Source organism: Macrobrachium rosenbergii, chromosome 24 (assembly GCF_040412425.1).
Source record: "Macrobrachium rosenbergii isolate ZJJX-2024 chromosome 24, ASM4041242v1, whole genome shotgun sequence".
NCBI lineage: Eukaryota > Metazoa > Arthropoda > Malacostraca > Decapoda > Palaemonidae > Macrobrachium > Macrobrachium rosenbergii.
The window spans coordinates 38,218,928-38,286,301 of record NC_089764.1 but is presented as its reverse complement, the minus strand read 5'-3'; the positions used below and the strand labels follow the sequence as shown (position 1 = coordinate 38,286,301).

The window sequence follows — 67,374 nt, the reverse complement described above, 5'->3', positions numbered from 1 at the left end:
TAATGTTATTTATGTAAATACACTCCTGCAAGTTAGCCCACGTGTTTACGTAATATTTTCCTCAGTAGTAAGAGCCTTACGCTCATATGAAATCCCCCCTTTTTCCTCTTGTTTTATGTTTCCCTGGCCCCCCCGAAGTCAGAACCACAAGGCTAAATCATCTGAAATTGTTGCTACCTGTCTCACAGAGAATATTTCAAACTAAATTGCCAGGAAAACAAATATATATATATATAATATATATATATATATATATACACCCTTATTCGTTACCCATTCTTCCGCTTTTTATTCTTTATGTTCTTTCTACGACCTTGTTTTCAGTATAGAATGAGAGAGAGAGAGAGAGAGAGAGAGAGAGAGAGAGAGAGAGAGAGAGAGAGAGAGAGAGAGAGAGAGAGAGAGAGAGAGAGAGAGAGAGAGAGTAATTCTGATGATGCTAGTGGTGATAATAAGGCTTTCTGAACAATACATCTATATATCTACTGTATATCTATATATATCTGTCTATATATATATTATGTTATATGTATACATATATCTCTATCTATATATATATATATATAATTTATATATATCTATACATATATATCTATATAAATATTATATATATATATATATATATATATATATATATATATATATATATATATATATATATATATTATATGAAGTATTAAATACTGAGTTTTACTTTCAGTAGAATTAGGAATCGACCAGAATCAGGACCCTTGGAAGTGGCGGGTGTGGCAGGCGGTGTGCTGCAACCAGCGGGTGTCGTCAGCTCCTACAAAAACTCCTAGGTAAATGTTCTACGCGCACGAGTACCATTCCTTCAGCTCATTAGGCAAGCAGACACCGAGCAAGCAACATTAAAATTCAACTCTCTCTCTTTCTTCAAAAGGGAGAAGTTATCAACCTAATACATCTGTGTGTTGGTCACTTTGGTGGGAATCGACCAGCTGTATCTGTGGTGACTTTGTGAAAGTTTTCACAAGTTTGTGCAAGGTAAAGTGTTAGGTTCTTTTTGAATGATTTCTTATTTCTGGGTGATATTTTAGCGATGGCCGAGCACACAGCTGACAAGGAATACCTTTCATAGTTTTCTGAATTCAGATTTATCAACGCTGTGTGAGACTTTCATAATAACAGGCTGGATTAGTACATTCACACACACACAGACACATAGAAAACTCTCTGGGTTTACCCGAAAGATTTACTCTTCATTAAATGATTTCTAACGATTTATTATATAATAATATCATCTTGTAAATTCGTGTAATTAACCAAATTTTAATTGTTCAAGTATTTTTTTTTTTTTTAGCTTTTCATAGGAATTCATATCTACGTTATATTTTCATAACACTGATATACTCAGCCAATGAAAGAATGCCATGTTATTTGCAATGGATGTTTGTGTGTGAGAGAGAGAGAGAGAGAGAGAGAGAGAGAGAGAGAGAGAGAGAGAGAGAGAGAGAGAGAGAGAGAGAGAGAGAAATATTACGACCTTTGTATGCTGTATAAAATAAAGTGCATATTTGAAACAGGTTTAGGTTGCAAAGATAAAGGAAAACATACAATTTTCTCTCTTGAGCTTCTGTACAATGAAGAATACTCTTCATTGTAAACATTGTAGTGACAGTGTACAAAAATAAGTGTACAAAAATACAATTGGTTTGATACAAAACATAGGAGCATGATAGCTTATCACATGCTGTGAGGTAATTCAAGTAGTATTTGATACTACACAAGAAAAACATAAGCAATAGAGGCAGTCCCTGAGTTATGACAGTGATCCTTTCCTGAGGCAGCAACTCAAGTCGAATCTGCCTTAAGTCTTATCTTAATAATAATAATAATAATAATAATAATAATAATAATAATAATAATAATAATAATAATAATAATAATAATAATACTGTATTCTTTATTTCAACTCACACAATCTAGATGCATGAGATAAAATGATAAAAATAACAACACACATAATCTAGATACAAAAGAGAAAATGATAAAAATGATAATTGGCAATAAATACAGTACTTATGATAAAAAAAAATTATACAAATAAAAAAGTGAAGAATTCTTAGTGTCGTAAGATCGGATCAACGAATGTCGAGACCGTCATAACCTGGGGACTCCCTGTACTGTAGATGGTAACACTGAAAACTGATCAAGTTGACAATACAAGACTTCCCATGCTGAGGAGTTACATAAGGTCTCTAGTGCTTCCATACCAGACACACACGCTCACTTTCTGCACTGATCAGCTACATAAGATACATACCATCACTAGGGCTTACATACAAGACATGCACAACAGTCACTGGTTTCTTTAGTTAATGGACTGAGTGAGGACTTATGAAATAAATGTCCAAGAAAGGACCTTATGTTGTAATGGTGTATAGTCATTTTGATGGCAGTTGATAATTTACCTGTATTTAGTGAGGGCTGGCATTCAATCTTTTTTTTTTTTTTGGGGGCTAAGAGAGACTTCCTACTATGTTGAACTATCCTGCAAGACTCATATTGCTTCTGGAAGTCATATAGATTTTTAATTACTGTATATTTCATTGTTTGGCATTTACCAGATTCATTCTTTACTTGGAGTTGTTAACTTGTTTTCAACCAGTTTGTGATATGTATTAGATAAGTTGTAGTGTGGATGTGCCCTAAGATTTATTTTATAGGTACCAAATGCTTTCTCACAATCCAGGGGTGTAGGTAACCCCTTGTTAATCCATATTTGCAAGGAATGGAGCACTCCAATATATATGTAATGGGGAAGGCATGCACTTCTTAGAGCTGTCTGTTATATTATTTGCTTGCACTTCCGTAGGAACAAGTTGCTCGATGTTTAACTATGCTGGAACTTCACTTATCGTGCTCAGATGTCGGCTATCTTTCAATATTTCATAAGTTCTTCTTTTGTTAATGTTGGTTAAATGAAATTTGTTTCCCCTTAATTACATTTATTTAGTCTTTAAACTGTATAACTTTTCCACCTTTCAATGGGTAGCAATGACCGAGTCTTTATCTTAAAAGGCACATCGTAAAATTCGTGGACTTAGAATTTCACTTGTACTATGGACATTCAGAAATTTTATAAGTTCGCTAGTCTGTCTGAGTTGTCACAGTCACCTCTCCACACATCTCGCACACTCCCTGCCCTGATGCCCTTAACTAACTGACTCTGCTTCCAGAGCCTTCGTATATATGGGTATGGGTTCGATGCCTAAATCTGGTATAATTTTCCATAGTTTCATCCAGATGGGCTTCCCTTTTCCATTAATGTTTCATGTTTAATTGTCTATGCAATTCGTTCAATGGTTGTTATCGAGTTAACATTATGGCGTGCGAGAGGTCACTGGGCGAGGTCAAGATCTAAATTAGTTCATCTTTTGCCCAGCGCAGTGCGGGTAAACACTTTTAGTCACTGGCGACGAACGGTTAAACTCGGCATCTGTTATGACTTAGTTTTTGTTAACGACTTTTCTGTTTTTGCTGTCTCTGTCTTTATCAGTGATTTTCTGTATGCCCTTGTGCGTATATCAAAGTATTTAGTTTATTCAATTATTGGCTCGTTTCTATTATAATCTCGGCCAGCTACCCAGCTGACTCCGGCAGCTCCAGCTAAACTAAGGCAAAATTAATACATCTACGAGGACTCTTAATACATGCTTCTTAGGAAAATCACACAACTTATAAATAACTTTAAAGCACTAAATTGAATACAAAACAATAATTTCTTCAATCAAATTGAATGAGACATTCGAATGTACTAGCAAAACAAAATATAATTTGCTATCCAAGTTACATAGTTATTACTCAGTCCTCAGTCCTATGCTATTTAGGTGGATATTGTCCTATTAATTATGAAATTGAAGAATAAATATTTTTTCCTTCTTCACTTCTGATGACGACGAAAGTCATAGTGTTTCTTGGTTGACTATGCGAAGGGGGATGTAGTCTTGACGGTTACCTTCTTGATCTCGTACTTCTTGAAACGTCCTGGAGGAATATCCTTGTGTAATTGTATGAGTCTATAAGTGTGTTAAGTGTTTATGCAAACTCAACTTGACTTCTTTGATGTGACTATTAGTAATTTTCTCGTATGATAAATTTTGTATGTTCACTACTCAACACGAAAGTTATGATTGGCAACTCTATTAAAGGAAGTGGTAAGAGATTAGTACTCGTAAGTTTTTTTTCTCTACATTTACTGTAACAACAGTTAGTAAGTTTTCATTAATTAAAATCTTTTAAACAAGTGGATAAGGTAAGTGTGTTAGTTATTGCAACAAAATCTGAATTAATGGTAAAAAGAATTTTCTTTACTGAAATTATTTATTATCTAGGAAATTCCTTCTTAAGGATAATAGTCATTCTTGATTAGAAAACTAAGATATTGTTAAATTCCTTGAAATGATTACATTTTAAAATTTACGTACAATCCCTCGTTTCCTAAATACTCCCCTTTATAGTTAAAGAAAAAGTAAATTTGAAGTTAGAGCTCTTAACACCAAATTTTGCTACAAAACCAACTAATCAAAGTAAGAATTGCAACAATATAAAAAAAAAAAGGTTTATTCCTAAGTCAACCGACGAAGGTAAACTTAGCAATAAAGAAATCAAATACAGGGAATAACAGGATGATTGATGGGTTTGTTCTTATTATAATTACTGAAATGTGACTCTTCTATTTCTTAGGTTATACCTAGTTTTTCCTTCTGAAATTCTTTCTTTTGGTTCTTCAGTCATTTCTGGTTCTTTGACTTCTTTAGTTCTCTTGACTTTGTCTTTATTTATCCAAAATCCCTCATCTTCCTAATGATTCGGCATATGTGGAAGGTATTTGGTTGTTTATTCTTGTCATTTTCACTTTTGTCTCTTGTATATCTATGACTCTGTACGGACCTATGAATTTAGTGGCTAACTTATAATTAATTCCACTTCTTACTTCCTTCTTGATGTAAACTTCATCCCCTATCTTGTAATCTACTGGCTTTAACCCTTCTTGATGTTTGTCAATCATGATCTTCTGGGTTTCTTCTAGATTCTTGTGTAACTGTATATGAATTACCTTGAATTCTTATCTTCATGATATCTTCAGAATAATTTGGCTGTATTGGCTGATTCAGCCATGCATATGGTAATCTTGGTTCATATCCCATCAAAGCTTTTATGGGCGTTGCTTGAGTACTGGAATGATTTCTAGCATTTAATGACAATTGGACTAAAGGTAAATTGATATCCCATTCAGGATCCTGTCCTACTGTATGCCTTAATGCATCTAGAACCTTTCTGTTATTTCTTTCTACTAAACCATTGCTAGCTGGATGACATAGTTGTATTGTTACTTTCTCTACTTTGAATGCATCACAAATTTCTTGTACTAGTGAATTATTGAATTAGGTGCCATTGTCAGATATTATAAGCTGTGGGGCAGAATATCTACAAAAGATTTTGTCAAAGAGAGCGACTGCACATTCTTTAGCTCCCTTTCCTGTTATTGGTATTAGCTCTGTGTATCTGGTAAGTGCATCTATACACACTAGTATATTCTTATTCCCTTTACTCATGGTATGCAAGTTAGTTATGAGATCTATTGCTACTCTTTCAAATGGAGTTTGTGGAATGGGATACTTCCCTAGAGGTACTTCTTTATCTGTTCTTCCTTTATAACTGTTACAAGTATTGCAGCTTTTCACATAGTTGCTAACATCTTTGTAAATTCCCTTCCAATGGAAAGATCCTTTAATTAATCTAACTGTTTCATCTCTTCCTGGGTGTGCTCTTATGTCATCATCATGCATTAATTCAATAACTTTACTTCTTAGGCTCTTAGGTACTATTCTTTTGTGAGTTACACCTTGAAAGGACTTAAATGGGTCATATTCTTCACACATCCAGACTAATACGTTGTCTATGATATTCACTGCATCTATGGGACATCCAATTTTCTTACTCAATTCTACTTGCTCTTGCTGATCAAATTCTTTCTTATTTTCTACAAATCTGAAAACTTCTTTCAAATCTTCATCCTCTCTTTGTTTCCTTATGAAGTTTTTCCTGGAGAGTTCTTCTGTGTAATGCATGGTAAATACATTGCATATGGGTTCACTTGTTTTTGTTTCTAGGCTAATCATATTTACACTATCTCCTTGTGGGATGTTTCTTGATAATGCGTCTGCTACTTTATTTGTTTTTCCTGGCACATATTTCATTTCTATGTCATAATCTTGGGCTGTCATAAACCATCGAGCTCTTCGTCCAGAAAAATTCGGATTTTTGAGCATTTCTACTGCAGCTGAATGATCGGTGAATACAGTTATTTTGTAGCCAAACATTATCTGAAGTGCTTTAAAGCGTCTATTATGGCTAAAGACTCTAGGTCTGTTACTGAGTAGTTTACTTCTGTTGGTTTTAGTTTTCTACTGCTATAGCATGATATTTGTTATCATTAAGCTGCTCCTATACCAGTATGGCTTGCGTCTATCACTGTCAAAAATTGCCATTTATTCCCCTTGAATAAAATTTCCTAGTTTTCTTGAATACTTATTTTTGATGTATTTCCCAGTTTCTATGAAAAATACGTTGATGTGATTACAATGAGTTTTGTTAAATTTACATTAATATTAGCCAAATATTAGTGTTGTCAAACTTCTGGAGAATGTGTTATTTTCTTGTTTAAGTAGCGCTTGCCTTCTGGACGAAACCTTTTTTTTTTTTATGGTTAAAGACTTAGGTCTGTAGTTTTGTTCCACTGGAACATGAAGCTAGTGCCTGTTACTTCAGCATACTCCAGAAAGGCAAGTTGGTTTTATTCTGTTTTCTACTGTAATCAAGCTATGTTAAGCTTAATGTAACTTGATATTTGTTATCATGTTAAACATTTGTGCAAAAAGAATGGTGCTGTTTCTCAACTGCACTTTGTTGGAAAGAATACCATGTTTCTTGACTTCATGGTACATTTAAGTAAGTTAGCTCAGCACTGTAACTTGGTCTCATGCTAGGGCAGGAGGGCTTAAGAAGAATTCTTTATTAAAATCTAAGAAGGAAAACTAAGTACTGGTGGGTGTGTCAATCTTTCCTTCAGTTCATCAAATGCCTTCTGTTGTTTGGTTGACCACCAGAACTGTATGTGTTCTTTTAACAACTCAAGTCAGTGGAGCTGCTATGGTGGCAAAATCTTTTATAAACTTTCGGTAAAAACCTGCCAAACCTAAGAATGATTTTACGTCTTTCTTACCTTTAGGTGTAGGATACTCCTTGATTGACTTAATCTTCAAGTCATTTACTTCAACACCCTTTTCACTTAAAGCATGTCCCAGGTATTCTATTTTCCTTCTAACGAAATTGCACTTTTTAACTTTAGTTTTAGATTTGCTCTCCCCAATCTTTTCAGGACTTCTCTCACTAGTCTTATGTGTTCTTCAATTGTATCTGTTGCTGTTACCAAATCATCTATATAGCAATGTACATCCTTGCCTAATAAATCACCTAAAATCTTATCCATTAATCTCACAAATGTTACTGGGCTTGACTTTAGACCAAAGGGCATTCTTACATACTGATATCTGCCATTACTAGTGGAAAAAGCTGTCAAAGGGTTACTTTCTTCGTCTAAAGGAATTTGTAAAAATCCTTGGAACAAGTCTATTGTGGTGAAATATTTCGTGGCTCCAATAGTTGTGATAAGATCTCTCATGGATGGCATTGGATATGGATCATTCTCAGTTATCTTATTTAATCTTCTAAAATCTCTACTACTACTCAGTATGTTTTATCTTTCTTTGGAACTAGCAAAAGTGGAAAAAAGACCACGGAGATTTTGATGGTTCTATTATCCCTTGCTTCTTCATTTGTTGCACTTCTTTTTCAATAATCTCTTTCTGGGAATGTGCTACTCTATAAGCAGGTATGTAGATTGGCTTAGTATTCTGTGGAATATCTATTCTACGTGTTATCTCTCCTGTATTGCCAAGGGTGTCTTCCTCTATGGCGACTATATCACTATATTCACTCAGTAAATTAGTGAGTTTCTCTCTAGCAGAACCTTCTTCGATATCTTTCAAGTGAGTCCATATCTTTGCTTTTCTCAATTCTGTTTCATGAGTTGAAATTTTGTTCTCTTTGTTAATTGCTGCTACTGTTTCCTTTTCTACTACTTGAATAGGGAAATTATATACTTCTGCTAAACCTATCTCTGTACCTTGTGATAACCTAACTTTTCCTCCTCTGTTATTTATAACTTGTAAAGCTATTTTACCTTGTCTGACTTCATGTAGGCTGGAAGAATAGTGTATTCCATTTACTTGTGCTCCTTCTGTAAGGGTTAGAACTTCTTTTCCTTCATATAATGGATTTATTGTGCATTCTATCCAGGTGCTTTCTCCTGGCTTAAGTCTTAATTCTCTGTTTAATTTCAGGTAAGTTTCCTGGTTAGAATCTAGGTTACTGCTGATTAGTTGTGCATTCGTTCGTGTTACATACTTGATATGCCTCGTCAGTGTTATCCTTTTTTAAGAACCTTTCAGTAAGGATGTTTTCTGAGCTTGATTTCTTCTAATCATTTTACACAGTGGTATTCTACAATTCCTATGCTTCCTTCTAATCACTAATTGTTCTCTAGGTGCATCAATTGTGATTCCTTGTCTAACCATAGTTGGGTAACCAATCAATAGGTGTGCAAATGCAAAATGAATTCCTCTTGCTACTAGAACCTTTTCCTTAAGTGGGATTCTTCCTAATTTAAAAGGTAAATTAACTTGTCCTACTAGTTCTATTCTGTTTCCTTGAACATCTGTGATTTTACAGTCTTCTACTGGGTTTAAGCTTAAATGAGAAAAATATGCCTCATACACCTTTTCAGACATTATATTCTTGGGACTTCCTGTGTCAAAGAATACGGCTATAGGCTTTTCTAAACCAACGTGGGCGGGAAATACAGGTCTATAGCTATATTCATTTCTTACATTAACTTTGCTAATACACTTAGTTTGGCTTAAGGGTGATGCTCTCGTCTTTTCTTTTAAGTAGGAATGTCCATGATACCAGTGATACAAAAATTTACTGTCGAGTCGTCTGATAACTCTTGGTCTGGTTGGTATACTAGGCTTGCAGCTTGGTCGTTGTTCTGGTCTCTATTATAATTCTGATCTCTGTTCCTTCTTATCTGTGGAGACTGACTACGATTTCTACCTCTACCTTGTGACTGTGATCTATGTCTAGGTCTACTCTTACAATTTCTGGCGTTATGTCCTGTTTTCTTGTGGTAAGGACAATAAGCTGTTCCATAACATTCACTTGCGTAATGCCCTCTCTTTTGGCAGTTGTAGCATGTAACTGTGGAAGGTCTTCCTTGATGTGTTTTACCTGGATCCCTATTCTGATTTCTAGCTGGTGTCCTAGATCTATTCTGATGACTAGGATCCCCTCTCTCTTGTCCTACAGTAACTAAAGGTCTGTATAGATCATTCCCTTCAGGATTCCTACCTAAAATTTTCCTCACTTCACTTTCAATTTCAATGACATCGTCTTCTAAACCCCAAGTACGATTCATCTTTTCAATAGCCTTTGAGGGTAGGCTTCCCAACAGTAAAGCTAACCTAAACATATTATGGCAGTTTTCAATTGTTATTACCTTTTGACCTGCTAAAGTCGTTGACCATGGAGTGTCTGCAACCAAATGGCTCCATTCCTTGAAATGGCTATATAACTGAGGATTCATTCTGAGGTAGTTTCTTTTGTCTACTCTCCATCCTTGAACTAACTTTGTGAGACTGATAACAGGATCTGTTTCGCCTACTGTGGAATATATTCTCCTCAGGTATTGCTTTAGTTCTTCCCAGTTCTTAACTCTTTTATAGGCACTAGCGTGTATGTAACATCCTATATCTCCTCATGACAAATCTAGATAGGATTTGGCTTCATTTAATTTGTCTGTGTCAGTTCCAGTTATGTTATTCAAATGGGTTTCTACTTGCTCAATCCATGTTTCTAGATTACAAGCATCATTTTCTCCTTTTCTTCCCCAAAACTTAATAATATGGTCACTCGCATGTAATTTATGAGTAACCGTGGAGGTTGTGTTTGGTGGAGGTGAAGGAGTAGGAGTAGTCATTGTCAATTGTTTTGTTTGGCTTCTCGTATGAACAAGAGTTTTTACTTTCTTATTACGTGCAGATCTCTTTCTGTGCATTTACTCATTAATGGCAAGTAAATTCTTAAACATCAAACACAACTGAACTGAGATTAAGTTATGGCAGTAATATCTAAAAAAAAAAATTAAAGACCAACAGGTCTAAAAAAAATCATAAAAAAAATCATAAATACTTCGCTTGAATTAAAACAAACTAAAAAAATCACTTAAAATATAAAAAAAAATCTAAACATATCCCTTAATTAAAATAAAATAAAACACAATACAGGTTAGTAAATAAAAATATTGGAAAAGTCTTAGTAATTGATGAGTACTGACTAGTAAAAAGAAAATTTGTTGCCAAAGAAATTAAGTATTCTAATGATTCTCAAAGTACAAGTCTTTTGTGTTTTGAAAATGTCAAACAGTAGTGTTCACATCATGTTGACTTTTAGTAAAATGAATGAAATCTTATGTTTGTGTAATTATGTGAGGATATCCAAGGACTTATCTTTGCCGTCTTCGAATCTGGGTGTCGTTCTTGGCTGCCTTACTGTGATGGAGACGTCAGGATAACTTGTAACTTCTTGCGTTGGTGTTGCTGGAGTCTCTCTTCTTTCCTCTCTCTCGCGAATTGCAAAGGGAATGAGCGCGTTTTCTTCTACGTCGGCTGCTGCGTGAAATTCTCTCTCTCTCTCACTGAGTGAAACTGCGTATCTTCTTGATTTCGGTCGTAAAATTCGTCTTCTGCTTCTATGTTGGATGCACTAATGTTCTTTCTTCTTCCCGAAATCGATGATCGTGGAGCTTTTCGTTGGGTTAAATTGTCTTTTAAATTTTAAACTGTCTTAATTTTCGGAGTGGAGATTCGCGTGTGGAGTGACTGAATCTTCGGTGGAAACACTTATTGGTTACACTTTGTAACTGTCTTTATATGGGAAACAACTTTCACTTAATTTGATATGTTCGATCTTGTCTTGTTACAAACTTCGCCAGACCATCTTCAAGTTATTTACCAGAAAAGATCAACCTCTGCTGGTCACCAAAAAATTCTGTAGATTTTAAAGATAGCACGCACTAATTGTTTCTTCTTGTTATCGGTTGTGGAATTCGGAAAATCCCCTAAGCTGACACCAAAAATTCTGTAATGGAGAAGGCATGCACTTCTTAGAGCTGTCTGTTATATTGTTTGCTTGCACTTCCGTAGGAACAAGTTGCTCGATGTTTAACTATGCTGGAACTTCACTTATCGTGCTCAGATGTCGGCTATCTTTCAATATTTCATAAGTTCTTCTTTTGTTAATGTTAGTTAAATGAAATTTATGTTTCCCCTTAATTACATTTATTTAGTCTTTAAACTGTATAACTTTTCCACCTTTCAATGGGTAGCAATGACTGAGTCTTTATCTTAAAAGGCACATCGTAAAATTCGTGGACTTAGAATTTCACTTGTACTATGGGCATTCAGAAATTTTATAAGTTCACAAGTCTGTTCGAGTTGTCACAGTCACCTCTCCACACATCTCGCACACTCCCTGCCCTGATGCCCTTTTCTAACTGACTCTGCTTCCAGAGCCTTCGTATATATGGGTATGGGTTCGATGCCTAAATCTGGTATAATTTTCCCTAGTTTCGTCCAGATGGGCTTCCCTTTTCCATTAATGTTTCACGTTTAATTGTCTATGCAATTCGTTCAACGGTTGTTATCGAGTTAACGTTATGGTGTGCGAGAGGTCACCGGGCGAGGTCAAGATCTAAATTAGTTCATCTTTTTGCCCAGCGCAGTACGGGTAAACACTTTTAGTCACTGGCGACGAACGGTTAAACTCGGCATCTGTTATGACTTAGTTTTCGTTAACGACTTTTCTGTTTTTGCTGTCTCTGTCTTTATCAGTGATTTTCTGTATGCCCTTGTGCGTATATCAAAGTATTTAGTTTATTCAATTATAGACTCGTTTCTATTATATATATACACACATTATATATATATATATATATATATATATATATATATATATATATATATATATATATATATATATATATATATATATATATATATATATATATATATATATATAAATGATAAAAGTTAGTAGAAAGCCTCCCGTATAGTTGGCAACACTGTGCCGGCAGAAAAATGCCCCATTATTGTTGTTAATAGCCATATAGCACACTGAGAAAGGGGTATTGTGAGGGTGGTAGTCTGAGGTAAGTACTGGGTTGTGGGGTGCTTAGTGGGGAGGGCCCTCGTCTGCACGGGATCTTTCGCAACTGTGTGTTTACTGGCTGGGAGGGTCACGAGAGCTGAGTAGGGAGGGCTGGGCAAGGCTTTATCTCTTCAGACGACTGTTGTTGGCTAAAAAGCAAAAATGTCATTACACTTCATTTCTTTCATTACTTTTGAGTGGCTGAGTGTTGTGTCTATGTCAGAGAAGTTCCACTCTGCAGGTTTAAAAGCTCATGTTATCAAATTAGGCAAATGTGAAGTGTAATCTTTCTTTTTAGCCTTCAAAGGTAATGCCAATTGCATGATTGCATCTCTCTCTCACTTTTGCCAGCACTCAAGGATTGGTTTCCATACCTTAGAGAACTTGGCCTGTGTCACCTTGTTTCTACAAATTGATCACATTCAGAGTAAGAACTCAATATACAGTGTATGATAAAGTTAATATCCTTTAATGGAATGTAATTAATATCATTACATCAATCAGTATTTTCAGTAAATATGGTGCAATACAGATTTAAAAGTCGTCTCAACCAACAATATGTGATAGCCTCAGCTCCAGAAGCTTCAGATGTTTTGGAAGGAGAACATTTTTTATGCCACACCAAATAAATAACAATAATGCTGTAATACATCTTTAATAAGATTTGAGTGGAATGTTTACTAGATCTTTAACATGGAGGTAACAAAATGCAGTACAATATAGTTGCTACTTTCAATATCAAATAAGCATGTGTTGACATACATGTATGCACATACATGTGCATATACACACATGTATGCATAATGATGCTGTGCATTTGCACATTTCTCTTTTCTCCTTAAGGGTTATTCTTATTCTTAATACAAATACGAACAGGTATGTGAGAGAGAGAGAGAGAGAGAGAGAGAGAGAGAGAGAGAGAGAGAGAGAGAGAGAGAGAGAGAGAGAGAGAGAGAGAGAGAGAGAGAGAATTTCAATGGTAATTTTTTGTACACTTATTCAGTAAACAGTATTGTACAGTTTAGTTTTCATTATGTGTACAGTACAGTACAGTACTGTAGAGTATTCTGTACTGTTTATATTGTACAGTACTGTAGTCACATAACAAGTAAAAAAAAGGTACAAAATTATAATTTTCATGATATAATTAATGATTTCCATACAGTACTTTCACCTGCTGTTAAAGTTGGCTTATATCTTTGCACCATTAGCTGTGATTGGTATACAAAAAATTTTTAAAATGACGCTTGGCTAATCCTCTATGACTGTCTCTGTCATCACCTGTTTCCCTTCAGGTGGCGTTGGAATGCTTAGGTTCTTGTCAGCATTCTTCATGACCACTCACTAAGATGTGGGGAGGCTGGGTGGGTTTCCACTTTAACAGTTGGTAAGTATCCAAATACAGTAATTGACTTCATCATGGAAATTATAATTATTTAGAATGAATCTTACCTACTGTTAAAGTTAGCTGACTACCACACTGAATGAGGATGGTGGGTTAGTGTGGCCAGAGAAGCAATGTTTACCCAAGCGAACTGTTTGAGGCTGGAAATGCCCATGGCTCCATGGTCCAATTTACCCTCCCAACTCTCAACTTCTCTGTGTGAAGAGTGTGGGGAGAAGGATATCGTGACTCAACAGCTAGGCTAACATACAGCTTATGTGGTCATGCTCAACCAAAACATTCAGTCTCCACAAACTCCTTCCTATACAGCCTAATGCTTTCATCTCTGCTTGCTGTAGATGACATAATCATGAACAGTAAACAAGCACAATACCGTACAGGAGAAAAAAAGCCAAAAATCATCAAAATTATTACTAACGCCAATTCACATTGTCTGCAGAAGGACACGGCATGAAGAATTCTGACAAGAATGTAAACATTCCAGCGCCACCTGGTGGGAAACGGGTGATTACAGAGAGAGTCCTACCCAGTTAGCCAAGAGTTATTTTTTTTTTATTTTGTATGGAGCAAATATGTAAGCTAACTTTAACAGCAGGTAAGATTCATTCCATATACAGTAATTGACATTTTGAGCCTTGGATATATTACAGCAGATAATTGAGGGTTTACTGTAAATGGCCACTTTCCCAGTATGAATTCTCAGATGAATTATAAGACATTTCCTGGAATAAGCTTTCCCACATTCTTGCACATGAATGACTCCTTTCAAGTATGAATTCTCATGCCTTTTAAGAGTAATTTTAGTAGGAAAAACCTTCCCATATTTCCTTAAACATATAAGGCTTTTCTCTAGTATGGCTTATCTATGTCTTGTAAGATGATGTTTCCTTGAAAATGCTTTCAAGTATGAATTCTCATATGAAATGTAAGATCTGGTTTTCTGGAAAATGCTTTCCCACATTCTTTGCAGACGAATGGCTTCTCTCCAGTATGTAGTACCATATGATTTGTAAGATGTGCTTTCCGGGAAAATGCTTTCCCACATTCCTTGCACATGAATGGTTTCTCTCCAGTATGAATTCTCATATGACATGTAAGATCTGGTTTCATGGAAAATGCTTTCCCACATTCCTTGCACATGAATGGCTTCTCTCCAGTATGACTTCTCATATGAAATTTAAGACCTATTTTCTGGGAAAATGCTTTCCCACATTTCTTGCACATGAATAGCTTCTCTCCTGTATGACTTCTCATATGAACTTTAAGAACTGATTTCTGGGAAAATGCTTTCCCACATTCCTTGCACATGTATGGCTTCTCTCCAGTATGACTTCTCATATGAACTTCAAGATCTGGTTTATAGGAAAATGCTTTCCCACATTCCTTGCACATGAATGGTTTCTCTCCAGTATGACTTATCATATGAACTGTAAGATTTGGTTTCTGGGAAAATGCTTTCCCACATTCCTTGCACATGAATGGCTTCTCTCCAGTATGAATTCTCATATGAACTTTAAGAACTGCTTTATGGGAAAATGCTTTTCCACATTCATTACATATGAATGTTTTCTCTCTGGTAGGATTTGTGATGTGACTTGTAAGATTAATTTTCTTGTAAAATGTTTTCTCACAGCCAATGGATCTGAAAGGCTTCTCTTCATTGTAATTATTCCTTCTTTCTTGTTTTGCTTCCTTTTTGCAAGTTAGTGGAACTTTTTCATTCACTACTGAATTCATTTCATAAGAATATTCATCATCTTCATTAGACTCACAGAATACCTCTGGCTCTATTTTGATGTCCATCAATGGATCCAGAGACAAAGAGTCATCATTACTGGTTTCACTAAAGGCAGCCATGTTGCTGTTTTCTTGATTTATAGAAGATAGTGATAATGCACCTTCAGTTTCACTTTTCAAAGGAAATTTTAAAGAATGTTCTGGATTCATTTTAGCCTTTTGTCCAGTTCTGTTCTGTAAAGACAATGTGTTCAATTGACAATTCTTAACACAAAATTGTTTCTAAATGATTATCCAATAAATCTGTTATAAAGTACAATATCTTGAAGGACTACAACCAGATTTCAATAATGATGTATGAATCTGATATTCACAACAGATTTTACTTGTTGCTGATGCAATTTGTAAAGTTGGAGTATGATCACTCACAGTTGGCTCTTACACCTTAAGAGCTGATATTGGGAATGTTACAGTAGTACCATCAAACACACAAGCATTCCCAAAATCTTGATACTGCTCAAAACTGACGAAGGAAGGAAGGCTCTTCTGAGGGAGAATCTGAAATCAAAGAATGAAACAGAGTTAGGAAACAGAATGCCACAACTGCAGCAAAATAATCAAATTTAATTCCGGTTCCTATAAAGGTCTCCAGCCAATTAACAAGGTGTGCATTTGCCAGTATCCAAATATCAATACAATCTAACCAAATGTTGTCCAGACACAGCACTGAAACATTCCTGAGGCAACAATACAACAATAGATTAACAGTTAATATTGACTCCCTCCCTCTCACATCTGTAAACCATCTCAGCCCAACATTACAGTACTACTTTTGAACATATCCTTATTAACAAATCAAAGGCCAGGAATAGAAAATGCAAGACCAGCATAAGAATTTTGTGGGGCAACAGCAGGAAGGGTATACAGTGCAGTAAATGCTTAATTACATGTGATCCACATATACATAACACCATATTATCCACAGATGCAGTAGAAAAAAGGAAGAAAAAATAGTAAGGGTGAATCGAGTAGTAATTTCAAGAGAGATGAAAGTTTACAAATTAGTTCCACTGATTGTTACTACAGATACAATACATGAGTAGCTATTAAGACCAGCAACACAGATGAGTCTTGGAAGGTTAAATGTGCTGCTGCATTTCCTCAAATATGACACATTTTTTTCAGAGCCATACAAACCAGAGCTTTTTATGAAGGAGTATCTTTCAGTGCAAGTTGGAAATGGGTTAACTGGTGGTTAAGGAGAGTGAGTAAGGGATTTCCCCTCACTCACACGCCATCACCAAGCGCTTCTTCTTTTGGCTTCATGAACAAAGAGGGCTGGTTGAGATGGGAGATATGATATAAGGTTTTGGTTTGTATACCTATGAAAATTTTTTCCTCGTTTACCGTCATCTGCATTTGCACTGTTTGCAACTTGAACAGAGGGAGGTGAAAACACTTATATCGTATGTGAGTCCTAACCCTAAAAGTTCCAATGATATTGTTCCCCCCGAGTTCTCAGATATGACACGGCAGTTACAATGTCGCAAAGCAGACCCACTACTGTGTTGCGCACTAGGACTGAAAAACACCTGAGGGCTTCCTTTACAGCCCTGAGGTTCCCGAAGGTTATGACTCCTCTCATTCCCGATCCCTCCAGAGGCCCGAAGCCTGGGTTCCTCCGAGGTTGCTCCCCAAACTTGATATGAAGCATATGAGTACAGATGAACGTCGGGAAGAGGGGAGACTATAGACCTCTCGGATGTCAGATGCGCTTCTTCTGACTATCTCAGAAGATCCGACAGTGAGAATCGTTCCAGATTATACCTGCACTCTCGATGTGGAAGTCCCAGTGATTCCTGAGACATACCTGAAGAGAAAAGCATGTGGAGACAACAAGACCCTGGAATTTTCCCTAAGAGGCTTCTCCAAGTGGGTACCACCAGTTCCCTGTTGGACAGGAACATCTCTACTTCAACATTTTGTACCCTCGATGATGCATAATTGCCGACACTGGAGATATGCGTTAAAAGCAACAAGTTCATTATACTGGCCACATCCCTTGAACCCAGAGCAGCCACACTAATCATAGCTTGCTGTGACGCTACTGCTGGCGACGGCTACACGAAATAGACCATGGAGGGGATATCCTCCTCCCCTAAAGACTGTTACAGAGCACAAAGGCACCCTCAACAGAACCCTCTCCGAATGTCCGGAAGGTTAGGCGGAAGCTTTAAAAGAAGACCCTCCTCTTCTGCCAAAGAACGTTGTACAGTCAGGCGAAATGTTAACCTGGTATGCCAGCCCCACTGACACCGAAGTGATGAGGTGTCGGGCAGTACCAGACCGGAGGGAGTATATCCATCTTGTTCAAGAAAACCCTATCAACCCGGACACATCCACAGAGTGGGACAAGGCCTCCAAATGGCTGCAAAAGGTGTCCTCCAAAATACAAGCCTCCCTAGATGAAGCTGAGACCAAACAATTGACGAAGGAACCCAAGAGAGAAGAACCTCAACAGTTACGTTGAGAGGAACCCTGACACCCGCAGAAAGGTTATCCGCTACCTTGTTAAAACCCCTGCTGAATAGGAAGCAAGGTTGAATCCTGCTTATTCGACCCTATCAAAGCCACTAACCTACGTCTGCCTCCCTCAATGCCTGCCTGACACGGCCAAAGCAGACCAGATTCTTTGATGATTGAGCAACTACCGGTTCTGTCGCATATAGCGACTCGAACATCGTTTGATTCGGGGGGCCGCTTCCGTTGTATTCCTGCCAGCTGCCCCAGAGGTTACAATGTCCGCCATCCTGTAGAAGGTGTCGGCGTGAAGATGAAGGAAGTCGCCCTGTTGAAGTGATGTTCCTGGCCGTTGCAGTAGCTCCTGCCTTCCGAACCGCTGCCGTAGCTCCTGCATCAGCTGTCCTGATCATACCTGCTGCTTCTCCTGGTGGAATCCTGGGCTGCGTCCATTGTGTTCCTGCCTGACTGCCCTGGAGGTTACGATGTTTCGTGTCCACCACCCTGTAGAAGATGTCGGAGTGGAGGTGAAGGAAGCCGCCCTGTGGAAGTAGCCGCCATCTTCTTAATCTTATCTTCGATTTCGTCTTCTGCTGTGTCTTCCCTTCCTCTCCCGAGGTCCAAGGGGGTCCTGAGAACTGGACAGACCTCCATCAGCCAAAGGAGAAGGCTGCTTCTTCCCCTTGATGCCCTTGGACGTCTAGGGACTGCCTCCTTCCGAGGAAGTAGTGGGTCTCTCGTTGGCTCTTCCCGACCTTTGGGTTAGGAAACCGATTTGCATAGCCGTGGGTCTTGTGTTTCGGAAGCCGCGGGCGTGGGTTCTCGGCTATGTTCGAGTGAACTTTTTGCTTTTCCCAGGAAAGTGCTTTGCCACGCCACAAGTGCTCTTCTTCCCCCGTGCAGTAGTAATCTCCTTCAGTTGATTATCACTCACGGTCCGCCTCTCCTGCTTATCTTACTGGCAGGACAGGTAGGGATACTCTTTCTCCTCACCTGTTCTCTTCTCTTCTCGGTTGTTACAAGAGTCGCGAGACGGACAGAGAGAGCTCCAATGAACTCTTTCGGAGTTCGGCTGACTGGCATGCTTTGGGTGTCGGTCCTCCGATTCTCTCTAGTATAACCGGGTAGCCGAGGAGGGTTTCATGGGATCTGTCAAGGTCTCCCTCCAAGGGAAGAGGTACAGGAGTTTCACGCTTCGGAAACAGAAAGGGTTTTCCTCTTCAAGTTGCGATCAACCCCGTGTTTTCAGAGAACTTCGCGCCGAGGATCCCTGGGACAGGACCGTGGCTCCCCCAATGAATAATCTTCATCACTCGCAACCCTTGCAGTTCCCAAGGGGCCGAGAGTGTCAGGGACCACCGCGGTCCTGACTTCCGAGAGCGTTCTCGACCTGATGAATTCTTTTCTTTGAAGGAGTTAATTCAGGTCGAGACACCAACTTTCACCCATGCCTCGACAGAATATGAATTCTTCTTGCCTCGGAGAGTCTTGCCGACTGCAGTTTTTTGGGCAATTCTGGTGCTAAGAAGAAGGACTTTGTCCCAACCGGATCCGGTTTCAGTAAGTCCTGAGTTGGCTCGACCAAATTAGAACGAACCTTTACTTGGTTCTGCCTTTCTCTTTCAGAGATTTGCCAGATACCTCGGTAATCGTAATCAAGGTTCATACCAGGGCACTGCCTTGTCCTTTGGACAATGGCCAAGACCTTTGGGTCTTAGTCATCTCAACCCGACCTTGAGTTCAAGCCAGCCCCCCTCAACTCCTTAGCTAAGAAGTCCTAGGCTTCAGAAGAAGATTGCAACTGCTGATGCCTGGACCAAATGATACTTATTGAATCTCTGGAACTGGCAACGACATTGCCGAGACCTGGGAATGGATTCCTTCAGGAGGAGTAACCATTTCCCTTAGGTCTCGGCAATTCTTTCCATCGAACTTCCATCCCGCCTCCTCTCCTGTGCTCCCGATTTGGGAAATGGCAGCCTGGCTAGAGCTAAATGGCTCAGTACCCTGTCATCTTGCAGAAGCTTCCCCATGGTGGAGAATGGAAGTCTGTTTCCATTCCTCCGTCCTTCTTTCCTCTTCAAAGTATGTGGAAGGAGTTAGGCTAATGCTTGATTGAAGGAACCTTCGAATATGCTTGCATATTCCCCTCACATCTTGTGTCTACTTACGGATTCACAGATTGAGGAATAGGCGCACACTGGTAAGACCTTGTCTTGAATTTGTGTGACCGAGACAATAAGTACCCTCTCATCACCTGGGCTCAGGACAGCCTTTTGGCCGTCCGAGAATTCAGGACGAGGTTTGCAGCACTCACTGGTTTCGTTGAACAACAAAACCATAGTAGTGGCATTTGTCGACAAACAGAGGTAATTGTTTTTTCCTCCTGTTTCATCTCAACATTTGCAGGTACTTGAGTGTTGTTCTATTACACACTCAACAGCTCAATTAACCAGATGCATTCCTGGTGGGGATGCACTGGTAGGCAAGCCTGGCCTCAGGTTTGAGTGATCAGGACGGAACATGCTTCTCACTCTTCTCTTCATGAAGATTCATGCAGAGGCTGCTCGACTGAGAAATCCCTACCGTCCTTCTATTGCCTCCCTGCACAACAGGTCGGTAGTTTTTCTCGCTCCTTCATCCCAGACCAGGGACCGCTTCGGTGAGACATGCTGGCTTTTTGGGGAAAACTCGATATTTACGTTTTTTCCCTCCTTATTTGTCCGTTCGCTAAAAGACCTTGCAAGCCTTGCTCACCCAGCGTTACAGACAAATACTTGAAGACTTCGCCTTCATCCGACCTGATTGCCGAGGCATCGAGAAGAATTCTGCTTGACCCAACCTCCTGTAGCAGCTACACAAGAAGCGGTTCTTGAGGCAGTACATCCCTGTGTGTTCTGGACTGGGAGACTTTCCAGCTTTCCTGGCAAGCACAGCTTTTCTCGCTGAGCGGCAACGGATATAGCTGGATATACCTTGAAGTCCTCTGCAACACTGTCCCAGGGACTGAATTCGTCTTCTCTGGGGGTGTCGTTGACGGAACTTCTCGGGTCAGAGTCGCTCATCAAGTCTGAACTTCCTCGTCTTCTCCGCCGAGGGTTGCTTCTCTCCATTTCATTTGTGAAGAACATACGCCCTTGCGACCTAGTCTTCTATCTGAAGTAGCCTTTGTCTCCTCAGTCGAGAGTTAGCTACGGACGAGAAGCTTCTTCAGTCGTGCTGTCCCAGGGAACTGTTCCCTGGGTGGCATGTGACTCTCGTTTAGGGTTCCTGTCTGTGTTCTGCACGCGCCGTAAAAAGAGTCGTTGGATAGAGATATGCCCTCTTAGGACCATCTCTCATCTTACTCCGGCCTTGGCCTAGAAGATGGAAGAACAGGGATGGGAATCATACCTCGACTCCTTCTCGGATGTCGCAGGTGGACTCCGAATCCATTGGCATCTACTGTCGGGTTCGAGTCGTCCTTGTTCCCTCCTCCTTGGACTTTGTGTCGATGATCCAGATCACTCGTTACTTTGTCCTATTAGGGAGATGTGGTACTTTCCGAAAGGCTTGACATTCCTAACCTGGATGTCGTCAACGTTTTCGCTAGTACTGTCTCCCAAGGAAGAAGTGTCCTTAGGACACATCTTCCTCCTGACTTCATGAAACGATCAAAGAAGGTACTCGGCAGCTGACGACAACAATACCAATACCTTCCACTCGAGAGCTCACGAAGTCGATGGCTTGGTCCATCCCTCGCATTCCGGAAGTTTCTGTCGGTCTGGAAGCAAGATGTGGTCTCTTAGACCACACTCTTGTCTTCTTCTTTCGGTCTTACCCACAGGCCCTTGGAAGCTTTTTTCCTAGGGTCTGTGGTGGCTGCTCAACAAGTTGTGTTGTCTTACCCAGCTCCTTCAAGAGGATGAGTAGCATCTCGCCTAAGGTCTTGGTTCTGGAAGTGAGAAGGATTCCGAGAGTGACTGGCCTCTCTTCCTCCTCCTTCCCCGTCCTCCAACTTCTCCTCCTTAGGGATGAGAGTAGGACTCGAACCAATAGCTGCTGGAACTGGCACTGATGCGGTAAGACCCTACACATCGAAAAGCACCGTTCTATTTTTCTTATAGAATCATAGGAGCAATTCCACTCCTTCCTCTAGCAAGGGGAGGAAGGAGAGACTGGCAATAAGGAAACCCTCTCTCGGCTTTTCCTTACTGCACCGACTCTAGATCCTTCCAGCCTATTTCATTAGGAGGTTTCGTTTCCTCACTCATGCGAACAGGTCCAGTATCTGACATTTGATCTTGCAGTTCCTATACTCCGATCAATATGTCAGAACTCCTACTCCTCCTCGCTCTTTCGACCAGGAGGAGTAGCCAGGTGTGCAGAACTCCAGTCAGTTCAGGAGACTCACTCAGATTCCTCCCTCCAACCAGTCAGTCTTCCCTAATGTAAAGGACATCCGGTTTGTATATTATGTCGAACAAATCACAATTTTGAAAGTAAATTGTATTTTTCCTAACTATACAAACATGAGATCCTTTACATTACATACTATGCCCACCTCATGCCACCCCTTAATCTGAACCTGTACCGAAAGGCAAACTGGAATGTTTCCATCCGGGCAGGCGGGCATTCCCTCCTACCTGGCGGTAGTTACTGCCTAACCACCTTGCTCAAGAGTTTAACGGCTGTTTCCAGCCTACACCTGAAAGTAATCCCTAATGTAAAGGACCTCAGGTTTGTATATTTATGAAAAATGATATTTTTATGATAAAATAAAGTTTTGTACATACTTACCCGGCAGATATATACTTAGCTATAGTCTCCGACGTTCCCGACAGAAATTCAAATTTCGCGGCACACGCGACAGGTAGGTCAGGCGATCTACCATACCCGCCGCTGGGTGGCGGGAATAGGAACCATTCCCGTTTTCAATCAGATTTTCTCTTCCACCTGTCTCCTGAGGGGAGGCTGGCGGGCCATCAATCGTATATATCTGCGGGTAAGTATGTACAAAACTTTATTTTATCATAAAAATATCATTTTTGTACATGCAACTTACCCGTCAGATATATACTTAGCTGATTGGCACCCTTGGAGGAGGCAAGAGACAGAAAATAACTAAAAACGGGAAAACAACATATGTTGTAGGAATAAACAAAAAACCATGGTTCTTACCTGATTGGGCAGAAGACTTCATGGATACTGTCTATGAGTCTGCATGCCTCAAGAGCTTCAGCGAGGATGTGACCTAAGACTGACAGCCCTTCTGGATCATATCAATGGGGGAAAACCCACTTACATGACAGAGCCTGTTATGGATCGTGTCAATGGGGATTAACCCACTTACAAGACAGAGCCCTCTACCTGAATCATATCAATGGGGCTATCCTCTTACATGACAGAGCTAGGTAATAAAAATACAAGGAGCTAACAACCAAAACCGACCACCTGACCAAGCCTAACCTTGTTAGTAATAAGAGATGAAAAGAGAGAGAGACCTCCAACACTCTTTTCAACCAACCATAAAAAAAAACACAACAAACAATTAAAAATAACACTAAATTAAATAGGATTAGATTCAGCTCCTTGACCCAGCACCGAATCCGCGGATACGTAAGCTCCTAGAGAGAAGCACTTCTCATATGTTACACTAACATCTCTCAAATAATGAGAAGCAAACACTGAGTTACATCTCCAGTATGTAGAGTCCACAATAGACTGGAGGGACCAAGACTTGTGAAAAGCCAGAGAAGTAGCTAATGCTCTCACCTCATGAGCATTAACTCTTAGGAGCTGAAAATGTTCTTCTTTACATGAAAGATGAGCCTCTTTGATAATATCCTTAATGAAGAAAGCCTGGGCATTCTTGAAATTGCTCTTGAAGGATCCTTGACAGAGCACCAAAGACTTTCGGTGTTGCCTCTGAGCTGTTTCTTTCTCTCCAAATAATGTTTAAGGCTTCTTACTGGACAGAGTGTGTGTTCCAGCTCCTGTCCTGAAAGATGGAGAGTCCTTTGACCTCAAAACTCCTAGGCCAAGGTTTTGAAGGGTTCTCATTCTTTGCTAAGAAGAAGGCTGAAAGGAGCAGATTGCAGAGTCCTTCTTAAAGCCTACAGAACCTTCCAAGGCTTGTAATTCACTCACTCTTTTGGCAGAAGCAAGAGCAAAAAGAAAAAGCGATTTTCTGGTCAAATCCCTGAAAGAGGCAGATCGAGGAGGCTCAAACTTTTTAGACATTAAAAACTTTAGGACCACGTCCAAATTCCAGCTGGGAGGTCTAGGGACTTATTTTTTGAAGTTTCAAAAGACCTTATAAGGTCGTGAAGGTCTTTATTATCCGAGATGTTCAGACCTCTGTGTCTAAAGACTGAAGACAGCATGCTCCTATATCCCCTTTATGGTGGAAACGGCCAGGTTACATTGCTCCCTTAGGTAGAGAAGGAAATCCGCAATCTCCATTACAGAGGTACTGGAAGAGGACACTTTCTTAGATCGGCACCATCTTCTAAAGACTTCCCACCGACTGGTAGAGGCGCAAGGTAGAAGATCTTCTGGCTCTGGCGATAGCCTTAGCAGCCTTGTGCGAAAATCCCTTCGCTCTAACCAGTCCTTCGACAGTCTGAAGGCAGTTAGGTTTTAGAGCGGGAAGGTTCTTGTGAAATCTGTCGAAGTGGGGCTGTTTGAGAAGATCGCTCCTGAGAGGGAGCGACCTGGGAAAATCTATCATCCATTCCAGTACCTCTGTGAACCAGTCTCTGGATGGCCAAAAGGAGCGATCAGGGTGAGCTTGGTGCCCTCTGAAGAACTGAACTTCCTGATTACTTCCCTATTATCTTGAACGGGGAAAAGCGTAGCCGTCTAAGACCGTCCCAATCTAGGAGAAGGCCGTCTATTGCTACTGCTCTGGGGTCCGAGATTGGGGAGCAGTAGTTCTCAACCTCTTGTTCCAATGGGTTGCGAAGAGGTCTATATGAGGTCTCCCCACAGGAACCACAGCCTTTCGCAAACCTCCTGATGAAGGACCACTCTGTGGGAAGAACCTGATCTTTCCTGCTGAGCAGATCCGCCCTCACATTCCTTTCTCCCTGAACAAATCTGGTGAGGAGAACGATGTTTCTCTCCCCCGCCCACAACAGAAGGTTCCTTGCTGCAATGTACAGGGAGAAGGAATGTGTCCCTCCCTTGCTTCCTGATATAAGCCAGGGCTGTGGTGTTGTCGGAGTTGACTAGAACTACTTGATCCCTTGACCAGACAAGTTCGAATCTGGAAAGAGCTAGATGAATGGCTACCAGCTCTTTCATGTTGATGTGCCAGGCCTTCTGATCCGTGTCCCAGGTGCCTGACACTTCTTCCGAGCCTAGTGTTGCTCCCCCAACCCGACTCCGATGCGTCTGAGAACAACACTAGGCGAGGGCTCGGCGGTTGAAGAGAATTCCTAGACCCAGCTTCTTTGGGTCTAACCACCAACGGAGATGTTCCTTTACCAGAAATGAGATTTGGAAGGAAGTTGACAAGTCTTGGGACTTCCGATCCCAAGATTCTTTCAGGAAGAACTGAAGAGGTCTGAGGTGAAGCCTTCCCCAGAGAAACGAACTGTTCCAGCGAGGAAATGGTCCCCAGCAGACTCATCCATTCCCTCGCCGAACAACTGTCTTTCTTAGAAAGTCTGTCACCTTTTGAAGGCAGCGTTCCCTTCTTTCCAGGGATGGAAACGCTCGAAAACCCCGAGAATCCATCAGAATCCCCAGGTAGACAATTTCCTGCTGAGGAATCATCTGAGACTTCTCGAGGTTCACAAGAAGTCCTAGGGACTGGACCAGGTTTAAAGTCCGAGAAAGGTCCTCCAGACAACGGTTCTTTGAATTGGACCGAATTAGTGTCGTCGAGATACAAGGAAATCCTCACTCCCTCCAAAGTGCAACCAGTGAGCCACATTCCTGAGAATGGTCGTGAACACTTGGGGAGCTGTGGAAAGTCCGAAGCACAGAGCCCTGAACTGAAAGGTTCTTCCGTCTACCATGAACCTTAGGAACTTCCTGGAGGAGGATGGATGGGGACGTGGAAGTAAGCATCCTGAAGGTCCAGGGACACCATCCAATCTCCTTGACGAAGAGACGACAGAACTGAAGACGTCGTCTCCATAGAGAACTTCTTCTTGATGACGAAGAGAGTTCAGGAGCTCACGTCCAAGACCGGTCTCCACCCCCGAGGATTTTGGAACAAGAAAAAGACGGTTGTAAAACCCGGGAGTGAAGATCTTGCACCGGTTCTATTGCAGCTTTTTCTAGCATTTGTTCGACGGCTAGAAGAAGGGCTTGCCTCACACAGGATCCTTGTATCTGGCCGATAACTCCTGGGAGTTGTTGTCAAGGAGGTTTTGAGTTGAAGGGAATGAGGTAGCCCCTTCCTCAAAACAGAGAGGGACCATTCGTCCGCTCCCCCTTTTGTGCCCAGACTTCGGCGAACTTGAGAAGTCTGGCACCCACTGGAGTCTGGAGGACTTGATTTTCACTTGGACTTCCTGGAAGGGAGTCCTGAAGGCCTTGATCTTCTCTCAGGTCTACGCCTCCTAATAGACCTGGATCCACAAAGGGCTCCTGAAAGGGGGCTTCTCCTTCTTAGCAAGAGGAGCAGCAGGTCTCATCCTCTTCGACGACTGAGCCAGAAGATCTTGAGAAGCCTTCTCAGATAAGGAACGAGAGATCTCCTTCACAGTTTCTTGTGGGAAAAGATGGCTGAGAAAGAGGAGCAAACAAGAGGAAGACCTCTGGAGAGGAGAGAGACAGATTTGGAGAGGAAAGAGCTGAATACTGACCTCTTCTTAAGCAGGCCAGTGCCGAACAGGGAAGCGATCTCCATTGGGAGCCGTCCTTCACAGCCTTGTCCAGGCAAGACAAAACACTGCTGAGGTCCTCCATACTGACTGAATCCTCTTCAAGACTCCTCTTGGCTAAGGCCCCAAGAGACCAGTCCATAAAGTTGAAAACTTCCAGCACGGAAAAGGCCCTTGAGGAAATGGTCCAGTTCACACAGTCCCCAAGAAGCCTTGGCTGAATTAAGGAGAGTCTTCTGGAAAGAATCCACCAGAAGAAAAATCTGAGCCAGCAGAAGAGGAGAGCTAACCCCATCGGCTCCCTAGTCTCGTACCACATTCCTGCTCTTCCTGAAAGCCTCAGAGGGAGGCAAAGAGAAGACAGTCTTGCCTGCATCCTTCTTTGAGGAGAGCCACTCTCCGAAACCTTTAAGAGCTTTCTTCATGGAGATCGTGAGGGCGCATTTTAACAAAGAGGAAGATTGAAGCCTTGGTGCTCGAGAGCATAGAACCAGGAGAAGGAGGAGAAGCAGGCTTGAGGGAATCTCCATACTCCTGAACAGAAGAAGAGCTGTCAACCTCTTGTAATCAGAAATTGTGATGTCCTTAGGAGAATCGTCCTCCGATAACGCCTCCAGGCCAGAAGGAGGAGGAGAACGTCTAGAAGTGAAGGGCATTTATCAGAAGAAGAGCGCCTAGAAGGAGAAGAGCCTTTGTCCACTGGAGAGCGATGATCCGGAGAATGGCGCCTAGACCTGACTGGCGCCTGACAGGAGAAAGAGCTCGAATGAAGAGGAGCCCTTGCTGGGAGAGGAGCCTAACAGACGAAGGGAGGCTGGGAGGAACTTCTACGAGAGGGAACGAGCAGGGCGTCTGACTGAGGAGAAAGTATCTCCAACAGGAGAAGACTTGGAAGACGATGGCGCGGCGCCTGGGTGGAGAGGCGTCCAAGCGCCGAGGAGAAGCGCCTACCAGGAGAGGCGCCTACCAGGAGAAGAGCGCCTCAGGAGGAGCGCCTGGAAGAAGAGCGCCTCAGGAGAGGCTGAAGAGAGCCTGGACGGAGAGGAGCGCCTGCAAGGAGAGGAGCGCCTACCAGGAGAGGAGAGCCTGGAAGGAGAGGAGCGCCTGCTGCTGGAGGGCGCTTAACAGGAGAAGAACGTCACAGAAGACGACTTGCTGGGAGAAAGAGTCTCTTGGAGGACTTGATCAGGAAGAGAGGCATCCTTCCGACGAGAAGAGCTCTTTGGTCAAAGAGCCAGCAAGAGCAGCGAGTTGAGCCTGGAGGCCTACCAGGATCTGCTTGGTGGACTCCTGAACACCAGAAGAAGAGGAGGAAGATCTTGAGTTCTCTTCTTGAAACAGGAGAGCCTCTCGGGAAGCGCTCAGGGCTAGAAGTCCAATGCGTCTCCTCTAGGAGCCTTCCAAGTCCTCTTCAAAGGGCGCGACTCCTCAGCCGAACTCCAACCACGTTTAGGAGAAGAAGAAGCAGAAGAAGAGAAACACTTCTTTAAGATCCCTTTTCTACGGCGATCTAAGGCAGCCTGGGACGCGTCAACAGGCGCTGCCGAAGGGACGCCTGACCGTTGGGGATGCTCTTCATCCCCCTTGCGGCTGTCGACATTCCTCCTCCACTGGGTCTGGGAGTTTGGAAGAGGTCTAGGCCTAGGAGCGATGCGGAGCCGGTCAGACGCCCCTCCACTACACTGGGGACACTACACAAATCACTATCACTTTTCCTTTCTTTTCCTCCATAGCACGCATCTGCAACTGCATCTTGCGGATCGTGGCCTTCATAGCAGCCATCTCCGACGACGAATCCACAGGTTCGATGAAGGGAGAAGAGCTGAAACAACTGGAGTGATAGGAGAATCTGGAAGAGTGTTAGGTTCTAAATCTACCTCCTTAGAAAGAGACCTACTAGCGCTTCTGGAAGAAGCCTTCCTAACTCTGTCCTTCTCCAACTTCTTACATAAGAGTTCAACGCCTTCCATTCCAGTTCAGTGAGATTCTCACATTCAACACACGTGTTCTCAAAAGAGCATTCATTCTCCCTACACCTCGAACACACAGTATGAGGATCTACCGAAGCTTTCGGTAGTCTCACCTTACAATCAGACCTAACACACACGAAACACTGGTGCAACACTCTGATCAGACATTCTTAAGAAAATACCAAAGCCGAAATCAAAAACAGTCCACAAAAGCGTATGCCAAGCCAAAGATCCAATACGTCACCAAAGGTCAGTCCAAAATAATCCTCAGCAAGCGAAAAATGAAAATCAAAGCAGAAGGAACCAACAACAGATGTTGCGGAACCAGCGACAGAGAAAATCTGACATGAAAACGGGAATGGTTCCTATTCCCGCCACCCAGCGGCGGGTATGGTAGATCACCTGACCTACCTGTCGCGTGTGTGCGAAATTTGAATTTCTGTCGGGAACGTCGGAGACTATAGCTAAGTATATATCTGCCGGGTAAGTTGCATGTACAAAAATGATATTTTAATGATAAAAATAAATTTTGAATAAAACTAAAATCAAGGCAGATAACACTGCCTGCTCATGAGCATATAGGTCAGCAGAATTTGGTTTGCAGTTCTCCATGACCCAGCCATGCAGGTGGTTGAACATGGAACAGGCTGGGGGGCTGAAAAAATATCATTAGTATCAACAACACTATTTTACTATCACTTACCTCTAAGGGGTTAAGGAGGATAAAGCAAAATAGACTAGACACAATCATGCTAGTAATTTATCCTCAACTTTTGAATAATTTTCCATTGAAAAAACCAATTTTGAACTATATCTCTGATACTACACTGCCATCTTCCTACATAAAATACCACAGAATGGAGCGTTTAGGGTACCATCCTAATTTGAAAAAACCAAGTGTGGGGATTATTTTGGTTCCTTACCCAGAGTAGAAGACTCTGCAAAATAAGATGAGTGAAGTACTGCACTAACTATGCCGATGGGCTCTTTCGTCCTTCTCGCTTGACTATCACCCTTTTCCAAAGTACCAACTCCCAAAGTAAAAATGTAGGAGTTCTTAAGTTGGAAATCCCATCAATAAAGATCCAATCATGAAAACAAAGAACAACAGTTTAAATCGTGATCTGATGTCCAAATTCTTAGATGCTTAATGTCAGTGGGAAAATGACTGTGAAAAGTTCACCTGATGTGGAACATCACAAACAAGCATGATGAACAAAAAGTAATTGGGGATCTCATACTCATTTCAACCAGGACACCTTCTCAGTTTTAATAGTTTGCTTCATGTAACTCATTTGACAAGATTTTCCCTTCAGTAGTCTTGAGTCTTTAATTACATAACCATAAAAACAGCTTGGGAATTTCATGTCTTGGGCTTTAGATGACCAGAGTTATAATTCAGGTGTTCAAAGTGTATTGCACTATGAAGTTAACACCTTAGTCCCAGCAGATGACTCATTCCATCCATGCCATTGACATTCACACAAATGGCTTCTTCATGCAAGATTCTCATGCCTCAAGAAGTAATTTTAGTAGCCAAAACCATTCCCATAAGAATTTCCTACACATTTAAGGTTTTTCTCCATTATGGCTTCACCTCATCTTGTCAGAACTTTTTCTTGAAAATGCTTTCAAAAGTATGAATTTCATGAAATGTAAGATCTGGTTTCCTAGAAAATGCTTTCAATTCTTTGTCAGATGAAGGCTTAATCCAGAATGCCAGTGTCATATGATTTGTAAGATGTGGTTTAAAGAAAATCCTTTAACATTGGTTGCCTACATGAATGGCTATTCTCAGTTGAATATCTCATATGGGTGTAAGATCTGGTTTCCTGCTTTATCACATTCCTTGCACCATGAATGGCTTTCTCCAGTATGACTGGTCTCAATGAACTAGAACTGGTTTCTGCAAAATTGTCTCCCTACATTCCTTGTACATGAATTTGGAAGCTTCAGGCCAGTATGAATTCTGTCTATTTATTCTTATAAGATTTGGTTTCCTGGAAAATGCGTTCTTCCCATGCAATTTTTGCACATGAATCAATGCTGGTTTCTCAGTATGACTTCTCATATGAACTTTAAGAACTTGTTTCTAGTAAAATGCTTTCCCACATTCTAAACACATGAATGGCATCTCTCCAGTAACTTCTCATTTGAACTTCAAGATCTTCAGAGGGGAAATGCTTTCCACATTCTTTATAAAGAAGAATTCTTCTGCAGTTGTCCAAGTTCCATGATTTGAAAGATGTGGTTTCTGGAAAAGATATTTTGACCTTGACATGAATGGCTTCTCTCAGTTAAAATTCTCATTTGAGAAAGATCTGGTTTCATGGAAAGGGACAGTCCCACATACTGATGAGGCATGAATGATCCAAATAACAGTATGTTTCTCATATGACCAGGCAAGAACTTGTTTCTGCAAAATAAAAACATTCCTTGCACAAAATGAAGATTCTTCCAGTATGAATTCTCAGATGGAATGTAAGATTTGGTTTTATGGAAAATGCTTTCCAAAACATTCCCTTGCACATGAATGGCTTCTCTCAGTATATTCTCATATGAACTTAACCCAGAAACTGAAAAATATTTTAAGAATAAATTTCTGGGACAAATGATATCCCACATTGCCTTGCACATCTGGGAAATGGCATCTCTCAGTATGACCTCAAAGATTTTTCATGATCTGGTTTATGAAAAATGCTTTCCCATCATTCCTTGCACATGAATGTCATCTTCAAAGATGACTTCTCATATGGTGTAAGACTTGGTTTCAGGAAAATCTTTTGCATTTTGCACATGAATGGCTTCTCTCCAGTAATGTATTCTTTATGAAGGTAAGATTTCGTTTCTGGGAAATGCTTTCAAATTCCTTTGCACAGAATGGCTTCTCTCCTGTGCAAATTCTCATATGAACTTTAAGAACTGCTTTATGGGAAAATCTTTTCCCATTCATTACATATGTGATGTTTTCTCTCTGGTAGGATTTGTTATGAGATGTAAGATTAGAATTTATGCTTTCTCACAGTCAATGGATCTGAAAGGCTTCTCTCCATTCTGACTATTCCTTCTTTCTTGTTTTCCCCTTACTTTTGCAAGTTAGTGGAAATTTTTCATTCACTACTGAATAGCATTTCACAAGAATATTCATCATCTTCATTGTTCACAGAATACCTCTGGAATTTTGATGTCCATCAATGGATCCAGCACAAGAGTAAAAAATTTGGAAACTAATGAGGGTCCATGTTGCTGTTTTCTTGATTTATGGAAGATAGTGATAATGCAACCTTCAGTTTCATTTTCAACAAAATTTTAAAGAATGTTCTGGATTCATTTGAGCCATTTTGTCCAGTTCTGTTCTAATAAATACAAGTGTTCAATTGAAATTCTTAACACAAAATTGTTTTAAATGATTATCCAAGAAATCTGTTATAAAGTACAAATCTTGAAGGACTACACCAGATTTCAATAATGATGTATGGAATCTGATATTAACAGATACTTGTTGCTGATGCAATTTTAAAGTTGATATGATCAGGACAGTTGGCTCTTACACCTTGAAAGAAAAGAGCTGATATTGGGAAATTCCCAGAGTACCATTCAAACACACAAGCATTCCCAAAATCTTGATTACCTCAGGTTGGGGTTCAGAAGGCAGGCTCTTCTGAGGCCAATCTGAAATCAAAACCAAACAGATTGTTTGTATAAGGAAGAAAGGTCAACTGCTGCTTAAAATAGTCCTTCCTTCAGTTGCTATAAGTCTCTCCAATTAAAGAACTGTGCATTTGCCAGGCCTGATATTAATAGAATTTAACCAAAGTTGTCCACCAAACAAACATTCCAGCGATTGAGGAAAATGACAATAAAAGTTTAACAGTTAACATTGAATCCCTCCCCTCACATCTGTGAATCAATTCCTTCTTCCAACAAAAGTATTATGGAATGAACATAGAAAAGGACCAAATCAAGGCCAGGAATTGAAATGCAAGACCAGCAGAAATAAATTTCTTGTGGGGCAACAGCAGAACTCCTACAGTACAGTAAATGCTTATTCATCATGTGATCACAATACATAAGTATGTATCCACAGATGCAGTAGACAATAAAAAGAAAAAATAGTTGTGACTTCATCGGTTAGTTAATTTTTTTAAGAGTTCCTGAAAGTTTTCCTAGTTTCATTTGATTGTTACTCCAGATACAATACATGAGTCGCTAATAAGACCAGCACCACTGATGACAGTCTTGGAAGGTTAGGTGTACTGTGCAATTTCTCAAATTCACATTTTTCAGACCATACAAACCAGAGCACCCTATGAAGGTTATCTTTCAATAATAGTTGCAAATGGGTTCTGGTGGACCAGTCACCCATGGTAATTACTTTTCCTCACTCAACACTGCAAAATCACCAATTGTTTTGGCTTCATGAACAAAGAGGGCTGGTTTATAATATGATATAAAGTTTTAGTCTTAAATACCTATGGAAATTTCATATACTACAGTAGTTTCCTCGGACTGATCTGCATTTGCAAATTTGCAATTTTAGCAGTAATTGCATTTGTTTTAGTCTTGGACCAAAATCTATGTGAATGATACAGATAAATAAGAATGGATGAACAGGGTCCCAGTTTAGTACCTCGTGATGTTCCATTTTTTGCTTGGATCAAGTGAAAAATTGTTGAAAATCTTGGAAAAATCCAAGACGCCTCAGATTTTTAAGCTTTGGGTGTAGAAACAACAGTAAAATTGCATTTTATTGAGTTTTTCATAAAAAAAAACCTGGTACCTGTTTTATTATTCTGCCGTTTTGGAGCCAGGTCTTCCATCGGATTAGCTGGCCTGGCGTAACCCTGACAATTGCATCGTTTGACCAGGAACCTGGCAGTTGCTGAAACATAAACAAAGTCATGCCTTATAAACAGGAAGGGAACCAAGTAAACTGGGGACTGCCTCTAACAAAAGCGTGGCCTTTTGGTTTTCAATGTCTATAAATTTTGGAAAAATGCAAAGTCAACCAAATTTGGTTAAAATCTAGCCTACTTCAAGGGGGCATTTTGGAAGTGGTACACAATGGGTAAGGTACAGTGGACTGTACTATGTTGCAGTTCAACATTTGCTCGAGTCTCAGTCCCTTTGTTTTGCAGGCAAATTTTAGAATATCTTACTTTTTTATCTTGAGATGTTCAACCGTTATGAAAGAGTTTTCCAATGAAAGTCAATAACTTTACTACTTGCATTGTTTTCATGGGATACATTTTTATGCTAAAAATTTATTTGCTTGGTGTTACACAGTTTGACTTTTATGACATAAGTTGAAAAAAGTAAAACAAGACCTCAAAAAGTAAGATAACTTCGCTAAATGAAGCTAGAAACAAATGGAAACAGCTGTTTTCATGGTATGAACAGCGAATCGGAACAACAACAGCTGTCTAAGCTTGGCTTTCAACCATTGTATGACTGGAAACAATTACCACAGTTATGTTACAAAGGCATAAGTAGAAATAGGACTGACATGTTTTCCATTAAGGGTCTATGCATATGACACGTATTCAGCGTTCTCATGATTCTGGACTCAAGGGCATAATAGTTTCTCTGTTGGAACATATTAGCCATTAGATCGGAGTCTTTCGACCCCTACCTTTGGACATGATTATATTCATATTACTGTATTTTCATTTAATTTTCATGGATAAATGCACTTCCATGATAAAACCCCGATAAAAATACACAGACTTTTGTATATGGACATCCAACATTTTAGGGGAAGGGTTTTCTGTGTTGAAACTATCAAAATTACTGTGGAGTTGTCCATGCCTTTTAGGGTTTTAAGACACTTTACAATAAAAGCTATTTGGGTTGAAACAGGGTTTTCAAGTCCCAGGCAAGATATCTTAGTCATGATCACACCCACCTATGAAAAATATCCCAGAGAAATATTCTGCATTTTCAACTGCAGTTTCTTAGCTGAAGGCTGAGAAACAATGCTCAAGCTGCAAAGGCTACTGTATAAATTATCATGCATCGGCAGACATCCTTCATGAAAACCCTAAGCTCGATTTGCCATCAAATGGCTGTAAATTAGCCTGGAGCAGCTGTATTATAATCAAAACTACTGGACATGAAATAAAACATTTGAGGAACGATGCAAAGTTCTCTTCAGATGGTGTGGTTGTGACTGATTATGATTATTTCAGCCGACCAAGACCAAGGGTCTATATATTATGTTCCCATTCACGCGACACATTTCTGGGATGGTTATCTTTCACCATAATATATTGCTAACTGATGCAAAATGACATTTTCATGATAAAAGGGATTTTGACAAAGGAAAATCTATTTCTGAGGAGGCCCTGTGTCATGATGAAATTCCATGTAGCACAAATTTCTAGGTATAAGCTATTTGCTAAATATACCAGAGAAAAAAGCTTTCAGGAATGCTGGGTTACTACCTCAGATCGGCATCTTCTTATGAAGATGTCGGTATAAGCAAGGCTGAGTGGAAGAATCACAACCACAGAACCACACTCGAAAGAGATCCCAATATCAAAACCCCTCGGAATGCGGAGAGCCGTGCCAGCTCCCACACTCACCCGTGGCAGCGACCCAAGCGCCATCTGAACTCATTCCAGGCTAGCACCACCCCAGGCTTGGCATGCCCAAAGGGAGGAAAAAGACTGGGAGGGTTGCCGGGTGACACAGGGCCCCTCAGAAATAAATTTTCCTTTGTCAAAATCCCTTTTCTGAGTCAGTCCCTGTGTCCCAGATGGAGAGTAACAGAGAATCATGCCAAGACTGCAAAGAAACAAAAATAAGAAGGAGGTGAAAATGAATAAAATTTAATTAAAGAATCTTGCTGAAGGAGAAAACTAAGATTTTAATCTTGAAAAATTCAAAACAATTAACAGTTATCAGATCATAATCAAACAAAATCTTGAAATGAATACACATAAACTGTTACAAACAAGAATGACAAGAGTAATATAAATTAGCCAACACAAACATGAGAGGCAAAAGCATACTGTCAAAACAAAAAAGGATTAGGAAGCCTCTTAGGCTAAATCTAAACAACAACCTCGGCAAAAAAATATACACCAATCAGGTTCCCTGGGTTAAAACACTAGTATCAATAATGAGGAGCTAGGCACTAAGGCAACTTTACCAGGAAGAAACAACGCAGAGAAAAAATGAGGCAAGGCGAATGGGGGGATAAGGAAAAGGATAATTAAGAGGGGTTCTGCAATGACACTCCAACAGCAACACTGTAGAAAATTTCAGAGCTCGAAGTGATTTAAGATAGTGGCGTTTAAACACTAGAGGTGATTTCCATCCCGTATAGCCTTAATTTCCCGATCAAAATCCATATTATGAAAATAATTGGTGAAGTAGCTATAGCCTGGATATCATGAACCTTAGGAACTGAGTCAGGTTGGGCTGCTTGTTTAATAAAATACAGAATTTGTTGTCTTATACCATTCAGGGAAAGAGTTCCACCTTTCTCCCTGAACAAAAGAGGATCACTTACACTGATGAAGTTCTTTCATTGCATAAGCCTTTAAGGTATGGACTGGACATAAGGATTGGGTCTTGTGGAAGAGGCACCACCTTCCAGGGAGACCACCTGTCCACAGGGTCTTCATTTTTAGCTAAACAGTTTGGTCAGGCTAGGAACTTCTAGATGGGAGGAAATCAACTGTCGACTCTCTAGGAGAGCTGACACTCTGAAATTCTGGCACCTGAAGCTAAACTATTAAGGAATAAGGTCAGCCTTAACAGATCCAGATAAGAGCAATTGATTATCTAACTCTGGGCATAAAGTCAGGACGTCGGGTTTAAAAACCAGGTAACCGAATTTCTTTAGAAAATTGGCCTTGTTCGACACATGCTCTGGGGATGGAAGAAAAGTATGAATCTGAAGGTCAATTTTGAAGCCATAAAGAATACTTTCTTTCAATGCTGATTTAGCTGTAGTAATTAGTACCGAGCCAGGCCTTTTTCAAACAAGTGACCTAAAGAAGGTAACTCGCTCAGGTTAGTGGTCATAGTTTGAGCGTCAGATGCTTTCAGGAAGGATGCTATTTTTTTGACTGCAGAATCATATTGACAAAGTAGAATCTCGCTTATCTGATTCTAGAAACAGAGTGTTCAGAGGTCAATGTTGCTCCCTTCTGTGCGTGCAAGTTTTATAAAGTCCATAAAGACAGTGCATCTTGGACTTTTGAGGAACTGACACAGTCTGAGTTTGTAACTTGGGTCAGTTTGGTTCTGGGAATCTGATGACTCGAGTTTCAGCTCAGAATGAAGGACTAACCAGTTGCTCTTCGGCCAATAGGGGGCTACCAAGGCTGTTGAGTTCCCTTGAATGACCTGAGTTTGTGTAAGGACTTTCAACAGCAAATACACAAGATAACATTCTCTCCCAACTGTTCCAATCTATGACATTTTCCCTAACTATAGGCCTGAGGGTCCAGATTTTACATAACAGGGAGCTTGTGATTGCTCTCCGTGGCGAACAGATCCGTTCGGAGTCCCAGAACAGGTGGTTAGGTGGTGGATCCAGTTGAAATGATTCCCGTCCGGGGACCATTCCCGTCATGCAACTTAGTCTGGACAGGAATCAGCCACCACGTTCCAGACCCCTGCCAGGTGGGTGGCTGACAGGTGCCAGCCGTGGTTTGTAGGCCAGACAAAGATATGATAACATTACTTTAAAATTGACTTGATTTGAGCCCCCTGTTTATGCAATGAAACCCTCGGTCCTTTCTTTAGGACACCAACCTGATTGGAGGGAGGAATCTGATTAAGTTTCTTGAACTGACCGGAAACACTTGTCTTCCCTTCCTGGTGTTTATATGGAAGGGAAATTGTAGACCTCTGTCCCTTGTAGGTTTTGTTTTGCAGGATCAGTTGTCAGACTTCTGGGTCCCTCTGTGTGGAACCAGGCTGGAGTCAGTTCATGCAAAGTGGGCTACTTGAAGACCCTGGACTGTGGATGACATAAAGGCAAATTTGAGGGGACTGAAGGACTCTGTCTCTGAGCCCTGACATTGGTTCGTCTCTGTCACTCTGTTTATGTCTTTTAATCCTCCTTTTAAGAGCAGGTCTTCTATGAAGCTGAATGGAAGAAAAACAGGAGCTCTCTTGATGTGCTTACCTGCATTCGCCAGATCCAGCTTTCTGGCACAGTCAGCTCCCTGCCCATGGGATGAGAGCCAGGATGGGGAGAAGGAAGAGAGGCCAGGTCACCCACTCATTCCCCCATTCAAACCGACAACTCCGAGGTGAGGCGGGACTTCTCCTGTTAGAGGAGCTGGATAAACTACACAACTTGTTGAGCAGCCACCACAGGACCCAAGGAGAAAGTGTCCATGGACTTCTGCAACATCCTGGAGGTAGAAGGTGGTGAAGGTAGTCTGCTGGGACCACTCCCGCCTTCTGCACCTGTGAGCACCGACATATTCTTCTGGAATGTGTATGGACAGACCAATGCTGACGGACCTCGTGAATCACTCTTTTGCTGCGTACCGGTCGTCTTCTCCTGCAGCAGAGTACAGCCTCCTTATCGTCTCAGGGTGCCAGAAAGAGATGGTGTTCTTGGACACTTCTTTCTTGGTCGCTCCAGTCTAACAAAGAGTCGCCGACACTTTGGAGGAAGGTGTCGAAATCTCTTCAGGGGAGGGGGCCGCAGCACTCTAACAGGACACAGAGCATCTGGTCTGATTCATTACCAATAAAGTCCCAAGGGAGGACCGGTCTCTGAACCAGTATAGGCGTCCAGGGACCTGACTGGTCTCAGTGGGAGTCTTCGTTTGTTTTCCGGGACGAAATCGGCCGTAACTGATCCCCATCCCCTCAGTGTTTAACATCAAAGGAAAGTCTGTGAAGCCTCTCGCCAACTCTTGCGCTCCGATGCCAGGGCTAGCAAGGAAGACAGTCTTGAGGGTCAGATTGTCTGACGACTCTCGTAAGGCGTGCGTGGCGCACAGTGTACAAGTCAGGTTTGAACCAGTCACATACTGTTGAGGGGGCCTGAGATCCCTGGGTGGGCAAGACCGTCAAATCTGGAACTGCTGAACATCTCGCCTGATGAGGAGGTCTCTACTCCTTTCAGCGTTTAAGACTAGGCCGAGTGTAAGCTCAAGGTCTTCCACAGCTGAAATGGAGAGAAGTTTCTTCAGCGAAGGAAGATGAGGAAGTCGTTGGACCTGCTGAACAGAGGCAGGACACTGGAGAGATTCCCCTTCAACGACACCAACCCCAGAAGATGGACCACTTTTCCTGGTATAGGCTCATGGAGGATCTTCTGAGATATCCTGCCATCTCTGTTGCTTATGGCAGTTCATCTTGCTAAGAGATGGTGGATAACCTCCAGCCGTGAAGACACAGGGAATGCACTGCCTGGTGGAACTGCTCTATGTGAGGTTGACACAGCAGGTTGGGCCAGTGGGGGATCTCTCTTCGGTGCCTCGGAGAGGAGAGCTAGCAGGTCCGATACCAAACGGCCTGGGGCCATTTGGGTGCCACCAGAAGTCATTCTGAATTGGGGTGATCATCGCGGCTGATCACTCGGCGAATCAGACAGAATGGAGGAAGGCGTATGCGTCGAGGTTGTCCACAGGTGCTGGAACGTGTCCTCCACAGCGGGCCATGGGTCGGCACAACAGAACAGAAGACCTGGAGTTTTCTGTTGAGCCAGGTGGCGAACAGATTGATGGCTGGGCACCCCCACAGGTCAAATACCTTTTCCATCACTTCCCAGTGGAGGGACCATTCGGTCCCTATCACTTGATTTTGGCGGCTGAGCTTGTCTGCCACGACATTCCTCTTGCCTGGAATGTACCTGGCTGACAGCTCTGCAAGTGAGCCACACCCACTCGTGCACCTGCATCGTCAACCGATGAAGCTGGCAGGACACCAGGCCCCCTGCTTGTTGACATATGCCACTACCGTGGTATTGTTGCTCATCAGTACCACGGAGTGTCGTGTCCCATCACTCGATCCTGGAACTCTTGGAGGGCCAGAAAGGCCGCCTTGAGTTCCAGGATGTTGATGTGAAGGCGCTTGTCGTCTCGGTGCCACATTCCCAAAGCCAGCAACTCCTCCAGGCGTGCGCCCCATCCCTCGGTCGATGCATCTGAGAAGAGCATGTCCAGAGGGAGTATGGAGGGTACTCCCTATCAAGAGGTTTCCTGTCGTCCATCCACCAGCGAGGTCCTCCTCACTTCCTCGGAAGAGGGATGAGGAAGGCCTGGGGGTCTCAGGACTGGGACCAAAACTCCTTTAGTCTCCACTGAAGAGACAGCAGGTGAAGACGCCCATGAGGCACTAGCTTCTCCAGCGATGACAGGTGACTGATGACGACTTGCCATTGCCAGGCTGGCTGCTCCTGTCGTGACAGGAGCAGTTGTGCTGCCTGCCTGAACCTGCTGATACGAGAGTCTGAGGAAAGACTTTCGCTGCCACCGTGTCTATCAGCATGCCCAGGTACTTTATCCTCTGCTTGGGGTGAGGTCTGACTTCTGAGATTCACCATGATCCCAAGATCGGCAAAACTCGAGGAGTTTGATCCCTGTCCTGTAGCAACTGTGGCGAGAGCCCGCCAGGACTAGCCAGTCGTCAAGATACCTCAGCAGACGTATCCCGTGCGAGTGGGCCAAAGCTGACATGGAGAGAAGACTCTTGTGAACACCTGGGAGCGGTTGAGAGCCCAAACAAAAGTGCCCTGAACTGGAAGACCATCTCCCGAGGACAAAGCGGAGGTACTTGGAGAGGACAGATGAATGGGTATTTGGAAAATGCGCATCCTTCAGGTCCACCATAAGCATGAAGTCGTTCTCCCTGATGGAGGCCAGCACGGATTGCACTGTTTCCATCATGAACCGAGTCTGGCGATAAAACGGTTCAGGGAGAGAGGTCTATGACCAGTCTCCATCCCTGAGGCTTTCTCTATGAGAAAAGACGCGGCTGTAAAAGCCTGGAGACTGGTCTGACACACGATTTCTACAGCACCCTTGCTCAGCATGGCTTGTACTTCTTGCTGTAGTGCCGTGTCCTTCTGAAGACCCAGGAACATAAGTTTGGAGATGGACTAGAGTGTAGGTGAGGAGGCCGAGGACTCAAGGGTAGTAGATATCCCTCCCGAAGGACATCCACTATCCAGGTCTCGGCCCGTGTCGCTGCCATGTTGCCCAATGGCTCAACAGGCACCCCCACCTTCGGCAGCTTTTGGGGGGAACGCTGCCCTAGCGTTTCCCCTTCTTCTTCTTCCTTTGCCCCCTTTACCGGCTTGGAAAGTGGGCTGAAAGGGCGGGAGAAGGCCCCCCCTTTCTCGAGGAAGAAGAAGGCGGGGTGTTTCCTCAGGACCCCTTCGAAGCCTGGGACCTCTTAGGGGCAGAGGGAAGTGCCAGCCTGGCCCCAAAGACCTGGCTGCAGTGGAGCGAAGACCTGGAGGTCTTGGCCACTGCCTGGTGGACAAGCCACTGGTTGCTGTCATCGGCTCGGCGTTTGTCTGCCGCGGCATCCACCAACTCTCAAGGGAAGAGAGGAGGAACCCAGCAACAGTCCATTCCTAAGGGCATTGCTGACTCGGGACCTACAGACCTGAAGCGAGAGAGAACGGCGTCTCCGCTTCAGAACCAGGTCAGGACCAGGTTTGCAGTCTGGTGGGTGAGGTAGGAGATGGCCCTACCCCAGACTAGCACAGTCTCCCAAAGGCGAGTCCTCCCCAGGTACAATAGCGCCGAGGAAGCAGCTACCTTCAATACTGTGAAGGACCACAGATCGAGCCAGGAGACTGCCTGGAAGGCCGCCATGGTGGTGGCTCCCAGGGTTGCAGCTTCTTGCTGGGAGAGGGAGATACTCTCTGCAGTAAGCTGTTGCAACATCAGACCCGGATTCAGGCGTGCCAGGTCAGGTCACCTGTTTGGTCAGCAATGCCCCTCCAGCTGGAGTGTAGAAGCGCTTCTGGCAAGGCAGAGGGGAAGAAGCTTGTCCGAGCGGCTCGAATCAGTGAGCTGTCTTGCCCAGACACAAGACTGTTCACCTGGTCGAGGACCCCTTCGGCGTGGACCACGGCAGCCCCACCGAAGCCTTGGGTTCCTTCTTAGGTCCCCAAAATGATTCAAGGCGACAGACGATCCACAGTTGAGGCTGGGGTCCCTTCCCCGAGGTCATTGTGCTGACGAATCAGCACAATAACCTCTGCAAATGTCCTCTGTATCTCGGGGGTGTCCGCATCCTGGGGAAGAGGACCCTCAAGTCTTTCCAGAGTGCAGTCCTCCCGATCTACTCTCCCTGCAGGAGGGAGAACCTCAGCAGACCCCCGTGATCCTTCCTGCACCACATGGGTGTAAGACCTGGTCCAGCTGAGGACCGAGCCAGGTACATATGCCCCCGAGATAGAACCCTGGGGAGAAAACTTGCCAGAATTCTTCCTGTCTGACTCACGCCCCTTGGAAGAAGCCCAGGGGTGGTGGGGGACAGGCGAGGAAGATCGGGCGCTCCGCTGGCTTTGCTGGCAGAACCAACAGAGGCAGCGGGCAGGAGGGTCACCAACCGCGGTGGTGACGGCAGCCGGGTCGAGGAGAGTGCTTTAGCCCAGGCGAAACAGTCTCCCGAGGAGAGCGAGGCGCGCTCACTTCCCGAGCCGGACTGGCTGGCCCAGATGTGGCCGGGGACTGGGAGGAGTCATCGTGGCTCTCGGGAAGACTGAGCCTGTCCTCTCTTCTCAGTCTTCTTCAAGGTCAGGCGTTCGGGGACCCGAGCAGGGGACCTCTTCTCCGGGGAACCTGGCGTTCGGCCTCAGGGGGTGCTGAGAACCTGACTTGGAAGAGTGCCAGCAGGAAGAAGCCGGGGCACCTGCATGCCCGGACTCTTTCTCTCCCCATGCCCTGGTCTGTATGGCGGAAGTTTCTCCAATATCAGCCGGGGTACCCGGGTCTCCTTGGGGACCCGGGTACTCAGAGCAACTCGCGCATGAGTGTCAATGTGGACCCACTGGCCTTGAAGCAGGAGGTTTCTTAGGGCAGAGCAGGGGTGCGGACCATGGTCTGCACGCCCTGGCTCCCCAGATGCCAGGGACGGGATAGGAGGATCAGGAAGAGCCGACGAGATCCCCCTGCCTTCCCTGTGGAAGGAGGCAGACTTCTCTCGGTGTGAGACTTCACAGACTTCTTCTTCTTTGGAAGGAAGCCTCAGAAGAGGCAGGCAGGCGAAGACGATGAGGACGAAGACAAAGATGGCACCTTTCTAGATCTCTTCTTTGACTTCCCTTTGCCATCTTCTTCAGGATTGTGGTCAGAGTCCCCAAACCAGGAGGCACAGCCAACAACTCAGGAGCAGCCAGGGGGCCACAGCAGAAGGCACATCCCGGGTAGAGACCGTGGTGCTCGGGCCAGCACTTACCTGGGTGGGAACAACCACGTCGGCCAGGAACAAAGGGGCGGGCCGGGAATGAAGGCACAGGTGGGTGTGAGCAGTCGGGCCAGGGCCGCGCCAGGAGTCGAAGGTATGGGGAGAGGGTCAGGCGATGAGCCGGGCTGGGTCGTGAAGCGGGAGAATCATTGTCATCACGAGCCAGGGTCAGCAACGGAGCAGGAACAGTCACATACGGAACTGTTGATGTTACCATGTAGGAAGACCCCGGTCGTGTGAGCAGGGCCAGGAACCCAGGAGGCAGCAATACTGCATGTTGCATGGCAGGGAAGCTGAAACCTGGGTGTCCAGGTGTGAGCCACCAACATGGGCAGCTGTAAATCCTGACATGGTGAGGTGGTGGTGATTGTGGTTGCCCGTGTGTTGTCGTGAAGCGCCAGACAGATGCGATACCAGGCACTCTGGTGATGGTGCCAGGTAGGCCCAGGTGTAGCCAGGCCAGAAGACGAGGTCTGGCGCCTGGCTATCAGCCCCAAAACCTGAGGAAAAGTCAGGTTAGGCTGGAAGTCTCTGCTCGTTCGGGGTAAAAAAACTTCCCTCCAGAACGGGAAGAGACCCTGAGAGGATGTCGTCAACGCCCTTCCCGCACCCTCCACCGATGATGGCTTGAAGAGGAAGGGGAGAGGGAGTCCTCACCTGAGGAGAGGAAGCAAGCAGGGCAAGTTCGCAGGGAGGGAGAAATGAACTTGACACATTAGCCACCACTGGAGTCATCGGGGGCGTTACCCTCGGACGATTCCTTGGCGGTGCTTCCAATGGTAACATCTCCTCCTCGAACCTCTTCCATTGCTCGGAGATCAAGAACAACTCACTCGCTACAAAGGAGCATCGGCGAACACACACGTCCCCTGCAAGATGGGCAGAGGCGTGTGGTCGTGTCAACACTAGATCTAAGGTGTTACATTTTCTTCCCTCCCACCCAGGACATACACGCTGGGGATAGGAGGGTTTAGATGGTTTATCCAACATTCATGCTAGAACAAAAGGTAAATTTTTCCCCACCAAAAGGAAAAAAGGCAGTCAGGCATAGAGCGAAGGAACAACGTCTGCATTCCACGACGGCCGAAAGCAAATTGGAATGTTTACATCCGGGCAGGGGGTACTCCTGCCTCCCGGACAGTAGTTAACTGCCTAACCACCATGTTTGAAGTTCAACGGCTGTTTCCAGCTTATGCCTGAAAGTAATCCCTAATGTAAAGGGCCGAGGGTTTGTATATTGTGTCGGAACAAACGTCCGCTTCAGATGAGGTCGTAAAGTAAAGAGAATGCGTGAAGCTGGGCGGTTGATACCGTGGGCTTCCCACTGTTACCAACCGCATGCCCAGCTGGTAGTAATACCAACGCAATTTCTAAATCACGAATTTAACTTCAAGCATCAATTTATCCTTCAGCGTTATATAAATAAACGAAATAACGAAAACAACGTGATATAACAATTTTTAAAAGTAAATTGTATTTTTCCTAAATATACAAACCCCTGGTCCTTTACATTACGGATTACTTTCAGGCGTAGGCTGGAAATGGCCGTTAAACTCTTGAGCAAGGTGGTTAGGCAGTAACTACCTCCAGGTAGCGGGAATACCCGCCTGCGGATGTAAACATTCCAGGTGCTTTTCGGCCCAGGTATAGAGGGTGGCATGAGGTGGGCATAAAGTGTAAAGGACCTCGGGTTTGTATGGTTAGGAAAAACACGAGCCTGAGCAGTCGGTTTCACGGCGGGTCCGACTTCACGACGTTCGAGTTACGACGCTTTTCAAATATATTCATCAGAAATTATTTCGGTTTACGATGCATGTTCGGGTTATGACGCGTCGTCATCGATCCGACGGAAGAAATATGGCTCCAAAACGGCAGAATAATCATAATTTGAAGTTTACACAGGCCCCTGAGTGAGCATAATAAACAGTCCCCTGAGTGAGCGTAATAAACACAGGCCCCTGAGTGAGCGTAATAAACACAGACCCTGAGTGAGCATAATAAACACAGTCACCTGAGTGAGCGTAATAAACACTGGCCCCTGAGTGAGCGTAATAAACACAGGCCCATGAGTGAGTGTAAGAAACACAGGCCCCTGAGTGAGCGCAAAAACACAGGCCCCTGAGTGAGTGTAATAAGCACAGGCCCGAGTGAGCGTAAGAAACACAGGCCCCTGAGTGAGCGTAATAAGCACAGGCCCCTGAGTGAGCGTAATAAACACAGGCCCCTGAGTGAGCGTAATAAACACAGGCCCCTGAGTGAGCGTAATAAACACAGGCCCTTGAGTGAGCGTAATAAACACAGGCCCCTGAGTGAGCGTAAGAAGCACAGGCCCCTGAGTGAGCGTAAGAAGCACAGTCCCCTGAGTGACCGTAATAAGCACAGTCCCCTGAGTGAGCGTAATAAGCACAGTCCCCTGAGTGACCGTAATAAGCACAGGCCCCTGAGTGAGTGTAATAAACACAGGCCCCTGAGTGAGCGTACTAAACACAGGCCCCTGAGTGAGCGTAATAAACACAGGCCCCTGAGTGAGCGTAATAAACCCTGGCCCCTGAGTGAGCATAATAAACACAGGCCCCTGAGTGAGCATAATAAACACAGGCCCCTGAGTGAGCGTAATAAACACAGACCCTGAGTGAGCGTAATAATCACAGGCCCTGAGGAGCATGGCACCAAACACAGGCCCTGAGTGAGCCTACTAAACACAGGCCCCTGAGTGAGCGTAATAAACACAGGCCCCTGAGTGAGCGTAAGAAGCACAGGCCCCTGAGTGAGCGTAAGAAGCACAGTCCCCTGAGTGACCGTAATAAGCACAGGCCCCTGAGTGAGCGTAAGAAGCACAGTCCCCTGAGTGAGCGTAATAAGCACAGTCCCCTGAGTGACCGTAATAAGCACAGGCCCCTGAGTGAGCGTAATAAACACAGGCCCCTGAGTGAGCATAATAAACACAGGCCCCTGAGTGAGCGTAATAAACACAAGCACCTGAGTGAGCATAATAAACACAGGCTCCTGAGTGAGCGTAATAAACACAGGCCCCTGAGTGAGCGTAATAAACACAGGCCCCTGAGTGAGCGTAATAAACATAGGCCACTGAGTGAGCTTAATAAACCCTGGCCCCTGAGTGAGCATAATAAACACAGGCCCCTGAGTGAGCCTAATAAACACAGGCCCCTGAGTGAGCGTAATAAACACAGACCCTGAGTGAGCATAATAAACACAGTCCCCTGAGTGAGCGTAATAAACACAGGCCCGTGAGTGAGCGTAATAAACACAGGCCCCTGAGTGAGCGTAATAAACACAGGCCCCTGAGTGAGCGCACTAAACACAGGACCTGGAGTGGGAGCTGCACAAACACAGGCCCCCCGAGTGAAAGGGGACAAACACAGGGCCCTGAGGAGCGTAATAAAACACAGGCCCCTGGAGTGAGCGTAATAAACATAGGCCCCGAGTGAGCGTAATAAACACAGGCCCTGAGTGAGTTTAATAAACACAGGCCCCTGAGTTAGCGTAATAAGCACAGGCCCCTGAGTGAGCGTAATAAACACAGGCCCCTGAGTGAGCGTAATAAACACAGGCCCCTGAGTGAGCGTAATAAACACAGGCCCCTGAGTGAGCGTAATAAACATGGCGTTAGTGATACTGAGGAACCATGTACTGCAGATCTGCACCTTTTTTTGAACGTCTGATATATGGACATTTATTTCGACATATACTGAAAAGGACATAAATACAAAAAAATGAAACTTAATAAGAAATCCCCCAGAAAGGCTGAGAGAGAGTCAAGGAAGAAAGGAGGCCGGGAAGAATGCTGACATAAGAATGTGTGGGTTCTGCAGACAATAACAAAATATGTGCAAAAATAAACCGTTTTGATCACAATGACCATTAATGGAGTTTATAAGCGCCATTGCTTCACTGAAACCTGTCCTGGGATACCGGTGACAAGTACCACAAGTGCAGTACCACTGCTGAACACAACTGTGGGACCCTTCCCCTCGTTCCTGAAAGGAATAATATCGTCACGTTAAAATAAAGTTCCCCAACCGCAGGTGTCACCAGAGGAGAAAAATCAATACCTCAGAACATGTCCTGTACAATACAAGGTCCCACAGTCTCTTTGTGGCTGAGTGAGTGTCTCAAAAGATGAGAAATGGACCTGAGTGGTGCGAACACTTCCTCATACTTGTGCATCGAGACTCAGGACACAATAAGGGATCGAATTCTACTATTAGGGAAGGAAGCAGCAGTCATTCTTTCTTACGTAATTTAAATAGGATTCAGTACTAAACATGGCGTCAATATTAAGATGCTCATATAAGGAGCAATACTACAAATGTCCTGATGACCTTTTTTTTAATGTCTGTCTTCATTGTACGATACTAATAAACCTCTATTTGCTTCATTATGATTAAATGTGGAGGTAAATACTGATAAAGGTCCAGATTTAGTGGAAAATATCCCCGCCCCCTTCCCAGGACAGTTGGCCACACACCCTCAATGTTATAAGTATTTTAATATGCCTGGCTTTGCTATGCGATGTCAATTAAACACCTTAGCATAATTAAGGGATTAACTTGTTAATAAATGTCCATATTTAGTCGAAAACATTCCCCCCCCACCCTAACATGCCTGGCTACACACTTTTAATGTCATGACAAGGATTCCAGTGGGTTAAGTACACGGACAAAGAATACGATATTGATACAACACCTGTTGCATAATGAAGATGTGTTGGCAGAGGTCCAAATTTGGTGGAAAACAAACCCCCTGTCCACCCTTTCCAACGGGAAATAACCCCCCTCCCTCCACCATCCCAACAGACCAGGCTGGCTACGAGACAGCACTGTCTCAGACTCTGCGCACTGTACAAACGAGCGATTCACGTGCCAGAGGAAGGATCACTTTCAGTGGAAGGAAGGAAGGACGAGCGTTGCAATACGACCCAACACGTTGCAATGAGTTGCGTGAACGGAAAAAGAGGTTGAATATACAGCTGACAAATGTAGAATGCAGAGAAGATCGTCCCTATTCTCTGATAATTATCCTGATCACGATGACACAGCCGTCTTTTATGACCATAGTGTGTGTGTGTGTGTGTGTGTGTGTGTGCAGAACTGAAAACTTTGTTGGCGCTTGTGGTCACCACAGTTCTGGCAAGCTGACTTCACCATTTCTGTCAAAAAACGAAGAGACTTGCATCGCCTTTATTCCAACCAAAGCATAACTCACCTATTATAGGCCCACCCCAGCTGTGCCGAAAGCCTCAAGGAAAGAAAAGTCGACGCTCTCTAAGCCTCTGTGTGTTCTTGGGTTCCTCTCCACGAAATGCTTTCTTTTTATCAACGATCGAAAAGCACTGCCAAAAGTTTAGGGTCAAATCAACAATCTTTTCTCCTAATGTACTCATTTTCTCTCTCTCCCCCTTTCTCCTCATCACTGTTCGTAACCACTTCGCTTTTACTTTTGACTGGGCAGACATTTTCATATATAGGCCTATTTTACCGGTTATTTCACCACTTTCCTAAAAGGCACAACAACATTTGCCGGCTTTCTCGCCCGAAAGAAAGCTGCCCCAGCACTGCCCGTCGGTGTTTCCGGCAGCAGCACAGAGAGAGAGAGAGAGAGGAGAGAGGAGAGAGAGAGAGAATCTAACGACCTAACAGGTGGGGGTGGCAGTCTCTTCAAGCTGTCAAACTCGAAACTGCTTATGAAAGACTAAATAGGAAACGTTTCTCTTACTTTCTAACAAAAGCTACGCAGACAGTGTTGCATGAATGCAAAAAAAGAGCAAAGCGAGCGCGTGCGTGCGTAAATTTCCCACACCTATCACCCAGCGTCCAGGGTGAAGTGAAACTGGCAAAACTTGGACGCAGTTTAGAAGTGTCCTTTGTGCTTCTGACGGCCATGTTGGAAAAACGTCACAAATATTACAACAAAACCTTCAATTTCTCATTTTGAAATCTGTCCCGAGCCTGGAATGAATGGCCAGACCTTCGAATAGTTAGTTAGTTAGTTATAAAATGATTGCCGATCCAGACCTCGAATCCTTAGGTTCTTTTTCCTGGCTGGGATACAGACCTTCGAATAAATTAGCAAGTGATAATTGCGTCTCACTCTCTAAATCTTTTAAGCAGTATGTCGCAAATATTTGAAGATAATTCTGTCTTCGTAATCAGTCTAATACCTTGCGTACAGATGATTAGATGAATCAAGTTACAATTCGTGATGTTAGATTCAGCAAATACTTGGCTGTCCATTACAAATGTTGATCAAATTGAGAAACGGTAAATAAACCTCACTTTTTCGTTGGTTTTCAGGACAAAAAGATGAAAGTTAAGAGCCGCGTCATCTCAGGCATTGCTATCAGATTGCCTTCAACTGAACTTTTTTTTACTCCTAGATAATAATGAACTTGAGCTGCACCTGTCATACTGTTCAATTCGGGGATTCAGAGCAAGAGTCTAATCAAATATTAGACTTTGCTCAGCCCTGCATTCAATGACTCCCCCTCCAGTCTTCTCTCTCCGCACTTTTGGTCGTTTCTCCCTCCGCGCTTTGGCAACACTGTTTTGTGACATGACCTCCGCCTAGCTTAGCTAGCTGGTGCTTGGTTGAAATCAATGCTTCCGATATGGCTTGCTTACTGTGATAAAAAGGCAAACTTCATCTTCAGTAATCATCTGAATGTTTATATAAATTAACTTCACACAAGCTTTATTATAGATCATAAGGAAACCAATTTACTCGATAATATCACAACAGAAGCTCACGAAAGATGAACTCGTGTCATATAGTCTACGCCAATCAAACACAAACGAACGATGAGGCTTCGATATTTGTGCTTTTTCTCACTGTAAATAAAAAGGCATCTATTATAGCGAGTGCTAATAAAAGGAGTTTTGATAATTTCTTTGCGTGTAACCACCTGAATAGGAAATATTCGAAGAAGTGGAAATATTGTTGTCCATGAAGCCGTCTGGGGAAGGTGGGAGGAGCAACCACCTCAGCTCAACACTGGGTGGAGGGCGGGAAATTTTTTTTTTTTTGACAGTGGTACGGCGGTTTTCTTTCAGAATACTTTGCTTATTTATATGATTTTTCCTTAAGCATTCATATCTAAATTATAATAACTCGGTGACTGGGTAATTTCAGGAGTATAGTAACATATCGAGAAAGTTTGAAAAATCTCACCGAGTTCCCGTCATCCATTGTGTCGAGAACAATTATGTCCAGCATACGAGGCTGGCCTAGACTTCCTTTTTCGGTGGAGGCATTGCAATGATACTTAGACAGAACGAATAAATAAAGGTTACAGCATGAAAGTAGTTTTGACTGATATGAAATGAAAGAGTGCTTACAAGTGCCAAAGCCAAGTTTGATGCCTGATGACTAGGTCTATCGTTCGCTTGCCAATGCTTCGTGTTACTTTTCCAGTTTCCGGATGTGGATTATATAACTTTGGCATCATAGTAAAGCACATATTCATTCAATGAAATCGTACATGAAATAAATTTTGAGTGATAAGGAAATCTTGTAATCTGTACAGTTTGTGGGCACAGGTCAAATGCAGCCTGGGGTACGCCAATGAGATGAAGCATAATCATTGAAACCCATCGTTTGAGTTTAGTCTGAGCAGACTGTTTTACACAAGCTCGTCTTTCGTTTGACCATACTCTCATATTATAGAAGGTATGAGGGTTCTTTGTATATATAAATATTCAAATATATGTAATCAATCCACGAGTGATTGAAGTGAAATCAATGACATGAGTGTATTAAATGTAAATCAGTGCACAAGCGCAGTGAAGTGGAAATCAATGCACAAGTATTTTGAAGGGAAAATCAATGCACGAAAATCAATGCATAAGTGCACTGAAGTGTAAATCAATGCACAAGTGCACTGAAGTGTAAATCAGTGCACAAGTGCATTTAAGTGGAAATCAATGCACAATTGCTTTGAATTGACTTTCAATGCACAAATGCATTGAAGTGGAAATCAATACAATTGCATTGAAGTAGAAATCAATGCACAAGTGCACTGAAGTGGAAATTAATGCACAAATGTATTGAAGTGGAAATCAATGCACAAGCACAGTAAAGTGATAATCAATGCACAAATGCATTAATGTGGAATCAATGCCCAGTTGCACTGAAGTGGAAATCAATGCACAAGTACTTTGAAGGGGATATCAGTGCACATGTGCATTGCAGTGGAAATCAATGCACAAGTAATTTGAAGGGGAAATCAATGCACAAGTAATTTGAAGGGGAAATCAATGCACAAGTAATTTGAAGGGGAAATCAATGCACAAGTAATTTGAAGGGGAAATCAATGCACAAGTAATTTGAAGGGGAAATCAATGCACAAGTAATTTGAAGTGGAAATCAATGCAAAGTACATTGAGGCAGAAATCAATGCACAAGTAATTTGAAGTGGAAATCAATGCACAAGTGCAGTGAAGTGGTAATCAATGCACAATTGCTTGAAATGGAAATCAATGCACAATTGTTGAAAATGGAAATCACCGCACAATTCCATTGAAGTGGAAAAAGCACGCATAACTGCACTGGAAGGAAAATCAATGCACAAGTGCATTAGTGGAAACCAGTGCACAAATGCTGAAGTGGAAATCAATGCACTTGTGGAAACAGTGCACAAATGCACTGAAGTTGAAATCAATGCAGAAATGCATTGAAATAGGAATCAATCCACAAGTGTGGTGAAATAGTAATCAATCCACAACGCGTGAAGTAGTAATCAATACACAAGTGCATTAACGTGGGAATCAATGCACGCTATTATTAGAGCAGGTAATCACCACAAATGCATTAATGTGGAAATCAGTGCCCAACTGCATTGAAGCGGAAATCAATGCACAAGTGCATGTATTTGTTTGGTTTATTTTGCTACTGATCAATATCGACTTTGATAGGAAGAAAAAAAGGTGACGCCAGAGAGAGAGAGAGAGAGAGAGAGAGAGAGAGAGAGAGAGAGAAGGATGTGAGCGAAATTGAAAGGGGAAAGCGATCTCTTCTTACGATCTCATCCTAAATGAAAACGAGTGAAAGGGTGTGAAGCAAAAAGACATTTCGTGAATGAAGGCCACTGACTGGCTCTCATCATAATGGACAGAGAGAGAGAGAGAGAGTTCTTTCTTTCATAGCGCTCCTTGACGTCGAAAGGCTTTCCACCTCACCTCACCCCACAACACATCACCTCACCCCATGACACCTCACAGCACCCATGACACATCACCTCACCCCACAACACATCACCTCACAGCACCCATGACACCTCACAGCACCCATGACACCTCACAGCACCCCACAACACTCCACTTCTCCCAACAACACATCACCTTCCTAACCTCACCCCACAGCACCCCACCTCTCCCAACAACACATCACCTCTCCCCATAACACCCCACTTCACCCTACAACAAATAACCTCACCCCACAACACAACACCTCAACTCACCCCACAACACCCCACCTCAACTCTCCCCACAACACATTCACCTTAACCCAACACCCCACCCCACCCCACCCCTTTAAAAAAAGCGTAGCCTTTCAGTAAGTGGAATGGAGAGAAAATGTCGACCATTTCTCCTTTGTCGAAGAAGAGGAGAGAAGAGGAGGGAAGGAACATTGGAATTCCTGCGGGCTGATCATCAATCACTGATTCCTCAGAGCTGTTGCAGCAAATCATCATCATCATCATCATTATTATTAATTGCAGCCGACGCCATAATAAATGGCTATGAGACGACGCCACGGTTACTTCTCTCCTCTCCTCTACTCCCAAGTGTCATTTAGAGATTTGCTGTCAACTACGAATTGAGTTTACTCGTTTTTATGAATCTTGTGATATCTATAATATTCCCAAGATTGAAGTCTCGTAGAGGGTGAAATTATCAGTGGATATTTCACATAAAATGATGCTGTAAAGTCACCACATCGGCGCCAGGATCAAGGCGCCATTAATTAAGTCTCCGCTGAGCTTGTTTTCTTGGTGACTTCCATTTTCTTCAAGCTCAATTAGTCACGCCTAAAACGTGCCAGGTCACACATTTTAATCATTTTTACTTTATATTTATACAAATGTCACACATTGTGTATCACATGTTTTTCATTCACAGGCATCAAGACTGTATCCATATTGTACTCTGTATGTCGGTATTGTAATTTGTACTGTTCACCGCATATTATTGTTTATTGTTTCGACTCAGGTCACAGTCAATTCCATTGTCTCTCGCGGCTCAACAGCGCCAGTCGGCCGGCACATAAGCTGCCTGATCTGTAATAAAGTAGCAGTAACTTTACCTGCTCGTTTCTTTTGACACCCATATGGTGACCCCGAGTATCCCGGAGCCATTAGCGACTCACACGGGCGACTTAGTCTTGGCTCCAGGATTTCTCCAAAACGCTCTTAGCGGCCTAAACACGCGCTGTAACCAGCGCTGAGCTGCGACTCGCCGGCGCATTCACCAGCTGCCACTAGCGGAACCACACGGCACATAAAGTGCATTGACGAGTACCTCCACTCCAGTAAGGTCAGCGGAGCGAGCATGGACGCGTGGATATCCCTCCTTCATGCAGTTAAACGCGGACCTCGCCGGGACTCGGAGGTTTGCTACTCATTTCCCATCACACCCGCGCTTGCCCCCGCATCGGTGTCTCCCGCACCCCACACCAGCTCAACACACGACGGCCGGGCACCACAATCGTGCTGGTCACCACCGTAAAGCTGTCATTGCCACGCAGGGGAACCCATCGATGTGGCGCAGGGTGGGGAGCCACTTCAGAATCGCGGATCTGATCGACGAAACTTAGCAGGTACGACACAGTGCTCAACTAACGCCCGAGGACGGTAATAGAAAAACTCATCTCGCGAAAATCGGGTAAACACACACCTCACATACAGCACCACAAAAAAAGTTCTCCTCGGCTTGCTTCCTGCCCATCGCCGGAAGGCCAGCCTGCGGGTTATCGACCTTGCCATAAACCCACGCCACGACTCACCCTAAGAGACGCTGGGGCATGGTCGATCTCCTGTCACTACCAGACTTGGGCAGGTGACAAAGAAGCTGCAGGAGATAAGCTTCACACGGGAAATCTACCTTCGCCAACCTCCGGAGGCAGTTTGAACCAGATCGCCACCCTCACACCATGCCTGGGTCGAGGACCTCATAGAGACGGGCGCAACACCTCACAGACTCCGCCAAGGCTTCACAGTGGCTAAAATCAAGCCACACAGCCGGTCAGCTCCGGCCCAGCCTGAAGAGGACGTGAGCAGCCCGTCAACGCCATCAGCCAACAGACGTCCACCGAACCACAGCAGATGGAGGTCCCTGCCGTCGCTACCACAAGTGGTTCGGAAAGGACGCCCGAAACTGCCTGCCGCCTCTGCCTATTCGCCGCCTGCTCGTAACGGGTGGCGGGCGCCAGCAGGACAGGCCGCCATGGCCGAACCCAGGGCCTCAAAAAAACAGAGGTTTTACGGCCCGCGACACCGCCTCCGGCAGGATGATGCTGGCGACACAGGGGCCTTAAATCGGTCTTCCCAGCATCCAGAGAGGACCGCAACCAGACACTGCACCCGGCCGCTCCCCACGGCCGCCAACGAACCCCATCCTCCCACGGTACCAGGCTCCCACACGATTCTCCATCCTGGCCAGAGTTACTCCTGGGACTTCATCGCCGCGATCGCAGGAACCCCACTCCTGGGGGCCGATTTTCATGGCACTTTGGCCTGGTAGTCACGGGGCGCAAGCGCCCTCGACACCGACTCCTGCCGGGTTCTCCCATTAACGGCGGACCCAGACCCACCATCAGCGCTCGCCGCCCCACCAGTATGCACACCTACTGTTGGAGTTCCCTGAGATATTTGGGCCTGAGCCGCTAAGTCCCCGGGCCCCAGCCAAGCACGGCATATACCACCATATAGTGACCAAAGGGCCCTCACATGATGCTAAGTTCCGCAGGCTTCCCCCAGCGCCTTCAGGAGGCGAAAAAGCATTCGCGGAGATGGAACAGATGTGGGCATCTGCAGGAAAGCCCTCCAGTCCATGGGCCTCCCCTCCACATGGTGCAGAAACCGACGGGCTCCTGGAGACCCCATGGGCGACTACAGGCGGCTCAACACAAATAGATTCACCACTACCCTCTACCCAACATGCAAGACCTCACGGCCTCCTTTCACGGGGCCAAAATATTCACTAAATTGGCCTTTCTTAAATCTTATTTCCAGGTACCTGTTGCGCCAGAGGACATACCAAAGACAGCCATCATCACGCCCTTCGTCCTATGTGTTCGGCCTTCTCCACCTCGGGCTGAAGAACGCCAGCCACCTTCCAGCGGCTCATGGACAGCATCCTGGGGACCCTAAAATTTCATGCCTGCTACATCGACGACATTCTCATATTTTTCCAGGTCTCACAGCGAACACCGAGACACATCAAAGCAGTCCTCCAGCGCTCCAGAGAACGCAGGCCTCGCGTCCGCTTCGACAAGCGTACCTTCGGCGCCCAGAAAGCAGAATTCCTTGGTCACGAGGTGTTCACAGGCGCCCGCCCCTCTTACACGGTAAAGTAGCAGCCAGAGCTAAGTTCCCGACACCCACCTCCATCAAGGCTGTCCAGGAGTTCCTGGGATGGTAAACTTCAGGCGGTTCATCCCCGGGATCGCGCGACACCATCGTGCCCCTTGACGGCAGTCCTAAAAAGGCCAACCGGAAGTCCCTGTCTTGGGACCCAGCCAGCAGCAGGCCTTTCCTTGACGTAAGGCCGCCTCACCAAGGCAACCGCCTTGGCACACCAGGATCCTGGGCGCCCTCCAGCTGACGACAGACTCAGTAACGCCGCCATGTGCTGTTCTGGAGCAAATCATCAACGGCGCCCCAGCCCATCGCCTTTCAGCAAGAAGTTCAGTCCCGCAGACCCGCTACAGCACTCTTCGACAGGAACTCTGCTGAGCAAATCACTGCAGTTCGGCACTTCAAGTTCCTCCTGAGGGGACGCCTTCAATCTTCACAGACCACCACACTGGTTCACGCCTTCACGAAGCAGGGGACGCATGGTCTTCCAGACAGCAGCGCCACCCCAGCCATAGCCATCTTACCTGTTCACTACAGGTACCTCCCTGCAAGAAAAATCCCCAGAGCAGACGCCCTCCAGAGTCGGAGCTGAACGCAGTGCAGCTTGCGTAGATTACCAGGACCTGCTGTATGGAACAGGCCATTGACCCAGAAACCCCAGCATGTCGCACCGCCATCACATCCTCAAGTGGCGGACGTGACCTCGCTCGAAGGCCCCAGCCTGCTCTGTGACATCAGGCACAGGCCAGCCCGCTTGTTCCAGCCTCACGCCGCCGCCAGGTATTCGACATAATTCACAGCCTCACACCCTCCAGCAGTGACCCACGCCAAACTGCTTTCAAAAGTTCGTCTGGCACGGGTGCAAGGACGCCACGCCTGGGCAAACAGTGCCTGCAGTGCCAGACCAGTAAGGTGGTCGCCACACCAGTCGGCGAAGCAGTTCACAGCCAGGGCGCGCCGCCACATCCACATCAACCATCGCTGCCTTCCCCATCAGGCAGATCCAGATACTCCGATCGCGTGGTAGACCGCTTCAACGAGGTGGCCCGGCCACACCTATGCAAGAAGCCACCGCAGCGCAAGCCGAGGCCCTGCTCTCCAGTTGCTAGCCGCCGCGCCCTGGACCACATCACAACCGACAGGCCCCGCTTCCTCTCCGAGTTGTGGTCTGCCCTGGCTCAACTGCTGGGAACCACGCACCACACCACCACAGCGCAGCAACCCAGCGGCCAACGGCCTGGTCGAACGGTTCACAGGTCCCCAAAGTCATCCTCACAGGCCCGCACCGCCGTGACTGGAAACATCAGCGCCGGGTCCTCTCGGGTTGAGTGACCGCCTCTGAGAGCCGACGGCACCCCATCCGCAGCTGAACAAACCCATGGGGAACCCCCTCGCGGAGCCGGAGAGCTCGCGGACGGACGAACGCCACTCCCCATCACTGCAGAGGCTCCGACGTGGCTGGGCAAGTTCGCCTTGCAGGCGCCATACATCGACAAAGCAACCACCTTCATGCCGCCAGCTGTCATCCGCCACCCACGCCTTCGCCAGAGCCGACGCCGCCTGTCCACCACTAACTAAGCCCTACAGGGGACGCCCGCGTGTTGCTGGAACGAAACAGCAAAGCGTTCCAGCTGGTATCTCGGTAAGGACGACTGGGTTTCCAGACCGGCAACGCCCGCCTTCTGTCAGAGAGTCCCGCAGCGACGCAGCACCCTCCGCCCAACCGCACTCCAGCACGCCACCCGCCGCAGGCGCCAAGTCACAGGAAGGGACCACCGCCAACCAGCAGCCTCACAGGCGGAGGCCCCTCCGTTATCTTCAAGGAGCCGCTGCACTCTTCAGCGCCCCAGCAGATAAGATTAGCTGACGTGTCCTCGCCTTGGGGGCATTTGTAAGTCACCACATCGGGCGCCAGGATAGTGTTTCGCGCGCTATTAATTAAGTCTCCGCTGAGCTTGTTTTCTTTGGTGACTTCATTTTCTTCAAGCTCAATTAGTCGCGCCTAAAACGTGCCAGGTCACACATTTTAATCATTTTTACTTTGCGTATTTATACAAAAATGTCACACATTGTGTATCATGTTTCTTCATTCACAGGCAAATCAAGACTGTATCCATATTGTAGCTCTGTATGTTTTGTATTGTAATTTGTACTCGTTCACTGCATATTATTGTTTATTGTTTCGACCTCAGGTCACAGTCAATTCCATTGTCTCTCGCACCAAGTGTCAAATGGCCGCAATATAAGCTGCCTGATCTGTAATAAAGTAGCAGTAACTTTTACCTGCTCGCTTTCTTTTTGACACCTTACAATGCCTTTATTAGGACATGCTGTTGACAGTTATGAGAGAGAATGAGAGAGAGAGAGAGAGAGAGAGAGAGAGAGAGAGAGAGAGAGAGAGAGAGAGAATAGACACATAATATCAATAACCAACGAATGAAAACTTCGAGGGAAATTTCCCAGAAATAGAAAAGGCCCCCCCAAAAAAGATATATCCATGATTAGAAAGTCTTCCCTCCAACGGGTAATTATAACAGTCCATTAGATAAATTTCATCACTTGACCGAAAATTACAGAATCTTAAAAAGGCTGACTAACTTTTATGATGCCTTGAAAATGTCGAATGACGAAAACGGATTGAAAACTTCGAGAAACTGTGCATTTAAAAAGCCCCCACTTACCTATATTTACCTTCTGTCTGGAGGATACATGGATGAAATAAGGCTACCTAATATCCAATAATATCCCCACGCTAAGCTTCTCTTACGATTTGTTTAAAAACTCAAAAGAGAGAGAGAGAGAGAGAGAGAGAGAGAGAGAGAGAGAGAGAGAGGTCTGAAGCAGTAGGAAGCCTGTTGAAGGCCAAGAACAGCGGAAGAAGAAAGAACTGAGTGAGGAAATCAAGTGAGGAACATCATCACCTGAGGAAATATTTTTAGGAAAGAGACACGAGAATTTCCATGGTGCCTCACAAAGATCATCAACTGATGCGCTAAAAGGGCTTTTGTTTATGTTATTATAAAACAACAATTCAAAGGTCAAAACACTATAAATCTCTCTCTTCAAGTAAATTATGATATCACCAAACGGCACCCTGCAATAAAATGTCGAACGGTTAGCCTAATACCAACATGCTATAACCACATGCTATAACGGATCCAACTCCGTTTGGGATAAAAGTGTTGATTGAGCTAAAGGACGCTGTTTTAAATGGCCGATACTCCAAGCTTGCTGAGAGGAGGGTCTGCGCGTGCACGTGTGCGCACGCACGCGCGAGTACGTTTCAGTATGAGAGCGTACGTCGAGGCGTGCGTGTGCGTGCTTTACCCGGAGAGAGAGAGAGAGAGAACGAGAGAGAGAGAGAGCGCCGCATAGCAGTGCCGGGGAGTGACTCTGCCTGTGGTGGGGACTCGGGAGCTGTTGCAGGTGGGGGTGATGGTTGCTCAGTAGGTAGGTAAATGTGGGGGAAGAAGGTGGAGGTGTATCTCTGAGAGTTTCACAGATAGACCGACGACGTCTCGCTGAGTTAACCATCGGAATGAAACCATATTTTCACTTATATTATTTCAAATTCCTATTTTTATTACGGATGATTCCTTTCTTATAATGGAACACGCCACGAACTTCACATGCTTTAGAATGTATTCAAGAATCACAGACAGTATATATAGCGTAAATGACATCACCTCCGCAACCACCTCTTGACTCCCTCCTCCTCCTCCTCGCACCCCCACACAAGCTGTCAAAATGGAGACCTCCACAGTTTGAAACTTCACAAGCAAACTATTGCTTCAATAAACAGTCGGAGAATTTGTGCCTGCCACTACCAATGAATATGAATAATTAGGATACCTAAAATGGCAATGAATAAGCCAAAGATAAGCACAAAATTCATATAATTTCATTCCCTATGTGTGTGTATAGTATATATATATATATATATATATATATATATATATATATATATATATGATTATTATCACTTTTGTACGTGATTCATTTATCACACATTACCACAGGTGAAAATTAAGAAACGGGGTGTAGGCCCTGACCGGTTTCGACTTTATTTCCAAGCCATTGACGAAGGACTGATACAGAGTATGAGACATCACAAATATATATACTACAAGAATAGTACTGACGAACATACACAACCTAGAGACTTATATAAGTTGTATGAAGGTATTTCATCAGAAATTCTCCAGGTGTTTAATATAAGGACTGTGTTTAAACTCAGTCAGGCTTGGTTATGACATCTTCAGTTTCTTCATGGCTGTAGAATAAGACTGTTTTTGGAAGATCAGACCAATGTTCTGCAGGATTTCAGACAAACTCCATAGTGGTTTTTCTTGTATTTCGTATAAAGACTTATTTACAAAGAATACAATTGGTTCAGGCGGGATGATCTCCCATGCTTCCATCTAATCTCTAAGCTGTCACACTTACATAGCAAGACTAAGATGCACACACATCGAACAACATATGACCTCGTTCCCAAGGACCTCTTACCGGCTACGTGACATTTGCTCAGCTCTGAGCAAAAGGAGAACGCTGAGTTTATGCAAACTGATGCTAATGTATGATGACGCACTGTCTTAAAGCACTACACAGGTACTTATTGATGACGTCTGCGTCTGGTTTGACCACAACGAGATTTCACAATAGCCTTCCTTCATGATCGATACAGATATATATGCTGGGAATTATCTTAGATTTATTAAGAAACGTAGTTTCTTTAAATGTGGCATAAATGAAATATGACATTTGCTCGGCCAATGTAAAACACAATAGAACGAAATCATCAAAATAGGCATTCACTAGCTAAGCATAAATTCTCAGAAAGCAAAAGAAAATATACGCTTCCAAATATCATTATACTCAAAATGTGAATGAGACATAGTAATTACTGAAGACAGCAAATACTGAAATATGTTGCATATTTCAGGAACATAAGTCCTACTAAATGTAGCAAAGTGAGAAAAAAGGTAAGTTATATAACTCATTGATTATAATGGACAATGCTAATGATTAACATATAAATCATATATAGATAATATAAATGTAATGTAATGTAATCCGATAAATCAAATAAATAATGCAATTCAGAAATGATAATGCAATTCTGAAATGATAATGCAATCTGTATAATATAAAAACATTTAGGCACAGAATATATGAATACACTTGCAATGATAGAGATTGAAATCAATGCTTAAAAATGTATCCAAAGGTAATAACCATATGGTAGGTTTATATAAACAAACAGTTATCCTGATAGATTAATCAGTATGGACAACCAAAATGCAAAATGTTGAATGAACAACATGATACTACACGCAAAATGATACATACATATGTAGTATAGGTTATTAAAGAAATAAATGTAGATAAAATTGATAACACCAGAAATGTTCCAGCTCTTTCCTCACATATATTACCACCGAAAACAGAACCTTTACAGTCTTTCTCTGTGTATTCGAGCTTTAATGAAAAATGGCCAGTAATTTCATTACTGAACTCGGGAACATATAATTGTGCTGTGTCCAACGTTGACCTTGAGAAACAGTAGATTTCGTGCAATGGTCTCCTTCATCTCTCGTGCTTTTTTCCAAACATTACGTTGGACGATTACGCTTCTACGGCTCCCAGAAGATACCAACGGCAATTAATGTGTAGAGGAGAAGAAAATCATGGTGATCAAAAGAATGGCCTGCAGGAGACAGCAAGTCTAATGATGCAATAGCGTTTTCGACGTGGGCCTGCTGTAGGGAAATTGTTAGACCTTGCAGCCTAGTGTTTCCTCACGATGTGTTGATGGCCAGTTATTTCACGGGTGATGGATGTGCTAGCTCGATGAAGAGTGACGACGTTGTTGCAGTGCAGCCATCATTAACGATGAACATGTGTCCTGGTTGTCCTAGTACCATCTGGGCAAGTGACGATGTATGGTTCTGCAGAAGACGAATGATGTGCCATTCACGAGCCTGTGATTGTTCCGATTCACGATACCGTACTAAACCAGCCAAACAATGTTCATGTGTATGGGGAGAGGTTCTGTTAAGTACCAAGTCCAATTCGCATGAATTCACTGACGTAATGTTTAAGAATTCAAACAAATCGATCCTGCACACTACATTATTCATAACATCATGGCAATCATTTAACAGTGCTTGGTCTCGGACTACCGTAAAGCTTCCCGGCTGGCGGAACCAATACTAGAGCTGACAGATTATTAATAATAATAGGTGTCGACGTTAGATATAGGCTACGTGAAAAGGCGAAATTTTATACGCTTTCCACGCGTCTGATGGGTTGAAAGGAATGTCGATTACGATCTTATCAAGGTCAACTTTAACTGTAATCAAGCTGTAATAAAATTCAACTTTATGAAAATCTACTACTGGAACATAGCGCATTTTATCGTGAGCATTATTGATAATCTGAGTAAGATCTTTAATCGGTAACAAATGAGGAGACAACACGCCTTTAGCAGCAAGTGTTATAGCTTCCACGTAATCTTTTGATTTTTCGATAAAGCTTGAAACTCTCGAGTATACATGATTAATTTTAGCGTGATAATACATCAAAGTTGCTAACAAAACTTGAGTGTCATGAATCTGATTGAAACGTCGTGACTGTTCATTTACTTTACTGATTACGCTGTTCAAAAAAGTTTGAATTTGTTTGTTTAGTTCTCCTAAGTTAATACCTCTGTTGATGTTCCAGATTTTCGATTTTAACCCCGTGATCGCGAAGTTTTAAACGATTTGAAATCCCTAACCCAAGACTCGTTACTGAACCAACCAAATTTAATGCCGCTAGAACAAGTGGGTTACGCCTTTCTGTAACGTCATGAGGCTGATCTTACTAGCAAATCACGAGCCAAGATTTCAGCTTTCATTGTTTTATTCCTAATTCCCAGAAAGCATATTAATTCGTGTCACTGACTTGATTCGGCGACGTTGATCACTGCTAGCTAAGAATGATTATGTCTGCCAGAGATTGATAAAAAAGAGTCAATTCTGATTTCAAAGTTATGACTTCATTTTCGCTAGTAAAAAATGGCGTCTGTTATTGACTTCTAAAACTATATTACTGCCAGTTAGAAAGAAATTATTCATTTCCTCTACTATAGAACCATGATGTAAAAGTTATTTCAAGAACACTTCCCAGCTACGATAAACATTGAGAGGAATAGTGTATGGTATAATTTGACAAGTCATGTTGAGCCTGTAAAAGAAAATAACTTTGTAAATAATGAACAAAACATCGCATCATCCAAATGATGTAAAAATTCATTAGCCAATAATTAACTTTTCTATACAAAACCATTGTCTTAAGCTCACATGAGAGATAGACACTGTTCGAACATCCGCTGAATCGACTGATTCCGAATTTTAAGTCGGTTACCTATTAAAACTTCTATAACTATGAAAGGACTCAAACTTAGGCAACAATTTCCACTTAGCCTTTCTAACATAGACTTGTACATATACTATATCTCCTTCTTGGTAAGGCTTTGTGACTCATACGCTTTTTTATCATGTGCACTCTTCTAATAACACTTGAGCCTGTAAGAGGTTTTTTGATAAAGTGCTAGATGCTATCTACTTCGGCTAACATCTATTATATCCTTCAACGGATCTGATAAACTAGATGTCGGGGATAATATGTGAAAAGGTGACCTAGCAGGTATCCCATATACAGCTTCAAGGGGGAGACATGATTTGAAGTATGATAATTGTTATTTAGGGTACTGGACACCGTGGGTATTGCAATATCCCAGTTTGGGTCCATACCGCCTATGTTTACACGCAGTATGTCTAGCACCTTCCTATTAACCCGTTCTACCAATCCATTAGATTCAGGATGGTATATCATCGTATTGACTTTCTTTATTTGCAGAATTTCACAATGAGTTAAGGGAAGTGATTATTGAATTCTCCACTGAGTCAGAGATTATTATATTGGAATCTATGTCTGCATATATAGCACTCGTAAAACTTCCTAGCGCACTCAATGGCTGTTTTACTTTTTAGTGGTATTAATTCAGTATACCGTATAAGGCCAATGATAACCATAAGAGATAGCTTTATTCCCCGTCTGTCTCGTAAAAACCTGTCAATAAATCAAGGTGTACCTTCAAAAGGTTTCATAGGTGCACGGGATAAGTTCCGAGACCTACAGGATTCTTAGTATGGCCCTTTGTGATTTAAAACATATATCACAGTTTTTAATATATGTCTTAATATCTTAACATAGTAGACCAGCAAATAATGACTGGCCTTTTGAGAGGTTATTTCGAACCCAGGATGACCATGCAAAGGATGGTTGTGAAGCCATTTCAGAACGATTGGGATTAATGTGGGATAGGTACAAACCACTTGGTCGTTAGTTAACCGTGTTGAACTGGTTCTCCTAGCCACGGATCGGCATAGAATGTGTTATCCTTAATCAAGAAATATTGATTTCGTATATTTCACATATTCCTTATCATCTGATTCTATTTAATGCATCTATTATTACTTTAATTTCTGATCTTTCATTTGTTCTTGCCGTACTGAATCTAGATTCCATTCTATCTGTAATATTCTCTGTTGCTTGGGCTAACGATTGACCATTTTCGATAGCAATTTTCATAGCTTGCGGCTGAATTGGTTTCTTCTAGATCAGCGAAAGGCATATGTGTTGGTACTGGTTACGAGATAGCGCATCTGCGATTACGTTTGCTTTACCGTAAGTATCCAATTTTAGCTCCAAAGTCCTGGATAATCATGCGTGCCACCGAGTTCTTTTAGGACTATGATTGAAACCTTTAAAAGTCAGTAAGGGGCTTGTGATCAGTTAGAACTTGACACTATACCCATAGATTATATATTTAAAAATGTACTAAACGAATTAGCAATGCGAGCATTCCTTATCTATTACTGCATATTTTTCTGACATTTTTAATTTGCGAGAATAAAAAGCACAAAAACTTATTGTCATGCCATCAGAGTAAATAATACACCTCCTACCCTTGATCTGATGCGTCGGTTGCAATAATAAACTCTTTAGTAAAATCGGGAACTTAAATAGAGCAGAAACTGATTTTTTTCTTTCAAGGTATCAAAAGCAATTTACGTTAGATTCCTATATCGGAAAGTTAGCGTCCTTCCTTATGAGATCAGTTAAAGGAGCTGCTATCACTGAATAATCTCGGATAAACCGACGATAATAACCCGAAACCCCGAGAAACTGCTGTATACCTTTAACGTTAGTAGGAACGGGAAATTTACTAATAGCAGAGATTTTATCATGGACTACTTTAAGACCTTGCTGAGATACCACATATGAAACCCAAATAGACTAATTGTCTTTAAAAACTCACATTTAGAAATTTTTACTTTAGATGATGTTCTTCAACCTTTGAAGGACTATTTAGTTTACTTAAATGCTCTCCAAGGTGTTGGAAAATATAACTAAATCATCCATATAAGCATGGAGAATATTCCCTATAAATTCCAAACACTATATTGATCATTCTAGTGAACGTAATAGAGCACAAACAGCCCAAATGGCATACGTAGGAATTCACAGTGACCTCTAGCTGTACTAAAAGTGTACTGGGTACTCATCCTTAGCTAAGGGTATCTGGTGAAAGCCTTTAAGTAAGTCCAAGGAAGTAAAAATTTATTCTGTCCTAATAGAGACAAAATATCATCTGTGTAAGGTACTGGGAAACGATCAGGATAGTTTGGTCGTTGTTTATGAAAGTCAACACAACCTCCAGGTTTTGTCCTTTGGTACTACTATCAAGGGAAAATTATAAGGCTGTTAGATTTCTCTTAATAACCCCTCTTTAACATCTTATCTACCTCAACATTGATTTCATTCAGAAATTTGGCCGGTAGACGATATGAAGGCACGTAAATGACCTGGTCTTATCCTTTTTAAACGAATTTGATGTTCGATGACTTCTGTTTTGCCTTAAAGCTCCAGTACTAGTAGAAAACATCATCATATTTGGATAAAAGATCAAAAATTTCTTGCTTATATCCCTGTCTAAAAATGTCTGCTTCGGATCTTGCCTTAATTACCTTTAAAAGAGATCTGTCTGTTGCTGATTCAGTGGAGTTAATTTCAGCAACTGTAAGGATTCGATGTTTATATGCTTCGATATTAATATGTTGGATTTTCATGTACTGTTAAAGCAGCATTTGCTGATTAAAAACTTCAATGTTAACCTTGATGATCAGAATTTACTGTGTATACCGTTTGCGTGACTGAAAGCCCATTTACCTTTAAGGTATCAGGAAGAATTAAAACCTCTTGAGCCTGGCAATTTTCTTTAACCTTGACCGTGAGATACGATGGTGTGTCGGCTCGATGGTCTGTGCGAACGCAGCAAGGACGGGTGCTTGAGAGTTATGTTGGCTGCTGCACAATATCATCGCTTATGAGACAAGGACTGGCCTTTTCGATATACGTTATCTTCTTACTCTCTGTCTCCTTCTGATCCAAAACAGATTTCAATGTGTGTGAAGACCGATAGAATTTCCCTTTTATAAACACTCCGTGTTTTGCGGGTGTTAAAATTACGTTATGTAATGACATTGATGGATATCCCATAATAACTACTGGGTACATATTAATACTAACTATGATAAAGGTATCCGTAGTAAGTATGTTGCCCCAACCTGTATTGTATCTGAGGATGTGTACCAATTACATCTTAATTCATTATTGCCTATTCTGACAACGAACATCAGAGCGTTCGATGGGAAATCTTGAAAATAAAAGGTGATAAAATAAATCCATTATATTACGTAATTCACCTGAATCAAAAACAAGGTGAAATGCTGCAACAAGCCAACTGCATGCAAAGGGTCTAACTTTTCTTCAGCCAATAGCGTGTATTTTGGTAAAAATCTACGGTTCATGCTCTGCATGTTTGGGGAGACATCACCGATTTCTGGAAAATTTTGCCTTCACACAGGTCTTGGAGAACATTAAACTATTATCTGATTCAAAAGTGATGATAACCCAATATCACTCTCCTCCCCAGCTGGCTATGCGTGGTGTTTGTTCGTTCGCCGGCATTCGGAAAATTCACTGACTAAGTATTGTTTGGAACCGCTGAGCCTGAAGTTGGCTTTCCCGAGGAACGATTTGAATGTACTCTCTGTTTGACCCATGCATTGTTCTGCTTGTAATGTTTGTTCTTTCCCCATGGTACTGTTGCTTTTAGCCATTACCAGTGTTTTGAATGTTTGTGTTACTGTTTAAATTCTTCTCTCTTTCTTGTACTTGCAATGACTATACTTATGATTTCACTGTTATGGATTGAACAATAGCGATCTACACTCATTTATCACATGACCAGGTTTTTTGGTAATTTGTAACAAAATGACTGCTGATGGATTATTAGTGACTAAGTTAACTTGTTATGTGATGTAGACCTATTGATTTTTTTGTTTTCTTGCTTTGTAAAAATCCTGAATCAGAGAAGGATCGAGATCTGCACACTTGGACAAGTGTTTCCTGAACTTGCCTATAGATATCTAATTTGAGCTATCTGATTGTAATTTTTCA

General features: G+C 43.2%; 1 protein-coding gene across 1 annotated transcript; it reads right to left on the bottom strand.

Moving 5' to 3' along the window:
• Positions 1 to 12,241: 12,241 nt before the first annotated feature.
• On the bottom strand, positions 12,242 to 18,969 carry LOC136852036 (zinc finger protein OZF-like). Its single transcript, XM_067126517.1, has one exon. The coding sequence runs from the start codon at positions 15,704 to 15,706 to the stop codon at positions 14,660 to 14,662; it is 1,047 nt and encodes a 348-aa protein (XP_066982618.1). The 5' UTR covers positions 15,707 to 18,969; the 3' UTR covers positions 12,242 to 14,659.
• Between the last annotated feature and the right edge of the window lie 48,405 nt (positions 18,970 to 67,374).

What these genes read in the sequence shown, in the direction of transcription:
- LOC136852036 (XM_067126517.1), bottom strand. Translation starts at nt 15,706, where the DNA reads ATGAATCCAGAACATTCTTTAAAATTTCCTTTGAAAAGTGAAACTGAA.